This window comes from Lactuca virosa, chromosome 7 (genome assembly GCF_052849685.1).
Source record: "Lactuca virosa cultivar CGN04683 chromosome 7, Lactuca_virosa_CGN04683_v6, whole genome shotgun sequence".
Taxonomy (NCBI): domain Eukaryota; kingdom Viridiplantae; phylum Streptophyta; class Magnoliopsida; order Asterales; family Asteraceae; genus Lactuca; species Lactuca virosa.
Window position 1 is genome coordinate 2,476,150 of NC_136432.1, and position 72,089 is coordinate 2,548,238.

Consider the following 72,089-nt stretch of genomic DNA (forward strand, 5'->3'; position numbering starts at 1 on the left):
TCTCCAAGACTCTTCCCAATTCGAATATGGATCTTGTGCTTTCAGTAGTACGTGCCCAATACTACCTTCCACACATCCATACTTTCCTCAAGAATCATCTCGAATCCTCTAATTCACATCCTCAACTGATACTACAATGCTCGTTAAACAGCGCAACTAAACCCACCGAAGCACTTCCTAGGCCTTCCTAGGTTTCCATCCTCACCCTGCCATCAGCTGCTGAAGAACTCCCCATAATGTCAGTTACCCACTTCATGAATACAATCACGTGCAAAAAAGCTTAGATAATCCTTCGAGTAAAATACTCGTCCCCACAACGGTTAGACTCAAACGAGAGCTGCGCAATATGGTCAAATTCGCCACTCTGAGATTATCCAACCTTTGTCACATGTGACTTGACATATTCACTTAATAGCTAACTCACATCACTTAAGAGTTCCACAAAGCACAAAGCAAGAAGCATTCGTGCAGTAACATTCCAATCCATAGAATAACCAAGAACATCCAACCTCACATACTACAACTCAGACTAGGAACTTCCACTCTCGATGTCGATTGCCTTACGCATACAAATTATACCCAATCTAGCATCCCAAGCTTCCTAGGATACAAGGCATCACATATCAGACCAATCTGTCACTGACTGATCAAAACTAGCATGTAATTCTACAAGCTCATACAATAGGCATACAAGGCATCTTTCCTAGCATTCTATCATGCAAACACTGATCAGATCCTTAGCCCTAACTAGTATGCAATTCACATATTCATAAATCAAATCATACAGATAACATGTATGGGTATTTTGGGAAAACTTACTTGAGCTCGGTCGGTTGCATGCACCACACCCTTTCTTGTATTAGAAAACCCTTTTTCTTTAAAAACATTTCTTTTTGAAAAAAATAAAACTTTACCAAATCCTCAGTTTGAGTTCATACATGCCCGAGAGTATGTCTGAATCCCTCAAACCAAGGCTCTGATACCAACTTGTAATGTCCCAAAAATAAGACTCGGAAATCTTTCATTTTTACATTCATAAAAACAGTAAACTATGTCATTGTCATAAAACCAAGGTAATCAAAAATATCAATACATCATCATTATCAGAGTAAATCACAAAATATGGAATCGACATGTGTATGCTCTACAATCATCCCGGGCTCTTTCCTTTGAAACCAGAAGTACCTGAAACATAAACTGAAAACCATAAGCACAAAGCTTAGTGAGTTCCCCAAGATACCACATACCACACACATCAAGCATATAATGGGCTCCGCCCAATGAGTGTAACGAGCCCCACCCACACTTGCATAACTGGCCCCTCCCAATGAATATAACGGGCCCCGTCCACTGGGTATAACGGGCCCCACCCAAACTTGCATAACGGGCCCCGTCCACTGGGTATAACAGGCCCCGCCCAAACTCACATAACGAGCCCCGCCCACATACAAATCATATAAGCATAACAAGATAATAGCATACTGAATAACAACCGGGCCCCGCCCAGTAAGCATACAAGCACATACACATACAAGAGTCACACAGACATATAGTATTCTAGTATAACTGATCCTAGGCTGGCATTGGTGCCTTAGACCCGCTAAACATGGTGAGGAAACTCACCTCACACTGCTGAATCCCATAGATAAATCTTTGGTTGTTGGCCCACTAAAATCCCCGCACTATCAACCACAAAATAACATCCAATTAATAATTGGATCCCGACTCACACTAAGAGTCCAAACTAGGGTAAAAGATCTTTTTACCATTTACCCAACTTGGCCCAAGGCCAAGGCCCAATCCAATTGTATAAAGGTTCCAACGTACTCCCAGCATACGTGGATGAGCTCCGCGACCACCATTTGCTAGTATACCTAACGTACAAGGAGTACGCCCAACGTACTCCATCTTTCCTAAAGTTGACAATTCTACCCCTTAGGGGCCAATTCTGCAAACCATTACACCCCAAGGGTCTAAACTGAAAAGTATAATGAACCAAGTGTTACAAATATTTTGAAAAAGAAAGTCATTCTTATCAATTCCATCTCCTTTAATTACAACATTACATTCCAAAGGAGTCTTAATTGGTTTACAACCCAACATACCAAATTCATGTAACAGTTCGAGACAATACTTCCTTTGACACAAGCAAATTCCATTTTCAATGTCAACAACTTCTATTCCTATGAAAAAAATAAGTTTCCCAAGGTCCTTAATCAAAAACTTAGATTTCAAAAAACCTTTTACCATATTGATTTCATCTAAACTGTTCCCAGTCAAAATAATGTCATCCACATATACAAGTAAGAAAATAACACTATCCTTATCAGACTTAACAAACAATGAAAAAACATTCATGCTTTGAGAAAATCCATACTCAAATAAAGAACTACATCGCTTTTCGTTCCATTTTCTAGGAGGTTGTTTAAGCCAATATAAATATTTTAACAATTTACAAACTTGATTATCACCCTTATTATGATAACCCAAAGGTAATGTCATATACACACCTCATCTAGTTCACCATATAAAAATGCATTATGGATATCAAGTTGAAAAAGATTCCAACCAGAATTAACAGCAAGAGTAATTACAGTTCTAATTGTTACCATTTTAGCAACTAGAGAAAAGGTTTCCTCATAGTCTATACCTTTTCTCTAATTGTACCCTTTAGCCAATAATCTAGCTTTAAACCTTTTAACTTCTCCATTTGCTTTTTATTTAATCTTATAAACCCATTTGCAGCCTATGGGTTTCTATCAAAAGGTAAATCCCAAATTACCAAGGTATTATTCCTATATAATGCCTCTATTTACTCATTCATAACATGAACCCAATTAGGATCCAAAGAGGCTCGTGATATGATTGAGGTTCAATAATTTTATTTAGATTTGTAACAAAACTTTTATTTTCAACATTTAAAAAGAGTAATTATAGACTTCTCAATACTATATTTATATTTACCCTCTATTATATAATCACTGAATTTTTGCGGAAATCTAGACTCACGATTAGACCTTCTAATATTGACAGACTGATTATTAGATTACTCAGAAAAAGAACCAATATTTTCCTCAAAACTTCTAAGAGTTTTAGAAGTAGCCATTTCAGGTTGCAAATTAAGTGTCTCACAGCCTAAATTATCATCCTGACTAAAATTAGTTACACTCACAGATTGATTACCATCCTGACCAGGTCTAGTTGCACTCAAATTTTATCAACACTTATCTCACCCTCCTGATTGCTAGCTTCTAAAACATCATCAGAATGATCATCATTAAGAGAATCAGAAAGAAGTATCTCATCATTGGAAAAAGGATCCCACACATCATTATTAATATTTGAAGAAACTTTAAGAAATTCAGAAGTATCATCAGTTTTAGAAGACATTCTAAACGGAAATACACTCTCGTAAAATTTCACATCCCTGGAAAAAAAATACCATTATCAAGACTAAACAGTTTATATTCTTTTTTAACATTAGAATAACCAACAAGAACACATTTTTATGATCTCTAGAAAATTTATCAGAGTTGTTAAACTTAGTTGCAAAGCATAAACATCCAAACACTCTAATATTATCATAAACAGGATTGCACGTATAAACCATTTCATAAGGAGTTTTACCACTTAAGACTGAAGATGGAGTTCTATTTATCAAAAACATTGCAGTTAAAATAGCCTCCCCCCAATACTTTCTTGGTAAACCATATTGAAATAATGAAGATCTTGAAACATTTAGAAGACGTCTATGTTTCCTCTCCACAACACCATTTTGTTGTGGAGTGTGAACACATGAAGTTTGATGAACTATGCCTTTATTTTCAAAAAAAAACTTTTCATTTTAAATTAACAAACTCTGTTCCATCATCAAAACTAACACCTTTCACTTTTATACTAAACTGATTTTCAAGAAAACACAAAAAACCATGAAAACAAGAGAAACTCTCATCTTTAGATTAAATAAAGTAAACCCAAGTAGCCATAGTATAATCATCTACAATAGTAAGAAAATATCTAAAGCCTATAGAAGCAACAACTCTGTAAGGACCCCACACATCTAAATGAATTAACTCACCAAGAACACATGTTTTATGTTTACTTAAAGGAAAATGCTCTCTAGTTTGTTTTGCTTTATAACAGACCTCACATGGCATAACAGACTCACTTTCAAAATTAATAAAAGGTTTCAAAACATTTAAAGCTTGATCAGCACGATGACCAATTTTGTTATGCCAAGTTATCTTAGAAATACAACATTTAGAATTGTTATTAACAAATCTTTTCATACCTAAGGATTTATTTTCAAGATAATACATACCCCTTGATTCTTTACCAGTCTCCATAGTCTCCATGGACAGTGAATCCTGAACAGTACAATTATTTTCATCAAAAATAACTTTACACTTATTATCCTTACACAAATTGTGAACTGAGAGAAGATGAACATGAAAATTAGGTATAACAAAAACATCAGTTAAAGTCATTGAGTTGGATAGGTTTATGTTCACAGTCTTGTTAATCTAGGCAGTAGATCTATTTGGATGATCTACTCTAAGACTTAACTTGGAGACATCAACTACATCCACAAGTTGTGATTTTGTAGCTATCATATGTTGACTTGCACCAAAATCAACAACCCATTTATTATTTTTAACAAAAACATTATTACAACTTATACCTGCCATGTTAGCATTTCCTGAAGCTTCTTTTGAAAATCTCTTGTCATTTAGAAGAGACATGACTTTAGAGTATTGTTCACTTGTTAAAAAATGTTGATTTGTCTTATCAGAAGTACCAACAGAGATATTACATGTATCACTTACATTAGAAGCAGTTCCAGACACAGAAAAAGTCTTATTAAACTCAGTCCTTGGTTTATAGTCCTTAGGATATCCAATGAGATTATAACACTTTCTATTGATGACCTTTTAGACCACAGTTTTTAGAAACAAGACCAGAATTTCTAGTTTTAAACTTTCTAACATCATTCAGTTTACCAGCAAAGCCAGAGGACTGATTACTATTAGATAAAGTAGAAATAGAACCATATTTCTAGTTAGATTCTTCCCTTGACACAATAGAGAAAGCAGTTTTAACATCAGTTAAAGGCTCCATAATCAAAATATGACTCTTAACTTCATTATAAGAATCATCTAAGCCACTCAAGAATTGCATTAATTTCATTAGTTTAGAATGATTGTTAGACTAAACAACAGCTTTACAGACACACTTAGTACACTTGGTCAACCCATCAAATTCTTTCCAAAGACCGTCCAATTTGTTATAATAATAAAATACATACAATCCACTTTGAGTAAGAGAATTTATGTGTTGATGTACATTAAAAACTACATAACCATCAGCCTTGTAATAAGTAGCACACAAATCATTCCAAATGTCAAGAGAAAACTCAAAACATGCATGACCAACATATATTGAATCAGACAAGGAATTAACAATCCAAGAACATACAATTGCATTTACCTTATCCCACTTAAGAGACTTAACTGTATCTTTCTTATCTTTAATTTCAGTTCCTTCAACAAATCCAATTTTATTCCTAGCCTTTTAGGTTCTAGTCATAGAGCTTTTCCATATTTGAAAATTTCCAGTACCAAGTAATTTGAAACTAATAATAGTTGTAACAGAATTATCAGATGGATACAAGTAAAGAGGATCATCAAAATCCACTAATTCATTCTTGTTAGAACTCTCTCCTGGTGTTCCAGTCGTGATTGCCAAAAATCACAAACCACGGATGAATCAGGAATCTGAACCCTAAGCACGATAATTCACAAGATAGATTCTATAATTCAAACAAGATTCATAGCACTAACAAGGCTAGAGCACGTTGAATTACAGACGTGAAGAGTCGTGATCAGCAGATAGCTGATAAATCAAGAACATAAAAAAACAATAAAGGAATATCGTGCGAGACTTACAGTGATCCACAGAAAATACTGAGCGAGCAGCAATGTTGTTTCGATAAATCTGAATCACAGATTTACCACTGAAGAAGACAAGGCATTCAAATGCCAGAACAAGCACTGCTAATAGTATCTTGTTTGCACACACTTGACATTGACCGTTGTTAATAGTATTGACCGTTAGGCTTAACAAATTGTTAAACCTAATCGTTTGCTGCTATTGCAAAACGTTTACTCTCAAATGTGTGACAAGAATACTACCAAGTTGATGAACACCACCAAACACAAGAGCTGAAAAAAGCTCTAAGAAAAACACAATATCTGATAACAGATCTTAGAGAACAAGCAACCAACAATTGATTAGAAACATAAATGAACAATCAACCCCAGGATCCGACAATAGATAGAATAATTAGAACCAGATCTAGAGAAAAGATCATCCCTAAAACATAGACCTGAAACCCTAACTTGATCAAAAATCAAAATGAAATCAGATCAAAAATGGCCAAACGAGGCTCTGATACCATCTAACAAACACAAAATCACTACAAACTCAAAATACCACAACATCAACAGTTCTCATTTCATAAGAACCAATTAGTTTTCAAGCAAACTTACAAAAGAAAGTCCTCACTACAAATTCACTATGCTTTCAAATCAACAAACTCCTCATCTAAGAACAATATAATAAAGATCGAAGAATAAACCCTAATGATGAAACCCTAAGAACAGTACAGAGAGAATGAGAGAAGATAACAAGGTGAGTATAAAATTGATCTCTGATAATGAAAGTTACACACATCTTCAATATATACTCTGGGTAGAAATATGGGTCAATTTCAGGTAACATCCACCCGTATAACAGGATGGGTAGGATATGTGTGTTTATCAACCACACCAACTTTGAGATTAGAAGCTGCAATCCAAATATTAATATAACTTGACACTTACAATCCTTCCTACACAATTCTAACAAAACAGGTTTCCAAATATATACACAATATACCTTAACATAAATTATAAATATTAACAAAGGATATAAAAAAAGATATATAATTCAATGATAAGTTTATGAAGATTTGTTATTCTCAACACATTCATTCTATTGAATATTGCCCACCTATAACTCATTAGGAGGATCTTGATTTGATTAAGGATATCACATACTCATATATGACCCTAATCATCTTATATACTAAACTCCTTAAATACTTTTAGTATAATGAACTTATACTCTTTATAAGTCTTACCAAGACATGTCTCATTAAAGTACTTTTAATGGCAATTCATAACATAGATACAATTAAACAAATCTAGTTTGAATTCCAAAATATATCACAAGAGTTAAAGTTAAATTACTCACCTTGAATCGTTTGAGAATAACTTGTTCTGAATTTTTAAGATCCCGTCCCGATCCTAGTCCTTGCTTCACCGAAACCTAAGTAATAACACATCTATTGAGTGTTATAACTTATTATGTAATTTCTCTTATATGTTCTATAACATCACAACATTAAAATCATAACACTCAATTATATAATAACTTCAATAACTTCATACATGGATAACTTAAGTGTCTTATTGCATTAAGACACGATTTCTCACTACAATACCACTCTCTTTCTCACCTTATGTTTCCATTTTCTTTACTTTGTCGTAATTCACATTCCTAATACATCTCATACAACTTTAAATACTTAATTTACTTATATTCCACGAATTTATCATCTATATAACTTCATTAGATATGATATGAACTCAATTTATCAAAACCCTAAATGTTAATTTCTAGGGTTCATAACAATTTCATCTCCAATTCAAACAATTAAATTCAATTTACAACTCAATGGCTTAGAATCATGTTATTATAGCCTTTATTTATTATTATACATCAAAATTTCAACATAGGAATCGTTTACTATGATTAGGGTTATCACAACCCAAACTCATATCAACCCTAAATTATAAGATTAAATTTTTTTTGAACGACGAGGTTAGTATATGTTTGGGATAAAACTCAATACCTCCTTGTTAGCCAAGTGGGTTAGCCCCAACTTGAACAAGATTAACTAGTATATAGAACTTACTCTTGATTCTAGAAGTGATTAACACATTTTGGAAGCTTCCTCTTGATCTCCCCTTGTTTCTCCCTTGAAAATCCGATCAAACCTTCTTTTCTTTGTGTTTCTCTACTCTGGAACGAGGAAGGTAAAATAATGGGATTGAAAACGACTCCTTTCTGTTTTATCCGATTTTTACCCCTTTATCGACTTTGCTTCACGGTATATGTTTGTTTGCGTCATGTCCTCTTTGTCACGTCACTACTTTTTCACTATATACAACACTTTTGTTGTCTGTCGTTAAAAACTTAGCCATAAAAATTATAGCATCCTACTTCCATTGTGTCGTGCCTTACCTCTTTCACGCTGCGACTTTATGAAGGTACGTTGCCGCCACTGTTCATTTTACATCAACCACTTTCTCGATTTGAAATCATGTCATCTCTCTCTTTCTCTCTCTCTCTCTCTATATATATATATATATATATATATATATATATATATATATATAATAATGATGCATGATAAAATTTTCCCAAATTTCCTACTTTACCCCTGCTTACAATTTCTACTTCTTAACACATTAAGCTCTTTACTCTGGACAATATTTCTTTAGCAATACATGTTGGAATCACACAATTCCAAAACATCATTTTAGTTTTTACACACATTTTTACATTCTAAGTTTATATTACACTATAACTTATATTTTATCCAAAAACGAGTGTCACATATATGTGGGTCTGAATTTGTCTCAGATTCGATCCAAGGTGATCAAAAACGTTTTGTTGATTCCCATGCTTCCTTCGATTCACTTGAGTCCACCCTTGACTTCTTTCATCCATTGCAATTGACGAGCATGCAACCCTAACTGATGCGCTTGAACTACATACAATTGAGCCCATGAAGCCCTAGTTGCACCCTCCTTCATCTCAGCTTGTCCATCATACCAAACCCTCCTCCCTACTCCGGCGATCGAAGTCGGACCTAGTAACAATCATCCTCTTGCACGCTACTTGTAGTAAATGTCAAAGTTTATCACCAAGAGAGGCTTAAGCTAGATATTTCAAGAACAACTAAACAGAACAGGGTCCATCGACCCACAAATCCAACTTGAAAACAATATGTAAAAATCATCCTGGTATAAAACGTGAGTTAAAACTACTGGAGCAAATTACATCATAAATCAATATAATAATAATACCCATTGATAACAAACGCATTACTAAAATTCCTTTTTTTCATACCAACAAGATTAATGGACTCACACCTAGACAAAAAAAAAAAAAAAAAGAACCAACTTGAAAATTCATCTGTGTTCATTTGCCTAGCAAACTAAAACAAGAAAGAGGGTTGTTAGATTTACATATGCTTGTAGTAAATTCATCTCCTAATATATACCTCTGCCTCGGAGAGGATAATCAGGAAAACTGTAAGGTGGTCTTCAAATAATATGCTGATATGCATACCTCTTGTGTAGTTGTGTATAAAAAATGGTTAACAGTGGTAATGTGTAAAAGAAACTAATTCATGAAATTTCTACAATTGGCAGCCCTACATAAACAAGGGACTTTAAGTTCATCCTGCTCATCTTGATCAAATTTGTAGTCATACCTGAAGCATTCACAATTAAATATTCAAAATTAATGAAGTAATAAAGTAATGAACCCTCCTTAAAAGCAAGATATGCAATACATACGTTAACTCATCGCCAGCAGATACATTGGTTTTGGCTATAAGAACTATTCGGCTCTCATCTGCACCCATACTCAATATCCTAGCATAGCAATTTGGCATGCACTGCAAGAAAAACAAATAAATGTTTTTTTTTTCTTTTTAAATTACCACGAAACAAAAAGAAAAGAAAGGGGTGATGGTTTTCAATTACCGAATGATTGATTAATCGTGCTATATTCCCTTTATTTGTGGCATCAATTACAATGTCATCGCTGACCTTGAAGAGCTACAATGCAAGCCAAAAACAAGAAGAAATAGAATAGTTTATAGTTGTTTTACTTTTATTATATTAAATAAATAAACAACAGGATTGCAGAACTGACTCACATAGCAATCCTTGGCTTGAGACCGATAATGCACCTCCCTCAAATCTGCAACACTGCGCCTCACCTGCTCACCACGATATTCAAGCACCTGCATTCCCACAAACATTAAATAAATCAAACTTACTATTATTATAAAAAAAAAAAAAAAAAATCCACTACTACCTACCATTTCTCCTTCTTGAATCTTGCGCCTTGCAAAGAGGCCCCATCCATGTATGCCAGATTTACCAAAACAGACACGCTGCTTTTCTGTCCTCTGGATTTTAATAATTAATAACTAATAATTAATAAGAAGAAGAAAAGACATGGATTACAAGGGTAGAAAGACAAGTAATATCAACTATACCTACCTGCAAACAGTCGAGTCTTTCCTTGAATGTAGAGAAGTTATTCAAATCTTGGACTTCCTGCCAAGATAACAACAAAACAAGCTTTGCTTAATCATTATGCCCTGTCCCACTCCCACCCAATGCAGAATACAGATAGAAATTAATTAATTACTGTGTCTGTGTGTGAGGTTAAGCCATCTATTTCATCTACTGAATGCTGGATTGGCCTCATTAACCGATGGAATATTGCCTCCTTTACACCATTCTGAAACCAATAGCTAACAAGTTGCCATTAAACACAAAAATAATATATAAACAAGTCTTAATGGATTGGGGCCTACCTTGACCTTGCTGCTTGATCTTTTGTAAATGCGACACCTGGCAGCAGAGAGTGGTTCTGGTTCATCTTTATCATTCTCTTGTGCGGTTGATGAATGAGAGACAGAGAGTTCCATTTTGGTACACATCAGAAGCCTTGAACCCTTAAAACTCTCTTTCTCTTTCTGATGCAACCTCTTTGCACAAAAAACCTCAGAAGATGTCCTGATTACAATGCCAGTATCTGCTGGGGTTCTGCATAAACAACATCTCACTAAAATGCCAAAAAGTTAGGACAACAATAAAGGAAAGGAAACCTAGCCTTACCTGTGGACAGCACAGTATGGAGTCCATCTGGTGTTATATATGCCACCCTTCTCTGATGAGTGCAGCTGAACACAAACAAATGAGATACGTATTTTATAGAAAAAGTAAGTGCACAAATTTATTACCTCCACACAGTAGCCAGCCCTTGAAGCACACATTGCATGAAAATAAGTAGCACACTTGCAACATTGTATACAAGAACCATGAACCTGTTTGCAAATAACACATGCCTGCATAAATTTATTTCACCAAGACAAGAAGATGTCAGAACTAGAATTTAGATGAGTAAAATTATTCCTAATCCTACCTTGACAAAAGACTCAGGTGGAATCCGGAGGAGACCAGTTGCAGGCTCCATTTTTTCATCACTTGCAAAAGCAACCTCAGGCCGGAACCATGCACAGATCACATGAACCCATAAACTCTCTATATCAGTTGGCTTCAAAGCACCACCTGCATAACATAACATATATTATATCATATTATTATATAACATTTACAAACAAACAACTCAACAATTGCAAAAGTATGAGTGGACCTTTAATAGGGCAGAGACAACAGTCTCTTTCAACTTGAGGCGTTTCACATGCTCTACAAACCCAAGATGTGAAATCATGGATGTCTCTCACCCCATAGCATTCTTGATGGACAGCTATTTCACACCTGTTGCATATAATAATTTTGTTCACGTCATAGTCCTCATCCCATCTACAGATAGCACAACGTTCACTTGTCCACTTTGCATTCACAGCCTCATACTTGTCTGTAATTTCATTTTTCCAGATCAACATTCTTTTATACTATTATCTTATATAATATAACACAAACAAGACAACCAAAAATAATATATACTGTAACGTACGGTACCTTGAAGAAATGAAAACAATTGTTTTTCATCTAAACCTACTGCTACAGCCTTAACACTATTAACACTACACCCTGAAAGCTGCATTATTTAAAGTCAGTAGTGTGATATAAATCAAAACATTTGCTAATTAACACAATGCTTTCTTGAAGTTGTACAGACCATCTTCTCCAGTGGTAACATTGAGCCCTTCACTTTAATGCTGACCTTCCACTTCTTTGCTCTACAACCAGTATGGCGTTCCCATTCACCAAGCCTTTGCTTTCTTGTTCCACATGAACCACACTTACACTCAACTCTAAAACAAAATCAATTAAACATTAATTAATTCAAACATTAGGTACCATACACCATCATTGAACTAAAGTGACCATGTATCAGAAACAAGTTGCTAAATTCACCACTCACTTACAGATGAAGTTTTGGATAGTAAATCCCTTCCATGCCACTACAGATGACACTTATTTTCTCAGGCAACACACTCTCTGAACATCTGTTGAATGACATCATCAGATAACCTATATATATATATATATATATATATATATATATATATATATATATATATATATAAACCCAAAAAGAAAGAATAAAGAAACTGATACCTACCTGAGTTGTGCTTCAGATTTATTATCTACAACAGTGGATTCCCCTTTGCATTCTGGGCAGTAATAGTCAATCTCCTCCAGATCCTTCAGGTGATATAATCATGTAAGATGAAGATACCAAATAATAACATCATTAAGAAATCAGATAAAACACCTTAAGAATTTTGCTGGAAACTTTGGCACATTCTGCATGTACCCAGACATTGCAACCATCGCAGCATATCTAGACATAATAAAGAAAAAAGTTTGATGCTACTACTCATTATTTGTAGACAAAAACTGGCAATGATTTTTTAATAATGCAATGAAAAATAATCTCACCCAATCTCCACCATCAGAATGATGCCAGATCTTCTTGCAAATGCCACAGTATTGTTTTGATTTCCGTAACTGCAGCAAGTTTGCAATTAGGTACAACAAAAATAGGAAATAATGAGGTGTGTCATATAAGTGTAGAAACCTTTGAACAATGTTCGCACCAAGCCAGCTGTTGAGAGGTTATTCCCTTAGCTTTCTTCATTGTTTTACAAGGAAAAAACAAACCACAGCTGCCACAAGGTTGTGTATCCTTCTTACTATAGGCATTCTACAAAAGGGTATATACCATATATATACCAATCAATTCAAGCTACCTTTCAAAGATTCATATAAATGTCTAAAAGAATTATAATTATTGATGAAAGCAACAACTTGCTTGCTTATGACGACAAGACTCTTGATGCTGATCTGAAACGCTTGCCATTGGGATCTTAATGCTACAACATTCTGCATAGCCTGAATCCAAGTAGCCATTTTCTGCTAAGAACGCTTCTTCTATTGCCATACGAAAATCACCTGGCTTGCAACCATATAATTGAGTTTGTCCCCGATACCTGAACAAAAAACTTAGCTTGATTAAAAGATCTTTATATCCCCTAACAAACTAAGATATGGCTCATAGCCTCAACTGTATAACACACACCTTTCCATATAGTCTAAAAAGGGATAGATCATCCCATCCTTCACCCATGCATAATCCTAAACATCAAAACAACATAAGCTAGACCATAAATTGCAATACCAAAGTATACCATCTTTACATGAGTGTTTCCCGTGTACAAGAAAAGAAAAACCAATCTTTTATAAGCATCTTCACAGATATTTCAGTAAATAAGGCATCCCGAGTTTTTTTTTTTTTTTTTAAACAAGAAAATATAGAGGGAAAGAGACTAGATTGCAAGTTTATTAAGTAAACTAACGAGAGAATAAAAAAAAAAAAAAAAAAAACATGCAGGATGCAGCTAGCAAAGAAAGCTTACCCTTTGACCTCTCTTTGAATACCCATAAAACATGACGCAAAGAGTGCCGGGAACACAAGCCCTTAGTACAGATTTAGGAGCTTCATGTAGTGGGTCAATTACAATCGCCGGCCAAGCTGGGAACCGATTTGAGCATTTTGCCCAAACAATATCACCGGTAACAAAATCTTCAACTCCATAAAAACCCTTCCTTTTTTCATTCTTCAACGTCTCTATGGCTCTCTCGTGGCTTTTATCAACTGTATTACCAAATAAAGTTGCAGAGCCAGGTGAACTGGTATAAATTCGACTTGCAGCATTGTTAAAACCCCCCTGATACCCTGTTTCGAGACACTGTCTTTTAGATATTAATTCCCTATCAGAAAACGGATTCCCACGCTTTTTCAAACTTTTGTTATCAGTAAACCTTAAAGGGCGAACAGCAACACGGCCTCGCGAAGATTTCAGTAACGAAACTGAACCCAAATTTGATTTCAATTCACCAGGGATATACGGAACTCCATCGCACCACGAGTTAACAGCATTATCGTAGCCTAAAAAACCATCCTCGTTATAAGAACTTGCAGCAAACTCAATTTCTCCTCTCTGTTTCTTCGTAAAACTCTTAGCAAGATGATCATATTCATCTTCCGTTTCTTCGCTATCTATTTCCTCCAATTCGCAGCGTTTGACGTTAGGCATTTTGGATCTCACCGTCTGCTGTATCATTGTCGCACTTAGAAACAACGCATATTCATCGAAACCCGCTTTTTCATACCAAAAGAAAACCCTAACTTCGCACCAACCTCCAGACCAACAAATCAAAAACGTCTGGACTTAACAGATTAAGAAAACGAGTCGATAATTTTTCCGACCACCGGAAGATCAAAGGAACGAAAGAGTACTCCGATCAATCCGATGTACCCAGTCCATACAAATTCTATATTTTCCGAATCAACCGGTTGGAATTCGAGATTACTCAATTTAGCAACTCGGTTCACCAGAAGTTGCTATCCAAGAACAAGAGAAACCCTAATTAATTGTATCGGACACTGAAAACAACGAAAAGACAAGATTGTGAATCACCCGAATTCAATTTCTATCCTGCAACAGACACTCGGAAAGAAACCTCGACTATTTCCTGGAAAACATCAGCATTCCACTGAAAAAATTGTAAGATCAATAAATTGGAGCTGAAACAAACGAGAACAGAGATTCGTGTGTGATTTGCCAATGTATTCGTCTGCGTCTCGCGGGAGAGAGAGAATTGGAAGCAGCGGTTGGAGGAGAATCAAACGATCTGCTTTTGTCAGCCGTGAATATGAAGACTAACGTAATATTTTCTTATTTTATATTTTTCTAAAATTTTTAAATTCAGGCCTTGTATATTTGAAACTTTATAAACTATTAATTTTTAATACCGTGAGATGGTGGCTTTCATCGTTTTACCACCACCCGTCGCCGTATGATGGTGGTTGTGTGCGCGTGTGTGAGCGTAGTAGGGTGTATGTTGTTTTTCGGGTGTTTTGATGGAGTTGAGTCAAGATTATAAGCCACCGCCATTGGAAATGGTGGCTGCCACCGTGAGCCACCACCGACCACCACTGCCCGAGGTGGCAGTGGGTGGTGCCCGGCCTAGTAGAACCCTAATGGACCTAAACACTTAACCTTGGACATTTGTTAGGGAGGTGGAGGATATTGTTGTTGGAACTGTGGAGTTGGTTGGTATTGGTCATTTCCCCAAGCTTTGTATGGGTTTTGGCATTGGTTGTTTCCCCAAGCTTGGTTGTTTTCCCACCATTGATCATGTTGAGGTTGATCATAACTCCATTGGTTTGTCCAGTAGTAGTTTCCCCTTTCCTGCACTTCCTCCCATTCCCCTTGTAAATATGGACACATGTTGGTGTGATGTCCATTTTGAGTGCAAAAATCACAATGAATAAGTGTGGGCTGCACACTTTGATCATTTCCAATCATCATAACCAACTGAGCTAGCTCAGAAAGTTGGTCTTCAATGTAAGGAGTATTCATTTCTGAGTGACACTTTTTGTTTTTTTTTTTAATAGAGATGTACCTGCTCACAAAAATCTTGGCATAAACAATTAGTAACACCGTGTCCCTGGCAACGGCGCCAATTTGTTAGGCGTGTCAAAGCTAACAAATAAAGGGGTAAAAATAACTCCTTAACCACTACTACTTTGTACTAAAAATGTAATACAAGGTAAGTAGGGTCGATCCTCAGAGACACGAGATAAGTGCTTATACCCTTTTTGCGTAAGGTACAAATGAGATCACAAAAGGGGGGGTTTAGATACAATGATTCAAATAAAGGACTGAAGTAATAAATATTAATTAATTAAGTAAAATAAATTCAATATTTGTAAGTACTCCAACTCTATGCAAGACTAATTAGCAATGTGATTCAAAATATGAAATGATATTTGTTTAATTCCATCTAAGTTGGTATTAGAAATGCTAATAAGCTCTAGCAATTCACATTCACCATTTTAATTAATTAAAATAAGCTTTTTAATTAATTCTAATCTAACTAACCTAATCTAAACAAGTTCTTAGAATAGGTGAAAGATTGCACTATGTTTTATGTGAATTTTACCAACAACATTCAATAATCCTCATAAGCTTGGGAGTGTTAGAATGTGTGAATTTGATTTGTACTATAATCATTGCAAGTAGTATGATTTAATACCTGTTACTTGTTCTATTTTACAAAACAATTACGGATTTTGCAATTAGACAACATGAGTGATTTAACCCTAACTCAATTGGCCAAAAAGAATCACAATTAGAATCAAACATTCAATTGAAACAAAATCAAATTCACTAGATAGAAAATTAAAAGCAAACATCAAGTCATATGATTGAAATCACAACTAGAAGTCAAGACATAAAGTTGGAGAATCTAGGGTTCTAGCCACTCATGACTAGAACAAGATCACAAGTCTAGAAAATGAAATTAAAGTTCTTACAAAGTGAAATCAAATGTTCCCAAGTGTTTTCAAGCAACAATTGCCTTCAAAATGCTCCCCAAAATCGCCTCTAGAACTCACAAAATCGACCCCCCTTTTTCTGGAACCGGTTGCTCCTTTTTAGAAAGAAGAAAAACTGTTTTAAACCCGTGACCACGTTTACACGGCCGTGTAAATGCAAAAAGTACACTGCGAAAATTGGCCAGGCTTTCAAAGTACAATGCTCGAGAGACTTCGTTTACATGGCTTGTGTAAACATTTACACGGTCGTGTAAACCTCTGAAAAGCCAAAATTTTCATTTCTTTGATATCTTCCTCCTCGATGCTCCACAAGTCCCGAAACTTCATCCAAATCTCTTATTCATCACCTCAACTAAGATCCTACCTTCAAAAGTCCCTGAAATATCACAAAAGTGTGTGAATGGAATTGCATCATGAAAAATCCCGAAAAATATGCAAAATGCATGAGTTTAAACCTAAATGCAATGCACTTTTATGGAGTAAAACTACAAAATGGGTGCATGAAATGCACCTAACAGAAACCCAAATGGTTAATGGGGTTTTATTTTGATGTTGACAGTCTAGGGATCTGTCAGCTAGCAGCCAGAGATTTATAAGCGGGACTCCAGCAGTACAAGGTGAGTCGTCTTCCAGTAGGGACGGGTCTAAGGCACCAATGTCGGCCCGTATAGTTTATATGTTCTTAACGGGAACACGGAGTGTGGGCGGGGCCCGTATCTAATTATTATCAGAGTATAGATATCAGTCAGATTGTTGGATTGCTATACTTGTTGTCTGTGTGATACTTGTATGTGTTTGCTTATGTATGAGAGTGTGGGTGGGGCCTGTATCTCATTATTATTCGAGTGTGGGTGGGGCCCGAATCTCATAGTAACCGAGTGTGGGCGGGGCCCGAATCTCATAGTATTATTTGAGTATGGATATGTGACTGCTTGATAGAATTAAATATACGTGTTGTATGTGTGATACTTGTATGCATGTTAGTAGTGGAGTGTGGGCGGGGCCCGAATCTCCTAGACAGCGGAGTGTGGGCGGGGCCCGAATCTCCTAGACAGCAGAGTGTGGGCGGGCCCGAATGTAACGCCCCGTTCCTGGTATGCATTTAAAACATTATTTTTCTTCTTATTTTAGAAGCTACTCGACGAGTCAGTGGCCCTAACTCGTCGAGTAGCAGCGGGTCAGCACGTGGAGTTGGCGTGGCGACTCGACGAGTCCATATTCCGGACTCGGGGAGGCCGCCAGTCTGGATGAAGCCCTAATTTTCAAGGAGTGTACCCTATTTAAACACCATTATAGCCCCAAACCAGCCTCCTTCACCTCTCAGAGACTTATTCCCGAAACCCTAGCCTCCTTGAAGTGTGTGTGAGTGATCTTTGCCCTTGTGAATGAATCTTGGTGCATTGTTGAGCAAGAAGAAGAAGGAGAAGGTAGAAGAACTCAAGGAAGAAGAAGTAGATCCAGATTATACTCCTCTTTGGCCATCCTTTCTGGTAATAAAGCTTTCATCTTGGTTATTGTATTGCTAGATCTAGTTTGTCCCCAAATTGATGGTTTTGAGCTCAAAAACCCCAAATCCCTAGTGATGAAGCTTCGTAATCAAGCCATATCTCGGATCTAGCCTCTCTTGAGTTCCAGGAGCTCAAGAAGGCCACCTTTTGGCAGCCATGGCTTTGTTCTAGACAAGTAACCCCCATAATAGCCAAGTTTGAGTGTTATTGCTTCATTGCATCATAGATACACGTAAAGTTAGCAACTTTACGTGTTCAGATAGTCCCATAAACCCAGATCTATGAATTGGATGCACAAAAACTGATTAGAATCGACTGAATAGAAACTGCATGCAAAGGACTCGGCGAGTCGTTCTTCTGACTCGGCGAGTCAGGTCGCGAGTCTTAGATTCCATGTTCAGTAGTAGCGAGTCTGTTTAGTGAATGGAGTAAAGACGCAGTGAGTTAATACATGGATCTGAGTGTAGAGGGACTCGGCGAGTCTACGCCCTAACTCGGCGAGTCCAAGGCAATCTCCTTACCCGTAAGAACAGACTCGACGAGTTGTTCATACAACTCGGCGAGTCACAGACTGGACGTGTTCTTATGTTGAAGGTGAACTCGACGAGTTGATCATACAACTCGTCGAGTCAGATGAAGGTTGGCAGGATATCAGTAAAGAAGGAGAACCCGTCGAGTTTTGGTTAAACTCGACGAGTAGAGTCGGGAAGGGGAGTAGAAGGAAAGATAGGGACTCGACGAGTTGGCGGCCCAACTCGGCAAGTCAGGTCAACGGATTGTTGACCTTGACCAGGGGGTAAAATAGTCATTGTAACCTAAGATTAGTTATCAGTGTCTGATTAAGTGTCTTTTGGGAATTGTAGCCGGGGAGTTACCGGAGCAGCAGTCAGACAGTTCCCGAGCAGCATTTCAGCAGCCAACCTTACGAGGTGAGTTTTCCTTCCAGTAGGAACGGGTCTACGGCCACAATGTCGGCCCGTTTAGTTAGCAGTAGTTCCGAACTACAGTCTGATGCAGTAGTTCAGTATGCTTGGTGTCTTTGTGATACAGGCATGGTATGTGTTATGTGTTCCGGACTATGGTCCGATGCAGTATGCAGCATATGTGTTCATATTATATGTTATGATTATGTTATGCTATGTTCAGTCAGTTCCGGACTTCGGTCCGATGCAGTTCCGGACTTCGGTCCGATACAGTGGGCAAGGCCCTAGTCAGTTCCAGACTTCGGTCTAAATGAAAGTTATAGATTTCATTAAACCGTAAACGTACGTGAAAAGAACGTCCAAATCTGACTTCGTATGAGGAAGTTATGATTTTTCCAAGTTCCGGATATAGCAATAGACAGCTAAAAACTCGAAATAGAGATCGAGAGACTTTTGGCCGAAACAACCTAAATGAGAATCGAAGATCTTAACAATAGTAGTGCAACGGTAAAAAGTCTGACGAAAACGGACGTCGGATGAAGAAGTTATGGATTTATGACGGAGTTTTCGTGTCCCGGCCTGTTAAAAATAATTAATTAAAAATAAAGTCAAAATTAGCCGACGAAATCTAAACGAGAGTTGTAGAGCATATTCTCACCTACGCGTGCATATATAGAACGTCGAAAAGGGAGCTCGTACGCAGAAGTTACGGATTTTACAAGTTCGAGACACAAAATCCGAGGCTGTCAGGCTGGCCACGACGTGGCACAGATGGTCACGACGTGGGACCATGACTGATGGGTTTTTAGGCTTGGCAACAGACGTCTCGTCCATGGAAGGGGATAGGATCGACTCCACGACGTGGGCAACCCTTTTGCCACGACGTGGGACCCAAAAATGGGGCTATAAATAGAGCTCAAAGGGTTTCCGGGTTTCATTGCTCAATTCTCTTCTTTCTCGTGCCAAAGCTCTGCGTTTAAACCCTCGAAGCCATCCCGAAGCCCCGGTCTTCACATCCAAGTTCCGAAGGAAGGTTTTACACTCCCGAGATTCCCGAGAATCCCAAGAAATCAACTTTATCAAGTCGAAGTTCTGCTCGGTTTTCGTCTCACCTTCTTCAATCTATCAAGTGAGTTCATACCCCTACAACTAAGTTTTCAAATGCTTTGTAAATGCTTTTATACACTTTTAAGGGGGGGAAATACAAGTAAACACACTATTATCCTCGTGTGAAAAACATCAATCTTTTGCTATGCTTTTTGTTATGAAATCAATCATATGTGATTTATAACTGTCATACGAAAACGTTCTCATACAACATGTCCCGATAACACTTTGTCCTTTTGGAATGAAACATGTTGTTACATAAATATCAAACACTTTATTTATATTTTGAGTATAAATGTTCAATAATGTTATTACAAATGTTATACTTTACATACAAAGTCGACACTACACTAGGGTTTATCATACAAACGAATCACACTTTTGGAAAAACTATAATAGGTATAGTTTACTAGATATTCATGAGATTTTACATACTATAAGTACTGTATCAAGGAAATACTTTCATATACAAGAACGAATGGACTTTTCATACGTAAATCTATTTGATACTAAGTTTTGTGAGACATTCAACTTCACGTACTTTCAAGTATGCAGTTAAAGTCTTGTATTATATATTATAATCTCTTGTAGGGAGAGCGTGATTCTTGTGTATAGATCTATACGGGATTGACAATCCCACACCTAAACTGTTAGCTACAGTTAGACCGGCAGGTCTGGGGTGACAAACGTCATAACATTCCAACGCCTGAAGAACGTTGTTACAGGCAGTCTGGGTCAATAGCATGGTTATAAAACTCACATGGAGTATTAAAAACAAGTTGATTTACGGGGTTATCAAATGCCTTAGTGATTTTATACATACATAAATCCACTATTCTAGGCATGAAAAACACTACTGCATTACAGTTTTGGAACTTTTAAACTACCACACACTTATGGAAAAATATTGGATTTCTAGAAGCAAACATTCAAAACAGTCGGGTCTTGGTAGAAGACTACTTTTATACTAGTAGGAAATATGGGATTTTCTAGGAGTTTTCAAACATCTACAAACAATTTCATTCAAATTTATACAAACATTGACATTAAATACTTATGAACTCACCAGCTTAAATGCTGATCTACTCTTTCAAATCTACTTGTATTTCTCAGGGATTCAGTAATACAGGTAAACTTCAGCTTTTGGAGAAGTGACGTTAAGGCGTCGGTTTTAAAACTCATTTTGTCATCATATTGTAATTTATTTTGAAACAAGTATCATTCAACAATGTAACTTTTAAAGTATATATATGATGGTTGTTTTACTTTCTTTACTATGTATTCAACTGTTACGATACTACATGAAGTCATTCTCCCTCGAACGATTCCGCCGTTCTGGTTTGGGGGTGTGACAGTAAAGACTCAGTGAGTTAAGACATGGATCTGAGTGTAGAGGGACTCGGCGAGTCTATGCCCTGACTCGGCGAGTCCAAGGCAATCTCCTTACCCGTAAGAACAGACTCGACGAGTTGTTCATACAACTCGGTGAGTCACAGACTGGACGTGTTCTTATGTTGAAGGTGAACTCGACGAGTTGATCATACAACTCGGCGAGTCGGATGAAGGTTGGCAGGATATCAGTAAAGAAGGAGAACTCGTCGAGTTTTGGTTAAACTCGACGAGTAGAGTCGGGAAGGGGAGTAGAATGAAAGATAGGGACTCGACTAGTTGGCGGCCCAACTCGGCGAGTCAGGTCAACGGATTGTTGACCTTGATCAGGGGGTAAAATAGTCATTTTACCCTAAGATTAGTTATCATTGTCTGATTAAGTGTCTTTTGGGAATTGTAGTCGGGGAGTTACTGGAGCAGCAGTCAGACAGTTCCCGAGCAGCATTTCAGCAGCCAGCCTTACGAGGTGAGTTTTCTTTCCAGTAGGAACGGGTCTACGGCCACAATGCCGGCCCGTTTAGTTAGCAGTAGTTCCGGACTACAGTCTGATGCAGTAGTTCAGTATGCTTGGTGTCTTTGTGATACAGGCATGGTATGTGTGATGTGTTCCGGACTATGGTCCGATGCAGTATGCAGTATATGTGTTCATATTATATGTTATGATTATGTTATGCTATGTTCAGTTAGTTCCGGACTTCGGTCCGATGCAGTTCCGGACTTCGGTCTGATGCAGTGGGCAAGGCCCTAGTCAGTTCCGGACTTCGGTCCGATGCAGTTCCGGACTTCGGTCTGATGCAGTGGGCAAGGCCCTAGTCAGTTCCGGACTTCGGTCTGATGCAGTTCCGGACTTCGGTCCGATGCAGTGGGCAAGGCCCTAGTTAGTTTCAGACTTCGGTCCGATGCAATGGGTAAGGCCCAGTATGTGCTTTATATGTTATTGTATGGTATGTGGTAGTTTGGGGGAGCTCACTAAGCTTCGTGCTTACAGTTTCAGTTTTAGTTTCAGGTACTTCAGTTAGCAAAGGGAAGGGCTCGGGATGATGGCATGACACATACCACAGTTTAGCCTGGGAGTTAGACTCTGATATTTTGATATGATCTTGACACTAGTTTCGATTTGATAAATTTATTATGACATTTTGAGATACACGATTCATGGTTTTTATCTTTTAATATTTGATATTATGGTTTAGTAAAGTTTTCAAATAAAAATTTTTGGGTTGTATTTTTGGGATGTTACACCGAATCTCCTAGACAGCGGAGTGTGGCGGGGCCCAAATCTCCTAGACAGCGGAGTGTGGGCGGTGTTAGAAAAATGGGGTATAGAAAGGCTTGGAATTCTGAGAATTGTGTTAAACACTTTCAGATTAAAGCATTTGGGTGGTACTCCCAATATTCTTTAATCGGATAAGACTCAGAGAGACAAGAACTTAGAACGTTTTGAAGATAGTTTCGTATATACCAGAAATGAGACCAAAACCGACTTGATGATCTTTGTCTGAAAACTGTCATATGACAGTTTCAAACTGTCATAAAACTATAAAAAAACTATCATAAAAACAGAAATTTGAAATATTTTTCAGCTCGACCCCCGCCAGGGGCTCTGCCCCTTGGACCCCGCTCCCAGGGGCGCTGCCCCTGGACCCCCGTTCGTTTAGGGGATTCACCCCTAAATAACAGTGTACTTTGAAACTTGATCAAACTTAAACAAGTGTGTACTCCACACCTTCCTTACTTGTTTAATATTTATCAAGATCTTTTTTGGTCAACAAAGTAATCCCATTACACTTAAATAATATTGATGATAACAAATCACCAACAGGCAGGGCCCGAATCTCCTAGACAGCGGAGTGTGGGCGAGGCCCGAATCTCCATGAGAGTGGGCGAGGCCCGTATCTTCTAGTTGCTTGTTATTTGTATGGTATGTGGTAGTTTGGGGAGACTCACTAAGCTTCGTGCTTACAGTTTTTAGCTTTGGTTTCAGGTACTTCGGTTTTCAAAAGAGGAGCTCGGGATGATTGCAGTGCACACACCAAGATGTTTTAGCCTGGGATGTTTACTCTGATGTTTTTGAAACTCTGATAACAATGTTTGAGATATTATAACTTATGTTTTGATGAAATGGTTTGATAACTGTGGTTTTATTAATGGTTTAAAACGAAATTTTTAGACCGTATTTTTGGGATGTTTCACATTAAGCCAAAACCCTTCTTAATCTCTTAATGCTCAAGACCAGGAGTCCAAACCACAAATCTACTTCTTAAAGAACGTCTAGAACCATAAAGTCATTGACTTTATGACTTTGCATTGCTCAAAAGAACCAAATTTCAAGATAAAGAATTATACTTTCACCAAATGGATACAATCTCATACACGGGGGATTCCAAACCCTAAAGGAGACAACTTTATGAACTATACAACAAAAGAATTAACATTCCTTTGCCTAAAAAGCCGAAAAAGAAAGAAGGTTGTATCGACAATCTACGCTCTTCTCAGGAAAAGTGTAAGTTGGTTTTCAAATGCCTTTTATGTATAAAAATGGTATGGCAATACATATTGTGTGGATGTAAAATCGATTCATGAAATTTCTACAACTAGGAACCCTATATAATCAAGGGACTTTAAATTCATCCAGCTGATCTTGATCAAATTTCTATTCATATATGTTTGTTAACAAAATATTCACAATTATGAAAAGAAATTAACTAAACTGATGAGCCCTTAATTAAAACAAGACATTATACATACGTTAAAACGGATACATTGTACATATGGTCAAAAGCATCAGAGAGGTAGCAAAAGACACTATTGGGATGTCTTCATGTAAGTTAAAAGATCATAGAGAATCATAGTTGTGGAGCGAGAAGGTATAAACAAAAACTAGGGTAAAATATACCCACTTTAAAGAGATTTTAAAGTACATAAGGACGAAAAAGATAGGCAGTGCAAAAGAAAGGTATAAGGAGGCCAATCATGAGGTGAAGAAAGTTATGGTTATAGTTAAGGACATGACATACAAGGAGATACATATAAGATTAGACACAAAAGAAGAGGGACATGAACTATACAAGCTAACTAATGTCAGAGAAAGAAGAAATGTGGGCTTGAGGAGCATTATGTATATCAAGGACGACAAAGACAATATATTAAGAGAAAGTAGGATAATTATTTTCATTCTTTATATGATAACAGTCCTTCCATCTTGAGAGATATGATTGTAATAGACTTTTTATGGAGGCTCTAAATCGATGAAAAGGGTTCTTGCTTGCTTGAAGATTAATAACGAGAAAGTAAAATAATTAATTAAATAATTAAAAAGGCTTTGAAGATGATGTGAGGAATAAAGTGGATGATATCAAATTCCTGTTAGTGCATCCAGTGTCTTGTAGATAAAAGGTTAAGTGGTTGACAACTTGTATTTATTTTATATTAAAAACATAATTAACTTTGTTTAAAATAAATTATTTGTTTTATACTTTCTCTTATAAATTTTAAATATATTATATTTAATATATCAATTATTTAAAAATATGAAAAATATTTCAAATTAACCCAACTTATTGGCCCACACGAAACGCCCTTGACTGAACCTCTTTTACCATTATCTATCCGCCGACTCGGGCGCCGAGTGGTTCATTGATGTAATAGTATGGCCCGAACCCATGGATAACCTTGGCCGGGTCTTAAAGATACATATGATATGAGTTATGAGTTGTGACCCGACTCCATTGCTTTCTAACGGATCCATATACAAACACTACTGTTACGTCGTTACAGGTCACGTGTACATTCCCGCGTTTGTAAATACATAAAAGAAGCCCTTTCCAATTCAAAATTTCATTTGACGCTTCGATTTGAATTTCAACAACAAAATGGGGAAACGATTGCGCGGAGCCAAATCGATTTGCTGCTGTGCGTCTCCTCGTTTCTCTTCGTCATCCATCTCTTCATTTTCATGGTATAATTTCATCATGACTGCATAGCTCTGTGTGTAATTTTGAGCTAATGTACGCCTAATTTTGGTCTATTCGAAGATTTTTTTTTATGTGTACAAAATTTGTATATGTATAGTTGAAGTTCATGTGTTTGGTTGTTGATTTACAGTGGTTCTGGATGTTCATTTCCAGTTAATTTTTAGTCCTAGTTAAGCTAATTCAGTAGATTTGCAAGTTGTAGTTGAAATTTTGGATCGAAGTTTGTTTGATTAATCGGTGAGCGTGAATCTATGTCAATGTACTCTGATTTGATTGCTTGTTCGTGAGTTTATGATTTACGTAAGTGTGTTTTCATCGTATGAGTTACATTTGAAACAATTGTTTTAGTATCCGTTGATTTACGAATTTGATGTAAATTTATTACACGTTTATCTCTGTTTGTGCGTGTGCTCCATTGATAAATTGAAGGAACTTCATCTGTGTTATGTTGCTTTTGATCTCAATGAAATGGAACTAGGCATGAAGAGGACATATGGACAGAAATTGCCAAGTATTTGGACGGGAAGTCTTTGGTGATGTTGGCAGCAACCAGCAAATGGTTCCTCCGTGTTGTAATGGATGAGAGTGTTTGGAAATTTGCTTGTCTGCGTGATCTTCAGGTCCCTGATTGCTCTGAAACAGCATTTAAATGGATCAATCTTTATGCTTCAGCTTTTGGTAAACATAGAGCCTCCTACTATATGCTTTACATTGTCTGTCCTGTAGATTTACTAGTGCATTATGATTGAGAACGTACTGCGTATCTCATATCAATGATTGATTATGCAGGTGGAAGCCATTCTTATGATTTTCGTCAGAAGGAGAAGCATATTGGTAACCTTTGCGTTTAATTAGAATTTAAATTGCTGCATGAACTTGGTTAATCTTAAAAAACTTGGTTAATCAAAGATTTAAATGACAAGTTCTTTTAATTTGTTCAGCAATGGCAAATGCATTAATGTTTGTCCAGCATGGATTTATGCTATGGTACAAAGCATCTCCCCGTTGGTCACCATGTTTGGTTTCTGAGAATACATGATTAGAAACTGCAACTTGGAAACCATAAGAGGATTAGACTTAATAATGCATGCATTAGCTTCTTCCTGTAGGTTGTTACCAGTGTTTTGATAAACTATAGGAAAGTAAAAACCATGGTCTATTAGAAAGTATGTAGAAAGAAAAAGTAAGGAATTCACTAAATAGTAAATAGTATATGTGGACATGAAAGAAGGGTGCATATGAATGACACTTTGAACTTGCATATCAGACTGGATGAGAATAGGTGCATTTTGCATCAACTCATCAGATGCATTCCTGATGGAGAATCTCATCTGCCCTTCAAAGCTTCCAAAAGAAGATACCATGCAAAATATGTTGAACACTTATGGGTCCTGTGTATTGCACAACATCAAAACTGGAATATGGATAGCAGGTAATACCTTGAAAACTATTCAAAGCATGATCCTTATTCACACCAACTCAATTAAATCCTTTTGTTTTTTTTTATTTTCAGATTTACAGCTTGTTCGGTGCCCTGTCTGTGACCTGAATACATGTGATGGTGAGAAAACAGTTACATTACAATTTACATGCTTGAAGTTAGAAAATCAACCAAAGCTCTTAAATTATGTATGAGATATGAGATGTATTGTATTTGTTGCATTCAGGAACAATGCAGGTACTGGATGTGAGACACGTGGAGCTGTTCCTGACTGAAGGGTACCAGACGGGAAGCTGGGAGTACAAATTGATAGGATCTCATGATATCAGAAAACATTCAGACAGTGCTTCTGGTGGCATTTTTGACATCAAGTATCTCAAGAGTCCATCTACAGCTGGTATATATAAAAGTGTTTTTTACCAAAACGAGTTCAATTAACAGAGCCTACAAATTAGTCTTTTTTTTTTCTGAGCAGAGCTTTTCAATCTCAAGTCATGGGTGGGTAGTCCCAATGACTGGCAGCCCAAAGCCATGGTAACTTACCATGCAGTTGCTATCAACACCAATTTACAAGAAAATGAAGGTAAAATAAGCATCTTTATTTAAAATTTAAATCAATATTCAGTTTGATTGCCAATTTTCTATCATATTTTTGTTTTTATATATGTTGCCCCAAAAGTTACATACACCAATAACCTAAATTAAACTAGCTATTTTGTATTGGGAAGCAGGCCTTCACATCAAATACCATGTAATGACATCTGGAGACACTGGTGAAGTTGTCTCCATCCGTATCTCACAGCAACTGCTGTAAATACCAATTTCAAAGAAACCCACTTCTTATCGCTAGCTCTCATATAAAGGTCAGTATAGGCCATAAGTAATAAACACACACACCCCATCAGAAACAGGAAGAAAAAAAAAAAAAGATTTTGAAAAATGTATGATGCTCACTCGTATTTGCCAATAGGATTACCATTTAAGCCTCTTGAGAGGACACCAATTAGTTTCTAGAGGAAGGATTTTTAGTGTATGAGGATTTGTAAATTGTTATGCAAATAACTCTAGACATAAAATTGCAGCTCCATGAGTACTGCACTATACATTTTATATTTCTTATTTGACATTTAAGGAAAGTATACTGAATTAACATAGTATGGTTTGTGATACATACTATTTGAGATGGTGAAAGTGACGAGGGGAGAAGCTAACACATCTTGAGAAATTTATAATATTCCATATATAATCATAGCTTAGAAGAGGATGCTAGCTTTATATTTTGTAGTAGACAAATTTCAACATAAACCTTATATGGCTAGGCTATAATTCACTTCCTAAATTGGGATCTACACAAAAAAAAGAAATAAAATAAATTTGAAAATCTTGAAGTTTAGGAAAACTCATATTCCTCAGCTTCAAATAATGGGTTCTGGGCCAAACTATCACAAAGTTGTCCTGACCTTTCCATGGGCCGTTGGAGGTCATGTGATGTATATTCTCCCGGAATCAAAAGTTATGTTCTTATTCTTCCATATGCAAACAAGCATTTTTTCGTCATATAATGCACTAGTGGAATCACATGCATTTGCTCTTTCATGGTTCAAACATGATACATTACCAAGCCAAGTCTATGTATTTCACATCATTTTTTTTTCGTTTCTACTTTTCATGGCTACTAGTGTCAATTTTGATTCACTTATAGGTAGATGAATTGATTTTGATTTTTTAACTGGCCAAATAGATAAGTTGAAATGAGTCAAAACCCTGCCCAAAATATGTTCAACTCACAAAACCTCCTAAATTGTTTGGTTTGAAAAGTTGAAGTGTTATATTGTGTTCAAATTCATAAACCTCCTAAATCGTTAACTTTTTTAAGTAATAATATAGTTTTGTGGTCATATTAATGCATAGATTAGTTCTAATATCTTAAAAAATGGGTAAAAAAATACTGACAAATCCAATATCTTTTGACTGGTAGTAAAATATTCCATGCTATCTAAACTTATTTTGATCTGTTGGTCAACTATCAACCTGTAAAAACATGTTACTTTTTACCTCTAGACATGGCAATGTCTATACCATACCTTGGCATGTAGGAGATGATGGTGAAGGTCAGATTCAAAACTAAACAAACACAGTCTCAAACCAAAGTCCTTGTAAATTCCATCCAAACTATTTACAATTATTTTTTGTTAAACACAATCACGAATTGAATGATTATTAACTTTATGTTGTAATGGATGATTCAACAAAATCGATCACCTTTTTAAATGAAAAAAGAAAGAAAGACATATTTATATAATTATTTTGGTCAATGGGTTTAAATCTATGTTTTTTGTCAAATTGTAGGAAATGATAACATACTCTATTTTCTCCATCAATCTATATAATAATAATAATAATAATAATAATATATGTATATGTTTTATCGATAGTATCATTATATAGGATAGAACTTATAAAATATGCTTTATTTCTCACAATTATTTTAATTTATTTTGAATGTCATAGTAGTCACACGGATAGCTTGAAATTTCTAGTGCAACTCCATTAAAAGGGAATTCTATGAGCGATAGATAGATAGCGATAAATTTAAACCTCTTATTATTTTGAGTTATATGTTACTAATAATTATGACTGCTAACTTTAATTTAATTAAAACGTTATTAGGCTTGTAAAGAGAAACTACAAAAGGCGATGGAGATTCACTTTTAGCATTAAAGGAATATGAACTTGATAAATCAAAACATGTCATGCAAATCTTAAATTATTGGTTACCATATATAGTTATTTTCACTTTAAGACCCGTTTTGGCCTTGTAAGGTAAAATATGTGAACCGAGGCCATCATGGGTATGGAAGATTTTGATACTTTAGGACTTTAGGTCTTCAATCTGTTTGATGTTTGTTGAGAATTGTGTGTGAGATGTTCAACTTGGTGAAAATTAATGGAAAAAAAAATCTTTCAATTTCAACATCAACTTATTACACACACTTGTTTATTAAACTTTAAAGTAGGTCTCCAAAGTATGAGATTATTTTATACACAACATGAGGGACTGTTATTAAGAAGTTTTAAATTGTGGTGTTCTTCTAGCTACTTCCAAAGATAAAGGCCTAAAGGGTGTGGCCATTGACCATTGACTTTTTTTAGTTAATTCTAAACAAATGTAGGTTAGCTGTTTATAGGCTCAAAACGCCACAAACATTTGACATAGAAAAGTCAAATATGCTGACATAGTAGTAGTACAAGGGTAATAGCCTTGTATCTTTTGCAAGAAAAGAAAAAGAAGATCAATGGAGGATCTCAATTACATCTTCTCCCATCTCCTATTCCTGATCCTAATCCTACTTCATCTTCTTCATAGTCATCCCTCATCAGCATCATCATACAACTGCCCAACTTCCTTGTGTGGTGCAACTCCATACTCTGTTCACTTTCCCTTTCGTATGATGGACCAACAAGCAGACGTGTGTGGCTATCCGGGATTCGATCTTGAATGTAACAGCCAAAACAGCGTGACATTAAAGCTTCCGAATTCAGGAGAGTTTTTGGTACGAAACATCGATTATCGATCTCAAATTGTGCAAGTTTATGATCCATCAGGATGTTCTGCTGACAGGCTTTTGAGTTTGGACCTGTCGGGTTCACCATTTTCAGTCTCCCCAATCCGAAACTACACTCTTTTGAGCTGCCCGGTTGAACTCACAACCTCTCGTTTCCCAATTGTCAGTTGCCTCAGCAATTCTACGTATTCTACTGTAGCCACTTCTTCTGTTAGTTTTGCTATGTTAATGGCTAACCGCAGCTCTTGCCAGATCATTGGTTCTTTATGGAGTCCGGTATCAAGGTATCAAGGTCAAGAAGGGCTCACATCTAATCTAAATATGGATATATTTTTGACATGGGATTCCCCTAATTGTCAAGATTGTGTAACACAGGGCGGGGCTTGTGGCTACACAAATACCACTATGGAAGAAGTTGCATGCTTCGATATTACCAAAAAGGGTAAGCATTTTTTATTTTTTTTTTACTTAATGGATTAAGCACTTAATCATTTTTACCTACAAAAGCCAAAAAAAAAAAAAAAAAGCTTAGTATTTTCTTTTTTGGAATGTAATGTTAAATGATCATTTAGCCTCTTTTCAGACGTTTTATTTAGTCAAACGACATCATTACTTACCCTTTTACAATTTACACTACTTAAAGCAAAACCCTTTTCAAATTATTCCGAAATAATGAATCACATTTGCAATTTCAGGAAGTAAAAAAGCAATGATGGCATTGATAATCGTCTCCATCGGCCTAGCTCTACCAGCCATAGGAATCTCCATTCTCATGATATACTACATCTGCATTGACTACAGAAGTGTAGCCACATGGATTTCAAGAAACAATGCAACACCAGCTACCGCCATGGTGACGCCAGAAACCAGCGCCATTAGCCGTTTGGTGGCGGGTCTGGAGCAGTCGACAATAGAGTCGTACACGAAAGTGGTTTTAGGGGAAAGCATGCGTCTTCCAGGATATGGACATGAAGATGCAACATGCTCGATATGCTTATCTGAATATGATGTTAAAGACATGGTTAGATGTATACCAGAGTGTAGACATTGCTTCCATGCTGACTGTATTGATGAGTGGCTAAGGATGAAAGGGAATTGCCCTGTTTGCAGGAATTCACCTTCTCCCCCTCCCTCACTTATTATAACAACTTAACATAATATATATATATATATATATATATATATATATATATATATATATATTCTTTTTTCATCTTTTATTCAATACTTTTCAAGATTGCACATAATCAATATCTCAACTGAAAGCAACATCACAAGTTAAAAAAGAATTGTAGGATGGATTAATTTTAGGAAATTAATTATAACCAATATTTTGGTACATGTTTTTTATATAATTATTATTGCTAATTTGACATCATTATAAATTAAAATCCTTGGATACTTGTTTATTTCTAATCTCTCATCATCAAATACTCGACTTGTGATAATATCAAAGCCTTAGTCATGTTAAAGGAGATACCTTTGCTTCCATTTCAAATTAATGCAGCTTTTCCTGTTACAGATCAAAACAAGTATTACCCGCAACTCCATTATAGCATGTACCAATGATATGAACATTTTTATACACTAAAACCAAATTCATCAGGTAGGGGACTTTATAGATTTATTATTTTCTGAGCCATATCACGTATATTAAGAAGCTTTAATACATCATTTCATAAACATAACAAACAGGATCAGGAAACATTCCAATATTAAGAAGCTATAAAAACAAGTAGAAATAGAAATAGAGCATTCTGGAATCACTTTTTAGCAAGCAGCTTCTTTGGTAACCTCTCAATTGGTGTGGTTTTCAGAAGGAAAAGCCTGGCTGCACGTTCTTGCAAGGTGCCCCCACACTTTAATCCCCTTTCTTGAAGCTCAGATTTAAGCCTTTCCATACCAACAACCTAAAAGCCAAGAAAATTTGAGGAAAACAAAATTGGAAAAGACAAATGCAATCAATATAAACAGATTGAAGCATACCTCCATTTCTACTGCTGAGTTGAACTCCTCAAAATTTATTGGCTTCTCCAAGACAGGAGGAGACTCGGACACCACTTCTTCATTCACTCCTAATTTAGAATCAGAAATTTTCTCTTCTACATCATTTTGCACATTTGAAGCACTTGGAAGTACACTCTCTTTTTCTTCCAAGTCACCAAACTCAGCTTTGGTGGATTTCTCAGATTCAACTCCCAATACTGTTGTTTCATTTACAATGCTCTCTTCATGTATCATTGATGCATCATGATGAGGAAGTTCATCATTGGAATCTTTAATGGATCCCACTTGTCCTTCTGCAACAGTCTCCTTTTCTTCCTCTGATGCACTCTCGGATGAACAACCAACTGATGATTCTCCTTCAAGTTTCCCACCAGTAACAGATGCTAAACTTCCATCTGCTTCCTTATTGGAATCTGATTGCTTCTCAATGTTTGTAACCACGGATTTCTCATTCTCATCATCACTATCTTCCTCATCCATCTCATCACTGTCACTGTCATCCACTTTTCGCTTTCCCATCCTACAAATTGAATATAGATGCATGTTATGGAGTGCTTAAAATGGTGTGTTTGGTGATACTAATAATAATAACAAGAAGAAGCAAAATACTTGCGCTATAAGACTATCTACAAATTGCAAATGATATAATAATAAGAAGAAGAAGCAATCAACTCTTACCAGATCTTAAGTTTCTTAGATTTCGAACCAATACCATCCTCCACGTCTATCCCCGCAACCGTTCTCTTCGATTTTCGAAATCCACCAGCAAGTGATTCCCTAACCGACTTATCAACATCCTCCATACATTTGGCTGAATCCTTTCGATACTTCTCCACATACTTCTCCGCCCCATCGCCACCGCCGGCCTTTTTCACCGTCTTAACTTTCTTTTTAATGAATTCCTCCGCCACCTTCTCAAGCTTCCGCTCTTTCTCTTCAGCCAACCATTCCTCCATCTTCTTCTCCGCGTTCACGTGCCTTAGCCTCCGACCACTCATATCCCGACACGCATCGAAGTTATTCGTCTTCTTCTGACCAGCTTTCGTCGCCGCTCCACGAAGTAACGACCCAAACCCACCCTTACCTCCACGGAGACGAAGCAGGAGGTGCACCGTTGATGGTGAAGAATTCCCGTGGTACAATACACCATCGTCGAAAAGTGTTTTTCCGTTGGATAAGAGGAGTTGATAATGTACCGGTATCGATGTAAGATTTTGGATTTGTACTTTGATTGATGAAACTGGGATTATTGGGGTTTCGAAATTTAGGGTTCTTGATTTACCATCCAAGAGTTTTGCAATTACCTGATAGATTTTGGATTGACATTGCTCCATCAGAATCAATCACTCCAATTCCAACCGGAAAACGATCTGGTCGATGTGAATTCCAACTGAAAACACTTTGATCGAATATGAGTAAAAGGGCCTGTAAATGATAACTATTGCGATATCTATATTGAGCCCTAATTTGGTTTAACCGGGTCTTTACCGTTGACCCGGATAAATTCTTGTTGTTATTTTCCTTTTTGGCCCCTTCTTATTAAAGTGTAACCAATTTTGATCTACCAAATTAAATAATTTCCATTAAAAAAAATAACAAAAGTAGTCATTCTCTTAACTATTTAACAAAAAATAAAGATTCATTCATTTGTTTTTCGTAAAAGTAATTGTTAGCTTTTATTAAAAAGTAAAAGCTAAAAACTCTAAAAAAGTATTTGAAGTAGTTTTTGGATTTAAAGTCTTATGTTTAATATTAAAACTAAAAGCTTTTGCCGACAAACTTATTTTTTTTTCCAACTTTTCACTTTAAAGCTTAAAACTAAAGTTATGTTTTGGCGTACTGGGTGATAGCTGAAAAACTAATTGTTATGTGAAAGCTAGTTATTAGTTTATAAGTTAGCTGATAAAAAAAATGATGATTGGTAGAAACTAGTTGATAAGCTACTTGAAGTATATAAAATGACATTTAGAAGAACATTTTTTATAATTACTTAAGGATATATTTAGAAATTTAAAAAAAAAATCCTAAAAAACTCGTCTAAGTATCTTTATAAAAAACTAGCTTGTAAGTTACTTTTTGGTTTGCCAAACATGAAAACTTAAAAAAAAAAAAAAAAACTCTAAAAATAATTTAGCTTATCAGCTAGCTGTGACACCAAACACAACCTAAAACTCTTAAAACCTATGACGCACTTAGACGATGCAACATAATTACCCACAATAGCAGAAAGTCAAACTTATACCAAAACATATTTAACACTAAATCATACACATTCTCTTAGCGATTCTTCAAACAAATTAATTTTAACTTCTAGAAACAAAAAATGTCATAAAATGTGTAAATACCTTTAGAATCTAACTATCTCTCAACACACGCCACAACCTTTTATATAGGAATGGTGAGCTAGGGACACTACTAAACGCTAATAAACACTTTAAATTCTAAGCTTATCCTCCTAGTAGCCTAATAAATAAAAAATATGATCCAATATAAGCCAACATTATAATATCCATGCAAACACTAGCTCAATGATGATGCTCCAAGTGAAATGATTTGTTAAGCTAAAGGAAATGGTTTATGCATGCGGCATAATCTGTCTTCACAAGAGAGATGAACCGTGATATGCACGGATCGCCTAAGTTAGAGGAAACCCAAATGTGATAATGAAGGCAAACATTTGTCACTACAAGAAACGAGACCTATGGTGACGACAAATATCATCAGTATGGGTTCAAAAGTCGTCCATATAAGTGCCTAAGACAATAAGTCATCGCATCGCCATAGCCCTCGTCACCACAACTTTGTTGTAATAGATCTCTTTTGTCCTCGACATAGGTACACTTTTAGCGACGACAAATTGTCGATGTAGGTTCGTGGCTATATGTTTCTAAGAAAATTAAAAAAAACTATACAACAACAAGTCATCCCCATAGGTGGCCCTGTATTGATGACTTTTTGTTCCCCTATTGAAAGATCTATATGCCTAAGAGTCATTATAAAATGATATTTGCTAATGACAAATGATCCTATGGGGTCAAACATTATAGCAAGTTATCACTAATTGATTATTTATTAAAGTAATTTGATTATTAACAAATATTATCAACACTTGTACTTAATTAGAAAATTATTAGTTTATGAAAATAATATTTTAACAACTAATTGAGAATTATTGTTTATAAAAAATAATAATAAAAGAGAACAAAGAAATACTAGTTATATTCATATGGTATAAATATACACGTTATATACAATTTATTTGGACACTTTGTATAATCATCTAGTTGGCATGTAACTAGCTAGTTAGTAAGGTAGAGTGTAACACACTCATGCTCCATACCTCCTTTATGGAGTCGTGGATTCTTTTCCATGTGAAGAGATTGTGTGTTGCTTTTGTTTTTACATGTCATGCTTGTAAGAAGAGACCATACCTTAGTTTATTACTAGTTTTGACTTTAGTACATATGTATATGTATATAAAGAGAGCATAAGCTAGTTTATTGGGTTGATCTTTGCATCTTTTTCTTCTATTCTTTGGCTGCCAAAACCATGAGAATCTAGTGCTCCTCCCCTCTCCTCTCTTGCAATGTGTAGTGTAGAGTTTGAGTGGTTATTAGATAATTGGTTTGTTTTGGAACAATGTATGTTTTGAATTTAGCCTGTCTAAATACATGTCTCAGTTAATTTATTAGATAATTGGTTATTTACTTAATCGTTTCTCATAACGATCACATTCATATTTTGAAATGATTAAATTTTGTTTTTGAGAACTATATCTCTTAATAGAATTATAAAGTAAATATCAATGTTTTCTAAATAATAAGTTCTGTATGAAAAACTTTTGACTCAAACATGTTTTGAATCAAACTTATCTATGATATTGTTATCTTTATTATACAAATAAATACACATATTTCAACTTCAAGGGATTTTTGAAGGAAAATAATGTAGTTTATTTGATATATGTGAATATTATTTGTATATAAAAAAATTAATAATTATTAAGGAACTATATATAGTGATATATGACTTCCCTTTTAATGAATGTTTATATTTAATGCAAGATACCTAATCAACTTTATTAACAATTATAGTTGTTGTAATTATATTGTATATGGTAAAAGATAAATATGAAATCGTTTGAAGTTTTCAAAAATAAAGTTGAGAAACAAATCAGTAATACCATCTAAAGCCTTAGAGATAATAAAAAGGATGATCTAAACCTTACTAGATATGGTTTACTTTCTAATCTGTAGAAATCATTTTCCTTTATCTTTTTGGGATTATGCCTTAATCACTATCACTGGTATTTTGAATACTAACTCCAAATAAGAAGTAGATAAAACACTTTATAAAATTTAGTATGGAAATGCTCCATCCTTATCTTAATTAATGTTTTGAGGTTTTAAAGCTTATGTTAGACTAAAACTTCTAAACCTAAAATCTACTGAATACATATTTGTAGAATATTCTAAAAGGTTGTTTAGATTATATATACAAACCCACCAAGAATAAGTTATCTTATTCCTCTGAAAGTTAGAGTTATCAGAAAACAAGATCCTAATGACAAAGCAAGTGGGAGGCACATGGAACTTGAACTTGCTCAAGAACCATAGCCCGACGTTGTAACAGTTGACACTAGTTTCAACAAGGAACTTTTAAACATGAATATTAGTTATTCATAAACACAAATTGTTCGCACATATATGCTAGAAATCATCTATAACATGAGAAATATGGATCTCTCATTGATGCGGTCCTCTTGATGGTTTCTGGTAAATCCATCAAGTACCGAAATGTTATATCAGACTTTGAACCTGATTAATGACCTAAAGTCATGAACACTGAGATGTTATCCATATCTAATAATCAAGTATGGGCTTGATTAATCTTCCTCCCTATAACAAGGCTAGAAGGAGTAAGTAATTCTTTTAGAAAGAATTCAAACATGGAGATCTATACACATTTAGCAAGACTTGTTGTAAAAGGCTTTAATCATACTCATGTTAATGACTACAATTAAATATTTTCCTAAGTAGCTATGATTAGATCTACAAGGATATTATTTATCATAACTACATATTTGTTGGATTAGTGTCTAAGCTCGTAACTATATTTGGTAAGTACTTGACCCGGTTGTGTATGGTCCTTTTGGGTTGCCTTCACCAAAGCAACTAGATAGGATGATTTATAAAGAGAGAGGTTATTATGGTTTATTAATATATTATGAGAATAATATGTTATTTAATTAATATTAGTCATGAATTAATTAAGAATTAATTTGGTGGCGAAAAGACATTAATTAAATAAAAGGGACTAAAACTGTCAATTGTGTGATAGTTGAATATTGGGCTGAGAAGCCTTATGGATTAGGCATTGACGAAATTAAGGATGTGTCCATCTTAGTTTCGGCCATAGAGGCCATATTCCAGAAGGTTCCTTGGACTGCTTAAGGCCTAAGCTGTCCATTAGGGTTTTGACTGAAACCCTAGCAGCAAAAGTATAAATAGACCCATAGGGCATCAGTTTTTGGCCACTGGAAACCCTAGAAGAGTTCATAGCCGAAATTGTGCCTCCTCCCCTCTCTCCAATATCATATTCTTGCTTGTGGTGTTTGTAAGCCATTAGAGGAGTGACATTTGTGACTCTAAGCTCCAAGAGAAGAAAATTCAAGCCATTGTTAAAGAGGTAATCATCTAGATCTGATTTTATATGATAATTTCAAAATATGTATGCTAGATCTAGGGTTTATAAGTCTTGGTTGAATTGCATGTACAACAGAGAAACCTAGATCCAAGCTTTAGGGTTTGCATGAGCACATAGGATGTTCTTTTGTATAAAACCCATCAATATTATAATTATGAGATATGACAGATGGATTTCAAGAAAAATCACTTTTCTTAATAGACACCTACTTAGAGAAGTCTATATAGCTTAGCATGGAGGTTTTCTTAATTTTAAGTTATCCTAACAAAATGTGTAAGCCTTCAGATCCATTTATGGATATAAAGTAAACATCTCAATGTTGGAATTATCATTTTAATATAAAAACACAGTATGTTTTTAAATCAAAATAAAGATAACATCTATGTTTACTAAGAACTAGTGGCAGCATAGTAATGTTCCTATTCTTTTATGAATGAGAAATACTTAATCATTTGAAACTATATTCCGACTAAGCAAGGCCTTTTCGTATTGACTTGGAAAGTATTTCTAAAATGAAAGACTTAGGAAATACAAGATACATTCTTGGCATGTAAAATCCACGGAGAAAGATAAAGATGAATGTTAAAGTTTTAAATCTTTATGCATAGGCTGACAATATCTTGAAAGAGATCAAGAGACAAGATTCCTTTTGAGGACTCTTGGCATTGGCACATGCCACCATTTCGAGCTTTCCTCAAAAGGACCTAGCACATAGGTTTGAGCTAGATAAAATGATTTATATTTTATTTGTTTTGACAAATAAATCCATCATTTATGTCATATTATGTACAAGACTATGTATATGATCATGTTATGAGCATATCATTAGATACCAATAAGATACATAGGACAATCATAAGATGACTATAAGGGCATTCCAAAATTACTTACGACGAACTGGAGAATGTATATGAGTTAATCAATTTAGAAGAAGATATTTATGTAAAGAGCTACACGAGATGCTGACTTCAAAACAGAAAAATATAATACACTTCATTATGAATGAAGAATTAGTTTTGTTGGAATAAGATCCAAGCAAAACATAGCTGTGTAATCTACTATAGAATCATAATACATTGCTACTTCAGAAGTTGCAATCAAATATGATTGGATGAATGAGTTTATTGAAAAACTAAGTTCCATTCAAGGATAACCTAGAAATTTTTTGCGACTTCAAGAGTATACTTAATCAAGCTAAGAAAATCTAAATCACATTAGAAAACTAATCATAGTCTCTAAGATATTTAACTATACTTAGAATAAATTTAAATATGGAGAGGATAGTATTCGCAGAATCCACACAAATTAAATTTAGTCAGGCCCATTAATAAAGTCTTTCCTTTAAGTTAAGCATGAAAGGTCATAATTGAGCTATATGACTTTGTTATTCTAGAAATGGCATTTGATTTGGATTTAGTATTTGGATATTGAAACATTATGACAACAACTATTAAATTGTCTTGATATATTGGGATATGATCTTCACATTAGTACTTGTTATGTTCTATATTAACATGTTTAATCCATGAATAACATAGTTATTTTAAAAGTCCGTAGTAGGTCATAGTTGTGGGAATAATTATGAGGTAAGACTAATATGAATTGGATTGGTTGACTTTCACAAGATGATAGTAGGCAAGGTTTTGCAACCAATATTCATAGGTACTTGTTAGAGAACAAGTATTAGATATAATCCATATCAAGATCACCTTATGTATCGCTATCATGAGTTATACTTGATTAAGGTACTCTCTTTGTATCATTAATACTTGATCAGATACATAGTGAGAATTAAGTGTAGGGAATGTTATACTTTGATGTAATCAAATGTTGATATTTAAACAGGCGGTTATAAAGGTCATTATAAGGTGTGATATGAACTATACAAGAGTCTTATGTTGCCAATATAGGTTTTGTTCCTCTTACGTGTTGAGAGTTAGACATCCAACACATGTTACCAAAAGTTGAACACCAAATGAGATTGATTGTGATCCAAGTCTCAAGTTTAACAGGATGTTTGTAACAAAAGGATAACTGATAAATTACCTTATACATCACTTGTAGCTTTGAACTTTTGAGAATTGGATGTTGATGAATGACATATTTCATCATGTGTTATTGGGGGCAGTGAAATGTTGCTAAATGTTCACCACTATTTGTATCAATCTATGATGAGTCTTGTGCAACTGGTAGATTGAAAGATCTATATGTCCAAGAGTCAGTATAAAATGATATTTGCTAATGATGCATGATCCTATAGGATCACACCTTATAGCGAGTTACTACTAATTGATTATTTATTAAAGAGTTACTACTAATTTGATTATTAATGAGTATTATCAACACTTGTACTTAATTGGAAAATTATTATTTTATGAAAATAATATTTTAACAACTAATTAGGAATTATTGTTTCTAGGAAATAATAATAAAAGGCAACAAAGAAAAAATAGTTATATTTATATGGTATTAATATATATGTTATGTACAATTTATTTGGATACTTTATGTAATCATTTAGTTGGCATGTAACTAGCTAGTTAGTAAGGTAGAGTGTAACACACTCATGCTCCATACCTCCTTTATGGAGCCGTGGATTCTTTTTCCATGTAAAGAGATTGTGTATTGCTTTTAGTTCTTACATGTCATGGTTGTAAGAAGAGACCATACCTTACTTTATTACTTGTAACATCCCACTCTTGCACGTATCACAATATTGTCCGCTTTGGGCTCCCGGCGTGAAAACTTCCCAGGGGGTCACTCATCCCTGAATTGCTCTCGCCCGGGCACGCTTAACTACAGATTTCTTATGGCGTTGCTGCCCTCATGACTTTAAAATGCCCATCTCTGAATTGATCTCGCTCGGTCATGCTTAACTGCAGAGTTCTTATGGGATCTGCTGCCCTCGCGACTTTAAAATGCGTTGTGAAAGGAAAGGTATCCACACCCCTTATAAGGAAATGTTTCGTTCTCCTTCCAATTCGATGTGAGATTAGGTGTAACCCACCTTCATCCCCCCTTAATTATAGGTTTCGACTTCCCCGTCGAACACATCCACCCGTGCCCCAGCTCTGATACCATTTGTAACATCCCCCTCTGGCACATATCACAATAGTGTCCGCTTTGAGCTCCCGGCGTGAAAACTTCCCAAGGGGTCACCCATCCCTGAATTACTGTCGCCCGGGCACACTTAACTGCAAAGTTCTTATGAGATCTATTGCCCTCACGACTATAAAACGCATTGTGACAGGGAAGGTATCCACACCCCTTATAAAGAAATGTTTCATTCTCCTTCCAAGCCGATGTGAGATTAGGTGTAAGCCACCTTCTTTATAACATCCCCATCTAGCACGTATCACAATATTGTCTAATTTGGGCTCCCGACACGAAAACTTCCCAATGGGTCACCCATCCCTGGATTGCTCTCGCTCGGGCACGCGCCATCACTGCTTTAAAATGTGTTGTGTTAGGGAAGGTATCCACACCCCTTGTAAGGAAATGTTTCATTCTCCTTCCAAGCCGATGTGAGATTAAGTGTAACCCATCTTCACCCCCATTATAGGGTTCGACGTCCCTGTCGAACACATCGACCCGTGCCCTAGCTTTGATACCATTTATAACATCCCCCTCTGGCATGTATCACAATATTGTCCGCTTTGGGCTCCCGAAACAAAAATTTCCCAGGGGTCACCCATCCTTGGATTGCTCTCGCCCGGACACGCTTAGCTGCAGAGTTATTATGGGATCTGTTGCCCTCACGACTGTAAAATGCGTTGTGACAAGGAAGGTATTCACACCCCTTATAAGGAAATGTTGTGTTCTCCTTCCAAGTCGATGTGGGATCAGGTGTAACCCACTTTCACCCCCTATTATAGGTTTCGATGTCCCCGACAAACACTGTTGGATTAGGTGTCTAAACCCATAACTATAATTGGTATGTACTTAATTTGATTGTAGCATGGTCCTTTTGGGTTGCCTCCACCATAGCAACTTGACAGGATGACTTTTGGAGAAAGAGGTTAATAAATGATTTATTAATATATTATAAGATTAATATATTAATTAGAAATCATATTATTCAATTAGTATTTAATCAGAAATTAATTTGGTTATAATTTTAGGATTAAAGTAACTGATTGAAAGTACGGGGACTGGTTTTGCAAATCATTGATAGTTGCAGAGTTGGGCTGCTGGACTCCATTAGAATGGGTGGAAAATTTTCTATAGGGAGGCCCTATAGAATTCGTCCAAGGCCTTCTAGAAGGAGTGACCATGGGCTGCTTGGAGCCTAAGCAATGAATTAGGGTTTCACCTGAAAACCCTAGCAGTCACAACTATTTAAATACCCCTAGACATCCTGAAATCAGTCACTGCTTCCAAGAGGAAACCCTATCTGATTTTCTGCCTCTCTCTCACTCATCCTTTTATATTGGTGTTTGTGACTCCATTAGAGGTGCAACACTTGAGGCACTAGAGCTTTCAAGAGTCAAGATTATCCAAGGAATACTTGTTATTACGAGATAACAAGCAAGGTAACATTCTAACCCTAGTTTTCATATAGATCTCGAAAATTGTATGCTAGTATTTGGGTTGTTGCTTTGGAACTTCTATTTGCATGTATAACTAGAGAAAAACTTAGATCCAAAGCAATTAGGGTTGCATGATCACATAGGAATGTTATTATGCTCAAAATCCATCAAGCACATCGACCCATGTCCCAGCTCTGATACCATTTGTAACATCCCCCTCTGGCACGTATCACAATATTGTCCGCTTTGGGCTCCCGGCACGAAAACTTCCCAGCGGGTCACCCATCCCTGGATTGCTCTCGCTCGAGCACGCTTAACGACAGAGTTCTTATGAGATCTGTTGCCCTCACAGTTGTAAAACACGTTGTGTTAGGGATGGTATCCACACCTCTTATAAGGAAATGTTTCGTTCTCCTTCCAAGCCGATGTGTGATTAGGTGTAACCCACGGGGTGTTACATTACTAGCTTTGAATTTAGTACATATGTGTATGTATATAAAGAGAGCATAAGCTAGTTTATTGGGTTGATCTTTACATCTTTTTATTCTCTTCTTTGGCTACTAAAACCGAGAGCATCTATTGCTCCTTCCCTCTCATCTCTTGCAATGTGTAGTGTAGAGTTTGAGTGCTTATTAGTTTATTCTCCTTAAGACTTATTTGGTATGTCTTTAAGGCTTAAGAACAACTAATTACAAGTGAAGACTAGCGTCTTGAAGTGGTTTATCCTTGTTTGCTGGATACATTATAAAGAGCTTCTACTTTAGAGTTTTTGCATTACTTCATCCACTTCCATACTTACATGAGAATCAAAATTCTTCAAAGGTTTTAATTCTTTTCTTTCTATGGTTGTATTAATCTTTTCATGTTTGCAAAATGATCGTTGGTGGGTTAAAATAGTTTTAAGTTTATTCAACAATTTTAAAGCTTTTGTTGTCGTATTTAGTGCTTTGGAAACCAGATTTTTGAATAAAACCCAACACATATAACGACGATTTTTCGTCCCTATAGGTATGGTACCCCTTTAGAACAATGTTTTTTAATATTTTTCTAGATAGTGTTGTCATCACTAGGATATCTTCTTGTCATGGTTTGTGATGAGAGCCTATAATGTACCACACAATTATATATTTGTTTACAATTGATATGTTCCTTCAATTCTGCCCAAAAATACAACTGTTGTTAATTACATGAACCTTAGTTTAATAGCAAAAATAAAAAATTACTCACCAGAAAAACCTACAACTCTTAACAGCCAATCCATTTTTCTTGTATCCATGTCAGCATAAAACCATGCAACCCATGTCTCTGTTATAGGTCTTCATCAACACTTAATACTTTATTTTTGAAGCTCTGATTTGTGGCTAATCAGTTTCTGTCAGTAGAGAAACAACTAATTGCCCTGTTATCCGCCGATAATTAGGAAGTAAGAGAATCAAAGAACGAGAATACAAAACATAACAACATAAAGTTATTGGTAAAGAGAAAATGAACCATTCTCCATTGATCACTCGAATCGTCAATATTGAACCAAAATATGAGTACCGCAAGTAACCATAAAAACAAGATAGGGAAGATGAAATCATAATCATAAGATTTCCTTATGAGAAGACATAACTAAATTGAACACTAAATCAACATGACATATGTGAATTTGAATCACACTATTTCTTATGAGAAGGCACAATTACATGCACAAGAGGAAGGAATAAGCATAAGAAACTTCACTTAAACATGTTATATGAGCATATTACATTTTTTCCCAAAAATGACGTCATCTTCCGAGGATATACCAATATTGTCCATGATTCCTATCTGAGTTGGTGATGAAAAGTCAACGTGTGTATCAACATGATATTAATTTTTATTTGACAATAAAAGTAATTTGTGTATTAGTAATTTAGTATATAATTTGTATTGTAATATCATTTTTAATTGATCTTTTCATTTTCCAATGTAATATATTCAATATTGGTATCTATTTGAATGTATTTGTATTATTTGTTCAATGATGTAACTACATAAGAATAATACATAAATTATAGTCATATATTTTATAATATATTATCTATGTATAATATATAATAAATGAAAAAAAATGAATTAATCAACAATGAAAGATATAAATAAAAAGAGAGATGAAAGTTGAAGGGTGATATATATATATATATATATATATATATATATATATATATATATATATATATATATATATATATATATATATATATATTCGGAATAAACAATAGATAAAACATGGAAATAATGGGCCCACTTAAAACAAGCCTATTTATACAAGACAAAACTGCAAAAATGGTCCCTGTAGTTTCTCATTTTATGTGGCTACGGTCCAAACGTTTGAAAAGTTGCAGATTTGGTCCTTTTCAACAAGTTTTGTTGTGGTTTTAGTCCCTCATCTGTTAACTTCCTTAAAATGACAATTTTAACCCCAGGAACCATTTTCGCAGTTTTGTCTTTTACTATACTATAAGGACCATTTTTGCATACATTCTTTTTTATTTTAATGTAGTATTATATATTAATAGATATTATTTTTAATATATAATATTATATATTAATAAATATTTTTTATTGGATTATTAATTTATTTTAGTTGATTTTTTTAAAAAAAAATTGTTGGAGTAATTCTTTTTTATTGAATTATTATATATCAATACATATAGTTTTTAATATATAATATTTATATCATAATAAATATTATATTATTGGATTATCAATTTTTTTAGTTAATTTTTGTAATTTTTAATTATTTTTTATTGTATTATTACTTTTAATTTATTATTTTATTCATATACTAAATGTTGTTTTATTGTATTATTAATTTATTTTAGTTAATTATATATTTTTTAATTTTTTTGTCGAATTAATTCTTTTTTATTGAATTATTATATATCAGTACATATAGTTTTTAATATATAATATTTATATCATAATAAATATTATATTATGGGATTATTATATATTACAAAATATTATTTTATTAGATTATTAATTTCTTTTAGTTGATTCTTTTTATAGTTTCTTTTTTATTGGAGCAATTTTTTTATTAGATTATTATATATCAACAAATATTATTTATAATATATAATATTTACATCATAATAAATAATACATTATTGGATTATTAATTTTTGTAATTTGTTTTTTTGAATTATTAATTTGTTGAAATATTACTTTTAATATATTATTTTTTTAATATAATAAATATTATCTTATTGGATTATTATATTATTTTTAATGTATACTATTAATTATTTTTAATTTTATTAGTGTCACCACAAAGTCGTCGAAATACATAAAAGTGTCGCTTATCATCGTCAAAATTTGGCAGGATCACCTCCAAACACCTTCATTGGAGGTTCAATAGATACCCTACCCTATTCCACCTAGCGTTGCTGGTAGCCACCTGCGACAACCTCTTCATAATCCACTAGAATCCTTCATATCCCACATAATGCGCAACAAACCCCTATAACATTTATAAGTGGTGGTGGTGACCGAGTGATGGTTATGGTATTTTCCCTATGGTTTCTCATTATAAGCTAGATGAAATGAAAGTGTTTTGCAGCAATCCTACCGATTTCGATGATGAGAGACGACAGTTTTGCGTATCCCATGACTTTGTGGTGGAACCAATATAATTAACAAGAACTATTACTATAATTAAAAATAAATTAATAATCAAATAAAATAATATTTAGTATATGAAGAAAATAATAAATTAAAAGTAATAATCCAATAAAAAATAGTTTAAAAAAAAGAAATTACAAAAATTAACTAAAAGATAATAATAATCCAATAATATAATATTTATTATGATATAAATATTATATATTAAAAACTATATTTATTGATATATAATAATTCAATAAAAAATAATTACTTCAACAATTGTTTTTTCAAAAAAAGAATTAACTAAAATAAATTAATAATCCAATAAAACAATATTTAGTATATGAAGAAAATAATAAGTTAAATAATCCAATAAAAATAATTTAAAAAAAAAGAATTAAAATATTAACTAAAAGAAATTAATAATCTAATAATATATTTATTATGATATAATTATTATATATTAAAAACTATATGTATTGATATATAATAACTTAATAAAAAGAATTACTCTAACAAAAAAAAATCAACTATAATAAATTAATAATCCAATAAAACAATATTTATTAATATATAATATTATATATTAAAAATAATATTTATTAATATATAATACTTCAATAAAATAAAAAAGAATGTATGCAAAAATGGTCCTTATGGTATGGTAAAAGACAAAACTGCGAAAATGGTCCCTGAGGGTAAAATTGTCATTTTAAAAAAGTTAACAGCCAACCAGTTAAACTTAACGGATAAGGGACCAAAACCACAATAAAACTTGTTGAAAAGGACCAAATCTGCAACTTTTCAAACGTTTGGACCATAACCACATAAAATAAGAAACCACCGGGACCATTTTTGCAATTTTGTCTTTATACAACATTTTTTAAAAGTAGCCTATTTATACAAAGATTTTTTAAAACAAACCTATTTTTACCAAAATATCATAGATATATTAGGGATCCACAAAAAAAGGTACGGATTAATTATGAAAGTCTGGCAGTTACGTACATTTTTGGATCGATATTTTATGGACATACTTCTGTTATTCTTACTAATCCTTATTCCACACGCCACAAGTATTTCAATTCATGACATTTTAAATAATCACATGATTAACTCATATATTCATGCATCTTTACGTTTGGATTTCGTCATGAAACTAATAACCGATAAAAGTTTAGTTACTTGTACTATTCCATCAGTCTGTGAAAAGACTAAACGACCCATGGAAAAATTCTTGTAAGACTCCCTCTAACAAAAAAGAAATATTTACTTACTTATACTAATTAATACATTTGTATTTACATGAAAAATACAATACTACCCTTGGCTTGGAAAAACACAAGTCATCCTCATGATACCTCTATATATGGTTTTCAAACTCAAAAGTTTATATATGATCGAGGAACAAAAAAAACATGAAAGAGGCAGCAGCCAGAATAGCATGGACTTTGGTCATTATATTGGTGCTTGGGGTTGGGGGACCAAATACACAGGTTGAAGGACAACTTACTCTTCCTTGCATGAGGATTAATCTTCGCATGATAACTTGTTATCTGCACGTGATAACTTGCCACCCTAATTGCAGAAAAGCTCCTTGTAACGATCAATGCACACCTCCCCCAATATCGTGTTGTGTACAACTCGGGAGGATAGGAAAAGGTATACAAACTGACGCCGATGCAAAAAATCTTTGTGACTGCATACAAGAAACTGTGGTCGACAGACAAGGCACACCGTTTACTGGCATCGGTCTCTCAGTTCTTCCCAAGGAATGCATGCTTGCCATGAAACTTCCTCCCGTCAAAGACGATACCAACTGTAAAAAGTATGTTAAACATACCTAAGTCATATTTTTTCTCATCGACTTATTGTCGTTTAATTGTATATTAGTTTGTGTATTGATCGTAATCTTGTTTTTCTTATGCAGGTGGAAGAAAAAGATGATAGTGCGTGTCTAGCTCTCCATATATAAATATATAATGAGAATTAAAGCTTGTAATGAAATCGCTATATATGTTTTTTATGTATAATCTGGAAACTTTGTCCATTTATACTGGATTAAGGTTCAAAACCTGGTACGATAATATGTACAATCCCAATTGAAATGAAAGGTTTTTAATTTCAATAAAAAAAAAACTTTGTATGAAATAAACATGCAATAAATTGGAATGAAAATAATCAATTGATAAGTAATCCGTCTTAAACACTTGGCATCACTAACTCGAATGACGTAGGTTGTTTTCTTCACAGTTTAAGTCGGTACCAGGCATTAACAAGTTCTAATACTAAAATACTTGCAAAGCATTTAGTTAAAACAAGTTTTTTTTTATCTAAAATAATCTAACAAATCAAATTCAAACAAGTTTTTGAATTAGGACTGAAATATTGCACTAAGAAAAACAGGTTTCTCGACAACATTTTCGTTTTCTTATAAATTTGGAAAGTTCTCAACGTGTAATAGATGTTATGATGTAAATGTAAAGTTACAAAACATCATTTGTTACTTGGTCAAATTTGTGACATCCCCATTTTCACGGCCAGAAAAGACCGATTTTGTTTATGCTTTGTTTAAAAATCAGAGTAACATTTTAAATAAAAGTGTTGCGGAATTTGTTCCTAAAATAAAATATGATAAAGATTTATCAAAGCATTTCCGTAGAAATTTATTTCATTAAAAACCTCGGGATGTCATGTTCGATACAGATCAAAAGCATAAACAGTACAATATAAGCATTACTACATTTATTCATATCTACAGGCCTATATCCGTAATCTCTCATCCCAAACATCATATCTATGCTCGTGCACCACTACCTGTAATACAAGAAACTGAGTGGGTCAGGTTTGAGAGCCTGGTGAGCACATAGGGTTTTCAACCCACAATAAATAAGTTATTTAATTTCATCAACCACCAATAACCCGATTACCCGTTCCCGTTATCCTCACTTTACGTCCCCAAACACCTACCATAAGGGACCTAGCCTAAGGATCATCATCGGGATGGACACTACTGCTAAGGGGGTTCCTCAGCAATAAATGTTCTAAAGGCAACCATGAGGGGGATGGAGTGCACTGGTGAACACATCGTTCACAAACACCTACAGGTTGCGAGCATGCTAGCGTTCCACTGGACTGTCTAGAAGAGTCTGTGGTTGTCATCCATACTCCGCTAGATGACAGAATCAACAACAACAACATCGAGGCCTCTCATCATTTTATCACACATCGTCTATTACATCTACCCATGTTTTCCCCAACATTTTTGTAGATATAAAATACATATACAGTTTAAATCATTTAAAACATGTATAAAAATCTTTCATCAGCATAGACAGCAAGTATTCAGACAATATGCACACATAGCACGTAATTTATATTAAATACTTCATATCTATATGTAAGATGAAAGTGACTATGCACTCACCTGTTAAGGGGGTGACTCGGAACTCGGACAACGCTTTGTTATCTCAAAATAAGTTTTCCCTTGACAAAACCTAGTATCAATACCACTAGGGTTTAGTCTAACGTTAACCGCAACTAATTAATAGTCTAGCTATTATTATTATTATTATATAATTGTTAAACAACACTCTATATAACTCATAATAACAGCTCAAATAATTATTTTAAGGTCCTAATAATGTTACTATAATTAATTAGAAGCTATATTAAAAATTGCGTAGGCGTAGCTCACTTACAGCGGATTTTAAAGAAAACCGGGCTTCGCTTGGAGCAGCGTTTTCGAACCGAAAGACCCTTTTCCTCGGGGCTTCCTTCGGGTGTTAGGGTTTTCACCTAGGCTTTAGGGTGGGTTAGAACCCTTAGAGAGAGAAAGTAGTGAGAGAAAGAATAGGAATTGGTGTGAAAATCTCGGCTGCCCTCGCACCCCTATTTATAGGAGCGAGGCCTCGCAGGTACGCGTTGCGTTCCCTTTGTCTACGCGGGGCGTAGCTTCGGTCGTACAACAGGTGGCACTCTTCTGATGGAGCGACGTGGACCCTCTCGGAACTGCAGAAGACATCCCTACGCGCAGCGTTTCCTTTGGACGCGAGGCGTTCCTCGGACGCTGGGCGTTCGTTTCGTACGCGCCGCGTTTGTGAGTCAGGTGTCCAAGTCCGAAGTGTGTCTGTGATCAGCATCGGACAGCCCAGATTGAGCCACGTCATCGGTCTCGTAACAGCTTCATAATTTTGCTTCCCGACTTCTAAAAATCATAACTCTCGCATACGAGCTCCGTTTTTGACGTTCTTTATATCCACGCGTAGGCGGGAACGTACTCTACAACTTTCGTTTAGACTCTGTTGGCTAATTTTGACTTTATTTTAAAAGTTATATTTTTAACAGGCCGGGACAGATTGGTGCGTTAAAAATTCATAACTTCTTCATCCGACGTCCGTTTTCGTCTGTCTTTTTATCGTTATGCTACTATTAACGAGATCTTCGATTCTCGTTTAGGTTGTGTTGGCCAAAAATCGATCAATCTAATATTCGAACTTCGGGCTGTACGCTGCTAAGCCGAAACTTCGAAAAATCATAACTTCCTCATACGAAGTCAGATTTGGGCGTTCTTTTTATGGACGCTCTCGGTTTAACATATTCTACGACTTTTGTTTAGATTGCTAAGGCTAAAAGTCGCTCTATCGTAAATTCACTATTTACGTTTCCCGGTGTCGTGCCGGTTCCGTTGCGAAACTTCGACGGGTCATAACTTCTTCGTTATAACTCGGATTTCGGCGTTCTTTATATCCCCGGAATCCTTGTTTCGACCACTACAACTTTATGTAAAGATATCGGGCTTATCTCACACTTTAATTTTGACGCTTATTTTTATCCTTTATTTATTATTCATTTATAAATAAGTAATAAGCACACAAATACACATAATTCACATAGTATTTAAATATTTCATTTTTATTATTTCAAAAGAGTTACAATAGTTGACCTAGACTATTACATCATCTAAAATGCTTAGCCCCGAAACTCGGGCGTTAGAATTCTCTCCCCTTTAGGATGATTCCGTCCCGGAATCATGCATCAGCAAACAGATGTAGGTAGCGACTCATCATGTCGCTTTCTGTTTCCCAAGTGAGATTCGGCCCATTCGAATGTTTCCATCGGACTAGTACTAGGTCGACCATCTTGCGTCGTAACTTCTTAGTCTTACGGTCAACAATTGCCTCGTGCTCTTCGATCAACCTCTTATTCTCATCCATCCTTAACTCTGAGATTGGAATTATGTCGGGAACTTCTCCCGTGAATTTCCTCAGATAACACACATGGAAGGTGTTATGTATACCATCGAGTTCTTCGGGAAATTCCAGCTTGTAAGCTTGGTTCCCAATCTTCTGAAGAACTTTAAACGGTCCAATAAACCTTGGACTCAACTTTCCTCGTTCCCCGAATCTTATAAGTCCCTTCCACGGTGATACTTTAAGCAAAACCGAATCCCCAACTTCGAAGGTCATCGATCGTCTTTTCTTGTCATCATAGCTCTTCTGACGATCCTGAGCTGATAACATTCTTTCCCTAATCACCTTCAGCTTCTCAGCAGTCTCATGGACTATCTTGGGGCCCATAAACTGCTTTTCTCCAGCCTCAAGCCAGCAAGATGACGTACGACACTTCTGTCCGTACAAAGCTTGATAAGGTGTCATCTTGATGCTCGAGTGGAAACTGTTGTTGTAGGAAAATTCTACTAGAGGTAAGTGCTCGTCCCGGTTCCCTTGGAACTCGAGGGTACATGCTCTTAGCATATCTTCCAGTGTCTGAATCGTTCTTTCACTCTGACCATCAGTCTGCGGATGGTAAGCTGTACTCAAACACAACTTCGTACCCAATTCCTCTTGTAGACTTCTCCAGAACCTTGATGTGAAACGACTATCACGATCAGATACAATCGTTAGAGGAACACCGTGAAGTCTCACAATTTCCTTCACGTAAGCATTTGCAAGCTTATCCATAGACCACTTCTCGTTGGCTGCTATGAAGTGTGCACTCTTGGTGAAACGATCCACGACCACCCAAATCATGTCGTGTCCGTTCTTCGTCCTGGGCAGTTTAGTCACAAATACCATGGTGATGTCTTCCCATTTACCCATAGGTACAGGTAAAGGTTCTAAACTCCCATACGGTTTCTGATGTTGTGCCTTAACTCTTGCACAAGTTACGCACTCGGCCACATACTTTGCAACATCGAACTTCATCGTCGACCACCAGTAGTAGGGTTTTGGGTCCCTATACATTTTTGTGCTGCCGGGATGAATTGAGTACATGGTCTTGTGCGCTTCTTCCATCAAAAGTTCTCTTACTCCTCCTATCTTAGGTACCTAAATCCGATCTTGGAATACCTTCAGTCCTTGACGGTTTGTACCGAATACCAACGTCTTTCCCAAACGTTCTTCCTTTCGGTCATTCTTTTCTGAAGCTTCTTCTTGAGCTTTCTTGATACTTTCCACAATTGTCGAGACAACTTCAATTCTCAACGCTCATGGCCTTTTCCTTTCAAGATTGACTTTACGACTGAGAGCATCAGCAACAACATTTGCTTTACCGGGGTGGTAAAGTATCTCACAGTCGTAGTCCTTGAGTAATTCTAGCCAGCGTCGTTGTCTCATGTTCAATTCCTTCTGATTAAAGAGATACTGGAGACTCTTATGATCAGTGAAAAGCTTGCATTTCGTGCCGTAGAGGTAATGCCTCCATATCTTTAGGGCAAAAACTACCGTTGCCAACTCCAAATCATGAGTGGGGTAGTTCTTTTCCTGCTCTTTCAATTGTCGAGAGGCATATGCTATCACTTTTTCTCTTTGGGTCAGAACACAACCCAACCCGACTCCAGATGCGTCACTGTAGACTGTGAAGTCTTCGACTCCATCGGGTAGAGAAAGAATCGGTGCTTCACATAACTTCTTCTTTAGCTTCTCGAATGCCTCATCGTGCTTCTCACTCCATGTATAAGTAGCTCCTTTGTGGGTCAAAGCTGTTAATGGAGCAACTATCGAAGAAAAGCCTTGGATAAATCTTCGGTAATATCCGGCTAATCCTAGAAAGCTTCGAATCTCCGTGGGACTCTTTGGACGTTCCCACTTCATTACAGCTTCGATTTTTGCTGGGTCAACCATTTTCCCTCCTGGTTAACCACATGACCCAAGAATTGGACTTCTCGGATCCAAAAATCACACTTGGAGAACTTTGCATACAGCTTCTCCTTCTTCAATACCTCCAACACCTCTCGTAGATGCTTGCCATGTTCCTCCTGGCTTTTCGAGTAGATCAGAATGTCGTCGATGAACACTATCACAGATTTATCGAGGAATGGTTTACAAACCCTGTTCATCAAATCCATGAATGCTGCTGGAGCATTGGTTAGTCCAAACGACATAACCAAGAACTCGTAGTGTCCATATCTCGTTCTGAATGCAGTCTTCTCAATATCCTGATCTCTCACTTTCAGCTGATGATACCATGACCTAAGATCGATCTTTGAGAAATAGCTCGAACCTTGTAGCTGATCGAATAGGTCATCAATCCTTGGCAAAGGGTACTTATTCTTTACCGTTGCCTTGTTCAGCTCTCTGTAGTCTATGCACATTCGCATGCTTCCGTCTTTATTCTTTACGAATAGCACCGGAGCTCCCCAGGGTGATGAACTAGGTCGAATGAAACCGTTGTCCAACAGCTCCTGAATTTGCGTCATGAGTTCCTTCATCTCCGTCGGTGCTAATCGGTAAGGTGCCTTTGCTATCGATGTTGTACCTGGTAACAAGTCTATCCGAAACTCCACTTGTCTATCAGGTGGTAATCCGGGAAGATCTTCGGGAAAGACTTCCGGATAATCACACACAACCGGTATATTCTGTACCTCTTTCTTTTCCTTCTTAGCATCGATTACGAATGCCATGTATGATGCACATCCCTTGGACAAACATTTTCTGTCTTTCATCAGGGAGATGATTCCAGAATTTACTCGGCGTTTGTCCCCGTACACCATAAATGACTCTTTTCCGGGTGGGTTTACCCTTACTATCTTCTTTCCGCATTGAATCTCAGCATCGTTGGTGCTAAGCCAATCCATTCCCAGAACGATGTCGAAACCGTTCAATTCTATGGGTAACAACTCCTCATGGAATTCATTTCCGTTTATGTCGATGACTATGTTCTTAATACGATCACTAACAGGTACGAACTTGCCACTGGCAACTTCCACAATTAGGGCATTATCAAGTTTTTCTACAGGCAATACTAATTTCCCACCAAATTTATGCGACACAAAGGAGTAGTTGGCTTCGGAATCAAATAGTATATTGGCAGGCAATCCATTTACAAGAAAGGTACCTGAAGCGACGTCTGCTGCCTCCTTTGCAGCCTCGAGCGTCATCTGGAAGGCTCTTGCCTTCAGCTTCGTTGGAATGTTGGGTCTTCCCGCCTCCTTCTTCTTCGGGCAGTCCCTCAAAATGTGACCTTCCTCGCCGCACCCATAACAGACTTTCTTGGTGAGGGTGCATTCATTGGCATAGTGCCCGGTCTTTCCACACTTAAAGCAGGTGACTTCTTCGTCGCATTTTACGGAGTGCTTCTTCTTGCACTTGTCACACCACTTTGCTTCGGCTCCTCCTCCCTTCGAACCGGACTTCGAGAATTTACTTTTCTTGTTGGACCTTGAAGATCCATCGAATTTCCTTTGATCACCAACCTCGAACCTCTCCAGACCCCTTTCCTTTTGCTGGGTCTCCACATTCTTAGCTGCTCGAACAGCTGATTTCAGAGTGGTTGCCATCTTGAGCCAAAGTCGGCTGGCAGTCCATTTGCGAACTTCTCAATTTTGGAGAGTTCGGTTGGCACTAGGTATGGAAACAATTTCATCTTCTCCGTGAATGCAGTAGCGTAGTCGTCAACGCTCATTCTCCCCTTCTTCAGATTTTGGAACTCATTGTTCAGATCAATCAGAACTATTTCTGAACAGCACTGCGCCTTCAGTTGTTCCAAGAACTCATCCCATGACATCTTTAGGGCTTCTCCTCGCGGCATTGTATCTGCCAGTAACTTCCACCAGCTCAAGATTCCAGTTTTCAGTTGTCTTACTGCGAAGACGGTCTTCTGTTTCTCGCTACAGTTGCAGCTCTTGAACACCATCTCCATTTCGGAGATCCAATCCATAATCTTAACAGGCTTTGGGCTTCCCGAGAGACTTGGTGGCTTGGCACCCAAGAAATTCTTATACATCCGCTCATCCTTGTCATTTCCCCTCTCCGGGTCATTCCTTCGTTCTCCTTGAGTCCCAAGTTGACTCACATGGCGGCTATAGTTCCCTTCCTCCGATTGCTTGGGAATCAGCTCGGGTTGCTCAACGGGCATGGTAGGTTCGTCCCTATTTGCGTGCAACATCTGCCTCATTTCCTCCCTTTGTTCTGATAACATAACATGAATCATGGCCTGTACTCCAGCCATGGTGATTGGCTCGGGTGCAACTTCTACTACAACAGGTATTTGCTGAATCACTGGGGGTTGATTCCTATTCCCATTCGCATTCCCAACTCCACTGCGGGGTCTTTCCATCTTGATCTATACACCGAATAAGGTGAATTTAGATCCTTATCTAGGATAGACGTTTAAACCATCCTTATCTCTACGAAACGTTTACATACTAGTTCTAATATCGTAGTCGTACGTTTAGAATCCTAAACACATAAGGTTTCCAGATCCGGTCGGCAACAGACCATAGATCCGAACAAATAACTGAAGGGTTTTAGGTACAACAAATAAACTAGAAAACAATTCCTAAGTTCACATGCAACCTACTTTGGATCTATGTTTTAACTATTGAACATACAACTTTGAATTGCAAAACAAGAACCCTAGAGGAGAGAGGCTATTTTCGAAAATAGTAAACTAGGGTTTAGGGTTTACATACCTTTCAATTGTTATAGCAAACAATTGATATTCCCTTGATCTTGATCTTGATCTTCTTGGAAGCTTTAGCACCACAAGTGTAATGCCTCTAATGGAATCACACCCAAACTAGCAAGAAGGAAAGTAGAAGAGAGAGAGGAGAGGGAGTATGCAAAATCTCGGCCTTAGGGTTTCTTCAAAAGAAAGAGTGACCAAAAACATGAACCAGGAGGCTCCTTATATAGCTGAGGGATCTAGAGTTTAAGGGAAACCCTAGTTATCCTTTGCTTAGGGCCTAAGCAAACCCCAGGGCCTTATCCAAGCCCCTATGGACGAAATTATTAGGGTTTCCCCTAAAGATTTCGTCCACCCTCTTCCAAGGGGGTTCTAGAGCCTTCCACTCAACTATTAGATAATTGCAAACTAGTCCCTGCACCTTATAATTAATTCTTTTAACCCCAAAATCAATTCTGATTAATTTCTGGCTAACAATTAATTAAACATAATGATTTCTAATTAATATATTAATCCATTAACATATTAATACATCATTTATATATATATATATATATATTAATTTATTAATCTTATAAATTAATATCTCTCCTTTCATAATTTCCTTGTCCAGTTGCTAGGTTGAGGGCAACCCAAAAGGACTGTGCTGCTGTCAATTCAAGTACATACCAATTATAGTTATGGGCTTAGACACCTAATCCAACAGTCTCCCACTTGGATAAGTCTGTAACTATAATTGCTAGTATGCCTTCTAAATTTGACCAGCAAATTGTAGCTTCCAAAAGCTGCTGCCGAACTCTGACCCAGTCAGTTACTTGTCCTAAGATAAGTGATCATATAACCCTTCGTTCTGCTTGATATCCCCAGACAAAAGACATGGAATATAATCAATCTCTTTGTCCAGAATCTATGTTTCCCGATTCCTGATTTGTGATGATGTAGGACTTCTAATTGAACACATCAATTTAGTCCTGGCTGGGCCCAGCACATAAGTCAACACCAAATCATCGAGGGGCCCACAGATATCGCTTTTCCTGTTAGGGCAAAAGGAACGAATAAACGTTGACTCATATGCTTGTATCTTTTACTCATCAAATTATGCATGACAATACGTTTTATAACACCAAGTTACTGATGCGTTTTCGTATCACCAATGCACAACCGACTTGTAAATTACAACTCATATATCTTCGTTTCAAGATTATAAGATATTATCGTCTCAGTATTACTCGTGATGAATTCCATGAAGTAATACTCTGAGCGTGGGTTTATCTAATACTCAAATCTCAATTTCTGAGTACTCATGAACATTGCAGCAATTCTATTGCCATGTCTATCCTTAGACAATCTGCAATCCAATTCATGACAGTCTTAATTCACTACTTACTTCCAAGAGTACGAGCGACTGTGGAGTTTGAATAATCTCATTATTCAGGAAGTAAAACATGCAAAAATGAAACACAATAATAAACAATTGACAAAAGGTAGTAGCCAAACTTATAAATAATACTTTATTATTTAATCACCAAAAGTCAATTACATTTACTTTGTTACAAGTTTCAAAAACTAATCTAACTACTAAAACTAATATCATCTTTCAGTCCTATGCTCCGAGCATGCTGAATATGCTTAGCCCTACTCAGACCCTTTGTGAGGGGATCTGCTGGGTTATCTTCAGATGACACCCTCTTTACTATAAGATGGCCTTCTTCTACTCTATGTCTGATGAAATGGTACTTTCTGTCGATATGTCTGGTCTTACCATGATCTCTTGGTTCCTTTGTCAAGGCAACCGCTCCTTCATTATCGCAGAACAGTTCCATAGGCTCCTAGATGGTTGGAACAACTCCGAGATCCCCGATGAAGTTCCTCAACCAAGCTGCTTCTTTCGACGCTTCACTTGCTGCTATGTACTCTGATTCACAAGTAGAATCAGCCACCGTATTTTGCTTGGAACTCTTCCAAGTAACTGCTCCTCCATTCAGTAAAAACACCCAGCCTGACTGAGAACGGAAGTTATCTCTATCCGTCTGAAAGCTGGCATCACTGTAACCATCTACTCTCAAAGTATCACTGCCACCAAGCACAAGGACCCAGTCCTTTGTCCTTCGCAAATACTTGAGTATATTCTTAACTGCTACCCAATGAGCTCTACCTGGGTTTCCCTGATAGCGACTGACCATGCTCAAAGCAAATGCCACATCAGGGCGAGTACATGTCATAGCGTACATGATCGATCCGACAGCGGAAGCATAAGGTACACGACTCATGTCATCTATTTCAACATCTGTACTCGGGCATTGAGTCTTACTCAATTTGGTATTGCTCTGGATAGGTAGCTCTCCCTTCTTGGAGTTTTCCATACTAAACCTCTTTAGTACCTTATCCAAGTATGTGCTCTGACCAAGTCCAATTAGTCTCTTCTTTCTATCTCTCAATATTCTAATCCCAAGAATATAGGCAGCTTCTCCAAGGTCTTTCATGGCAAAACACTTTCCAAGCCAAGACTTAACTTCTTTCAAGGTTGGAACATCGTTACCAATGAGTAATATGTCATCGACATATAACACCAGAAAAGTTACTATACTCCCACTAGCCTTGATATACACACAAAACTCATCTTCACTTCTAGAGAAACCAAACTCTTTGACTTTCTCATGGAAGCAAAGATTCCAACTGCGAGATGCTTGTTTCAATCCATAAATGGATTTCTCAAGCTTGCACACTCTATTGGGAAACTTTGCATCAACAAAACCCTCTGGCTGACTCATGTAAACATCTTCAGCCAACTTCCCATTAAGGAAAGCAGTTTTGACATCCATCTGCCAGATTTCATAATCATGAAAGGCAGCTATGGCGAGCAATATCCTAATAGATTTAATCTTAGCCACTGGCGAAAAAGTCTCATCATAGTCAACCCCTGGGGTTTGAGTAAAACCTTTTGCAACCAGTCGAGCCTTGAATGTATGCACATTCCCATCCATGTCTGTCTTCTTCTTGAAGATCCATTTGCACCCAACTGTCTTGCGACCTGGTGCACTATCAACCAAATTCCAAACTTGGTTGTCATACATGGACTTAATCTCGCTGTCCATTGCCTCTTTCCACTTGGAAGCCTCTGGGCCTGCCATTGCTTCCTTATAAGTGACTGGTTCATCTAAGTTTACCAGTGTTCTGTCACTTATGAATGTGTCACCATCTGAAGTAATATGAAAACCATACAACTCAGGTGGCACACTCACCCTAGTGGATCTTCTAAGAGGTAATGAGTTATCAATTGGTTCAACAGGAACTGTTTCCTCTGGTTGAGTGCTAGTGTCATCTAAGGTTCCTTCATTGGCTGACTCTTGAATTTCTTCAAGGTCAATAGTGCTCCCACTGTCCTCTTTGAATATGAGCTCTCTTTCAAGAAAGACTCCTCTTCGTGCTACAAAGACCACGTTCTCACTAGGCCTGTAGAACAAATATCCAAAAGACTGCTTTGGGTAACCAATGAAAACACATTTCTCACTTCTAGCTGCTAGCTTGTCGTGAGTCTCTCGTCTTACGAAAGCTTCACAACCCCAGACTTTAATATGTGCTAACGAGGGAACTTTCCCTGTCCACATTTCGTGAGGTGTTTTGGCAACCTTCTTTGTAGGGACAAGATTGAGGATGTGGGCGGCTGTCTCTAAGGCATACCCCCAGAAGTGAATAGGAAGCGAAGCCCGACTCATCATAGAACGAACCATGTCTAACAAGGTTCGATTGCGCCTCTCAGCTACACCATTTAACTGTGGTGTCCTAGGAGGAGTCAATTGTGAGACTATCCCACATTCTTTCAGATAGTCGTTAAACTCGATACTAAGATACTCCCCGCCTCTATCGGATCTAAGTATCTTTATCTTTCTGCCCAATTGATTTTCGACTTCATGCTTAAACTCTTTGAACTTTTCAAAAGTTTCTGACTTATGCTTGATCAAGTAGATATATCCATATCTGCTATAATCGTCAGTGAAGGTCACATAGAATCGATTAGCATCTCTTGTAGTTGATCTGAAGGGTCCACACACATCCGTGTGTATGAGATCCAACAGACCTTCACCTCTTTCACAAGACCCTGTGAATGGTGATTTTGTCATCTTTCCCAAAAGACAAGACTCACACATATCATCTGACTTTAGGTCAAATGATTCCAACACTCCATCCTTTTGGAGTTGGGCTATGCGTTTCTTGTTAATGTGTCCAAGACGACAATGCCACAAGCATGCCTTGTCTACACTATTAGACAAGTCAATATTAAGTACACTATTTCCTAGGCTATCAACATAAGTCACTGTTTCATACACACCATTACAAGGCAAAGCTTCAAACATAAAAACACCATTCTTATAAACAGAAATTGAACCATTCAAATCATTAAAAGAATATGTAAAACCTTGTCTGAACAATGCATGAAATGAAATAATGTTTCTCGTCATCTCAGACGAATAGCAACAATTTATTAAATCTAATCTAACATCATTACTAAGCAGAAGCTGATAAACTCCGATCTTGGTTACTGGTGAAGACTTTCTGTTTCCCATGATCAGGTTTATCCTTCCTCGCTCTATCTCCTCACTTTCCTTTAGACCCTGCAAATCAGAACAGATATGAAAACCACATCCTGTATCAAGGACCCATGAACGAGAAGATAATGAGTTATTAGCAGAAATAGTGTAAATACCTGCCGAAGATGGCTTCACTTTGCCATCCTTGATATCTTGCAGATACTGTGGGCAAGATCTCTTCCAATGCCCCTTTTGGTTGCAGTAAAAGCAAACTGCCTCTTTTGGATCAGAAACATGGGGAGTGGAACCATTGGGCTTAGCCTTTGGGCCATTACTAGATGACCCAGCTTGAGCCTTGCTCTTCCAGTTTTGCTTGGGAGGACCTTTCCTCTTTTTCCCCTTTCCCTGTCCAATAACCAAAACAGGGGCACTAGCAGGTGTGGAGGGTATACTTTTACCTTTCATCCCTGCCTCAGCTGTCTGCAACAAGTTGTGCAATTGGGCCAAGGTCTGCTCAGTATTGTTCAAATGGTAAGTTAGAATAAACTGACCATAACATTCAGGAAGTGAGTTCAAAACCATGTCAATGGCCAATTCCTCATCAAAGTGAATATTGAGCTTGACCAAACGCTCTATGTAGCGTTGCATTCTTTGCACATGTGACACAACTGACTCCCCATCTTTCATCTTGCAAGCCATGAGTGACTTGACTACTTCGAACTTTTCTTGACGAGCTCGCTTATGGTACTTTTCCATAAGGTCCTTGTTCATCTCGAAAGGCCAGTAGTCCTCATAGTACCTCTGCAGTTCTGGGGACATAGTTGTCACCATGATGCATGCCACTTTGGTAGCATCATCGTAATGTTTCTTGTAGGCAGCAAGATCTTCAGGAGTAGCTTCATTCTCATCAAGCTCTTTGAGCTCCTTTTCAAGAACATATTCTTTGTTCTCGAAACGAAGAGCCATCTTGATGTTGCGCATCCAATCGTTATAGTTTGAGCCATCCATAACGACTTTGGAGCATATATTGAGCAAAGAGAAGTTTTGGTTGGAGGAGGACGAAGCAGAAGTGTTTCCAGGAGTAGACATCTGAAAAGAAAGAAAGTTTTAGTTAGATTTCAAGATACCTTAATAGAATAACCCAAAGATATAATATCAAGGTTAGGATCCAACTATGAAGATTCACAACTTAGAAATGGGATGCCGAGATCCAAGTGCAAATTTCATAAAGGTAGGTGAATGACGATTCACCAATTCCACCATTAGACGAAACAAACGAAGTGAAATTCCTAATTCTTTTGAGATACATTGAAACTATTCAATGGCATGTTTTATTCTCAGATTATGCTCTTCTATTTGTGACTGTGATGCCGAGGATCACAAACAAGATGTGAATAACCATGCAAATGTGCTTGGTAACCTCATTGTCTTTATCATTAACTATTGATGTGCTGGTAAACCACACACGCTCCATCAAAATGACAATTATGAGATACCCATTGCTACTCTTTATTAGTGCCTTTTAGTGTGCTGGTTAACCACACACGCTCCACTAACGATCAATAAAGCATAATGTGCAATTTCATGGATTAGCATACTTTTCACATTTTTCCTAAAGTAACTAGAGTTGGGATTTTGAAAATAATGTTCTAGTACTTTCTTTAATATCATTATACTTTTAATGAGAAGTAGTTATCCTATCAAATCCGTTCTGCTAACGACCCTCCACTAATCAAGGAAGCGGTGGGTGAGAGTGGACACCCATTCAACTACCATTTTATAGGCAGTTTCCTTATACCCCCCTTATAGATTAGCTTCGTGAATGAGGCATACTAGCGATTTGACTGACCATATTCTTATACATATAATATTAAAACTTTAATTATAATATATATATAAGTTGTGTTTTAAAACTTTTTAAAACTTCAAGGGTTTATATAAATTTCGAAATTTAAGCTGTTAAATTCAAATTTAAATAAACCAATTCACTAGATTTAATATTTATCTATTAATTAACTATTAATCAAATTATTAAATCTTGTAAGGATTATCTAATTAAATTAATCAATTAATTTAATCCTAATCCTTATCCCTCTAATTTCGAAAAATAGGGTAAGGATAATTATCCAATCAATCTAATTAAGTAACAATTATCCAAAAAACAAGAAACCCTAGTTATCCTCTAGCATATTTCGAAATTTACAAGGGAGGAGGCTAGGGTTTTCAAAACCCTAACCCTAATTTCGATTAGGGTTCTTTGGAGGCTAGGGTTTTCGAAAAAGCCTTTGATCCAAAACCCTAGAAATCGAAAATTTGGCCTTTAGGGTTTAATAGCTATAAACCCTAATTTGCAATTCAACAATTGTAGCAATTCAATTTAAAACAACAATGGCTCTGATACCACTGAAGGGTTTTAGGTACAACAAATAAACTAGAAAACAATTCCTAAGTTCACATGCAACCTACTTTGGATCTATGTTTTAACTATTGAACATACAACTTTGAATTGCAAAACAAGAACCCTAGAGGAGAGAGGCTATTTTCGAAAATAGTAAACTAGGGTTTAGGGTTTACATACCTTTCAATTGTTATAGCAAACAATTGATATTCCCTTGATCTTGATCTTGATCTTCTTGGAAGCTTTAGCACCACAAGTGTAATGCCTCTAATGGAATCACACCCAAACTAGCAAGAAGGAAAGTAGAAGAGAGAGAGGAGAGGGAGTATGCAAAATCTCGGCCTTAGGGTTTCTTCAAAAGAAAGAGTGACCAAAAACATGAACCAGGAGGCTCCTTATATAGCTGAGGGATCTAGAGTTTAAGGGAAACCCTAGTTATCCTTTGCTTAGGGCCTAAGCAAACCCCAGGGCCTTATCCAAGCCCCTATGGACGAAATTATTAGGGTTTCCCCTAAAGATTTCGTCCACCCTCTTCCAAGGGGGTTCTAGAGCCTTCCACTCAACTATTAGATAATTGCAAACTAGTCCCTGCACCTTATAATTAATTCTTTTAACCCCAAAATCAATTCTGATTAATTTCTGGCTAACAATTAATTAAACATAATGATTTCTAATTAATATATTAATCCATTAACATATTAATAAATCATTTATATATATATATTAATTTATTAATCTTATAAATTAATATCTCTCCTTTCATAATTTCCTTGTCCAGTTGCTAGGTTGAGGGCAACCCAAAAGGACTGTGCTGCTGTCAATTCAAGTACATACCAATTATAGTTATGGGCTTAGACACCTAATCCAACAATAACAGCATGTCAGGTGATGATAGACGGTCCACTAGCATGGCCTAGACTGCTCTAGCGTGCCAGCCTAGCCTGGCGCGCTCCTGCCAGCCTTGCCTGGCGTTCCCTTGCCAGCCTTGCTGGGGACTCTCCCGCCAGCCCGGCCTGGCGCTCCCTTGCCAGCCCTACTGGGGACTCTCCTGCCGGCCAGACCAGGCGCTCCCTCGACTGGCACTCCCTTGTCATCCTTTCCTGGTGCACGCCCGCCAACCCCTCCCGGAGGCGCCGGGCAGGGCTGGCGGGCACGCCCCAGGCAAGGCTAGCGGGCGCGCACCAGGAAAGGATGACAAGGGAGTGCCATGCGAGGGAGCGCCTGGCCGGGCCGTCAGGAGAGTCCCCAGCAGGGCTGGCAAGGGAGCGCCAGGCCGGGCTGGCGAGAGAGTCCCCAGCAATGCTGGCAAGGGAACGCCAGGCAAGGCTGGCAAGAGCGCGCCAGGCTAGGTTGGCACGCTAGAGCAGTCTAGGCCATGCTAGTGGACCATATATCATCAAGTCCCCCCAGTCCGATGTCATTGGTTGTGTACCAATAACATCATACTGGGGGGACTTGATGATATATGGTCCACTAGCATGGCCTAGACTGCTCTAGCGTGCCAGCCTAGCCTGGCGCGCTCCTGCCAGCCTTGCCTGGCGTTCCCTTGCCAGCCTTGTTGGGGACTCTCCCGCCTGCCCGGCATGGCGCTCCCTTGCCAGCCCTGCTGGGGACTCTCCTGCCGGCCCGACCAGGCGCTCCCTCGCCTGGCACTCCCTTGTCATCCTTTCCTAGTGCGCGCCCGCCAGCCTTGCCTGGGGCGCGCCCGCCAGCCCTGCCTGGCGCCTCCGGGCGGCCTTGCCCAGCTCCTTGCTAGTTGGGCCTGAATTGGGCTGGCCCAAGGCCTGACCTAATTCCCCTTGACCTAATTGTCCACTATAAATAGAATAGTGTCTCCTCCATGAAGGAGGACCCTTTTCCCTAGGACCTTTCCCTTGGACTCTTCCCCCATGGCTCAGCCGCCACACTATACTCCGGCCGGGTGGATCAGCCGCCACCCGCCGCCGTCAACCACCATATACCACTACCAGCACCAAGATGGTTCTCTCCAGCTATGGAGGACCATCTCAGATCTATCAGCTGATCTAACTTGATCGTCGAAGTCCGCTCCCGGGGCACAGTCCCTGGGGCGGCTCTAACGACTTTGCTCTGTGATGTCCAGATCTCCGCCTCAGCAGAAGACCAGAAGAGTCACCGGAGGTCGATGTCGCATCATCAGGCATAAAGCATTTAGCACACATAAGTATTTAGGCAAAATTCCTAAAATAAGCTAATGCTCACACCTCACAATCATCGCTTAGCATTCTAAGTTTAACTCTACAAATCCTACAAATTCCTAGTTCGCTTAAACTAATGCTCTGATACCAACTGTGACATCCCCATTTTCACGGCCAGAAAAGACCGATTTTGTTTATGCTTTGTTTAAAAATCAGAGTAACATTTTAAATAAAAGTGTTGCGGAATTTGTTCCCAAAATAAAATATGATAAGATTTATCAAAGCATTTCCGTAGAAATGTATTTCATTAAAAACCTCGGGATGTCATGTTCGATACAGATCAAAAGCATAAACAGTACAATATAAGCCTTAATACATTTATTCATATCTACAGGCCTATATCCGTAATCTCTCATCTCAAACATCATATCTATGCTCGTGCATCACTACCTGTAATAAAAGAAACTGAGTGGGTCAGGCTTAGGAGCCTGGTGAGCACATAGGGTTTTCAACCCACAATAAATAAGTTATTTAATTTCATCAACCAACAATAACCCGATTACCCGTTCCCGTTATCCTCACTTTACGTCCCTAAACACCTACCATAAGGGACCTAGCCTAAGGATCATCATTGGGATGGACACTACTGCTAAGGGGGTTCCTCAGCAATAAATGTCATAAAGGCAACCATGAGGGGGATGGAGTACACCGGTGAACACATCGTTCACAAACACCTACAGGTTGCGAGCCTGCTAGCGTTCCATTGGACTGTCTGGAAGAGTCCGTGGTTGTCATCCATACTCTGCTAGATGACAGAATCAACAACAACAACATCGAGGCCTCTCATCATTTTATCACACATCGTGTATTACATCTACCCATGTTTTTCCCCAACATTTTTGTAGATATAAAATACATATACAGTTTAAATCATTTAAAACATGTATAAAAATCTTTCATCAGCATAGACAGCAAGTATTCAGACAATATGCACACATAGCACGTAATTTATATTAAATACTTCATATGTATGTGTAAGATGAAAGTGACTATGCACTCACTTGTTAAGGGAGTGACTCAGAACTCGGACAGCGCTTCGTTATCTCAAAATAAGTTTTCCCTTGACAAAACCTAGTATCAATACCATTAGGGTTTAGTCTAACGTTAACCGCGACTAATTAATAGTCTAGCTATTATTATTATTATATAAGTGTTAAACAACACTCTATATAACTCATAATAATAGCCCAAATAATTATTTTAAGGTCCTAATAATGTTACTATAATTAATTAGAAGCTATATTAAAAATCGCGTAGGCGTAGCTCACTTACAGCGGATTTTAAAGAAAACCGGGCTTCGCTTGGAGCAGCGTTTCCGAACCGAAAGACCCTTTTTCTCGGGACTCCGGGAGCCTCAAGGCTTCCTTCGGGTGCTAGGGTTTTCACCTAGGCTTTAGGGGGGGGGGGGGTTAGAACCCTTAGAGAGAGAAAGTAGTGAGAGAAAGAATAGGAATTGGTGTGAAAATCTCGGCTGCCCTCGCAGGTACACGTTGCGTTCCCTTTGTCTACGCGGGGCGTAGCTTCGGTCGTACAACAGGTGGCACTCTTCTGATGGAGCGACGTGGACCCTCTTGGAACCGCATAAGACATCCCTACGCGCAGCGTTTCCTTCGGACGCGAGGCGTTCCTCGGACGATGGGCGTTCGTTTCGTACGCGCCGCGTTTACGAGCCAGGTGTCCAAATCCGAAGTGTGTCCGTGATCAGCATCGGACAGCCCAGATTGAGCCACGTCATCGGTCTCGTAACAGCTTCGCAATTTTGCTTCCCGACTTCTAAAAATCATAACTCTCGCATACGAGCTCCGTTTTTAACGTTCTTTATATCCACGCGTAGGCGGAAACGTACTCTACAACTTTCGTTTAGACTCCGTCGGCTAATTTTGACTTTATTTTAAAAGTTATATTTTTAACAGGCCGGGACAGGATTGGTCCGTTAAAAATTCATAACTTCTTCATCCGACGTCCGTTTTCGTCTGTCTTTTTATCGTTATGCTACTATTAACGAGATCTTCAATTCTCGTTTAGGTTGTATTGGCCAAAAATCGATCGATCTAATATTTGAACTTCGGGATGTACGCTGCTAAGCCGAAACTTCGAAAAATCATAACTTCCTCATACGAAGTCAGATTTGGGCGTTCTTTTTATGGACGCTCTCGGTTTAACATATTCTACGACTTTTGTTTAGATTGATAAGGCTAAAAGTCGCTCTATCGTAAATTCACTATTTACGTTTCCCGATGTCGTGCCGGTTCCGTTGCGAAACTTCGACGGGTCATAACTTCTTCGTTATAACTCGGATTTCGGCGTTCTTTATATCCCCGGAATCCTTGTTTCGACCACTACAACTTTATGTAAAGATATCGGGCTTATCTCACACTTTAATTTTGACGCTTATTTTTATCATTTATTTATTATTCATTTATAAATAAGTAATAAGCACACAAATACACATAATTCACATAGTATTTAAATATTTCATTTTTATTATTTCAAAAGAGTTACAATAGTTGACCTAGACTATTACATCATCTAAAATGCTTAGCCCCGAAACTCGGGCGTTAGAATTCTCTCCCCTTTAGGATGATTCCGTCCCGGAATCATGCATCAGCAAACAGATGTAGGTAGCGACTCATCATGTCGCTTTCTGTTTCCCAAGTGAGATTCGGCCCATTCGAATGTTTCCATCGGACTAGTACTAGGTCGACCATCTTGCGTCGTAACTTCTTAGTCTTAGGGTCAACAATTGCCTCGTGCTCTTCGATCAGCCTCTTATTCTCATCCATCCTTAACTCTGAGATTGGAATTATGTCGGGAACTTCTCCCGTGAATTTCCTCAGATAACACACATGGAAGGTGTTATGTATACCATCGAGTTTAAAATACAAGAAAAGTTGCATAAAAATGCATCTGATATAAGGAGCCTCCCACGCCCCCAAATTGGTCTGTTTCCCTGGCCCCGACCCCAAATCCTCTTGTTTTCTCTCCCCCGATCTTGCCCACGAACTTTATGACCACCCCTACTCCCGCCCTCAATTCCCTCGATTCCCCATTTAGCCCGAAATTCCCCGTTTAAACTTATTTACCTTATTTTGTTTAACCTTGCATATTACACTAAATATTCAAATACAAAACATATCGTATACAATGGTTACTCTAACTTTAATATTTATTATTATAAATAAAATAATTAAATATAGGATAATTACTTTGGGCCCAAGCGGGGTATTCAGGATGGAACTCCCTACCCTCGAACCCAAAAACATTATAAAAATACCCTCGTATGGAAATGAGATCCATGAGTGTAACAACCGTTACCAGAATGGATCAGGTGAGGGCTTGGTGGGATCAGAGATCTTGTAACACCCAAAAACCTAGTATGTCTTGAAACCCTCAAGAATTCATATTTTTGCATATTTGGTCCCTTGAGTACGCTGGGCGTACCTATGGGTACGCTTAGCGTACTCTGCCTGAGTGATCGCGGAGGAGCCTCACGTACGCTGGGCGTAAGTGAGGGTACGCCGGGCGTACGCATCAGAGGGTCAAAACCCTAAATCCCGGACTTGTTCCCTATTTAAACGTCTCTTGGCCTCTTGGACCAAACCCTATCAGTCTCTTTAGCCCCATTTCGTCTTCCTTCAGCTGAGTTAGTGTGTGAGTGAAAGTTGGAGCCTAAGAAGAGGGTTTTGGTGGTCATTTTGGAGTTCTTTCAAGAAGGAAAGTTGTCAAGCAAGCTTGGATCAGTTGGGTGCTTCAAGAGTCTGCTTTTGGGTCATCTTACAAGGCTTCTGGAGGTAAAAAGCTTGTACCTTTCCATTTAAATCTTTAGATCTAGCTAGGGTTTTCTAGTTTGGTCCCTTTGTTGGACTTTAGACCTCTTTTGGCGAGTTAAGCAACTCCATGAGAGGAGAATGGCAGATCTGAGGTCCCTTGGTTGTTTTGAAGTATAAAAATGGAGTCTTGGTGGAAGTATTGGTCTCATGCATGGGTTAGGGACCTTGGAAAGGTCTTAATGAAGGTTTTGGGTGTATGTGAGGCATGCAAAGGCATAAAATTGGCAACTTTATGCCTTAGGACGTGTTAATCAACTCAGATCTGGCTTTTGGACGTAAAGGAATCGAGTATTAAGCACTTAATGGAGAAAGTGCTTAATCTGGAAGAACGCTGGGCGTACTCAATGTACGCTGCACGTAGTCCTTAAGACCCCGGTACGCTGCGCGTACCAGAGTGGTACGCCAAGCGTACGCACTGCAGATTGGGTCGGATCTGTTTTGGGCCTTTGAGCTATTTGGGCCTCATTTGATTATTGGGCATGGTAGTATTCTGAGAATTATGGGTCATATCATCTATTATGGGCAATGTACATATTGATTGGGCCTTATTGGGCCAAGTGGCCCATTAGGGATTTTGGACTTGGACTTTGGGCCCATTAGCAAGGGATGGATAATTGGGCCTTAGGGAAGGGTTTGGAGTTTGGGTTTCCTTTGACTAATTAAAGTCCTGACATTGTTTAATATTATTATTCAGCACGGGAGGTTACGGACCGTTAGAAGAACAACTTTTGTATTCAGCAGGCAGAGGTGAGTCTTCTCACCATACCCATGGGTCTAAGGTAGTGTTTGTTTTTTGTCTGCAGATCTGCGTGGCCTCTTCTGTCTGCGCTGCGCAGACCACGCGCAGACATTAGCCTTCGCAGACTGTTTGTTTTTTTGAAGACTGCAGACCTAAAAATGTCTGCGCGCCCTCTTCTTGGCTCAGATGTGGACCAGAGTCTTCTAACATCTTTAGACATCTTCTAGCCTAAAAAAACATATATATCTTTCTTTCTTTTAAGTTTTTTTTTTAATTTATATTTTTTCCAACTTTATTAATGATAAAAAATTTGAAAAAAAATTACAAAACATAAAAAAAAACGTTCGACGATACAAACATGATATTTTTGACAAATTTATAAATAAAGATTTATTACAATATAATAGTCGTTGAAGTTGTTTATATAAATATGAAAAAAAATCATAATATATTCTTATATTTTTTTTGCCAAATTTTGTAAAACATTATTTAATACAGTATCGTCAATTTCTCGAGAAAATATTTATGGTACGTTTTTAATGGATATAATTGAAAAAATCGAAATTTATTTCCGTCTATTTATGTATCAAATTCTTCGATCACTAATTGTAATGTTTAGTTATAACTTTGCAACCAAAGTTGTTGGTTTTTATCAAATATATACGTTAATTCCTACCATTTTTATTTTTATTTTTTATACAATAATACATAAAAGTTGATCTAGATTCGTTAATTATTGATAACAAAGTCATAAAAATATTACAAAATCACTTTGAAGTTTAAAAAAATCAGTTTATTTAGATTTCAGTTTATTTTAGTAGTCCGCAGATGTTAAAAAACAAACAGTCTTCTTTTTTCAGACTGCAGACGTTTGGTCCGCCTCTTCTACTGCAGAGGTCTACAGATGTGGTCCGCAGACTGCAGACATTTTGCCTCAGAAAAAACAAACAACACCTAAGGCACCAAGGTCGGCCCATTATGTGATTATGATTTATGTATTGGTCATTCTGTGATTTGATATGATATGTGATGGCATGTTTTGGATGTAAGACCATGTGGGGTACCCATGGCAGTCCTAGGTAAAGACCATGTGGGGGAGCCCATGGCATTGGATGTAAGACCATGTGGGGTAGCCCATGGCAGTCCTAGGTAAAGACCATGTGGGGGAGCCCATGGCATTGGATGTAAGAGCATGTGGGGTAGCCCATGGCAGTCCTAGGTAAAGGCCATGTGGGGTAGCCCATGACATTCTTACATGTTTTATGTATGCATGGATTATGTGATATGTGTGTAGCTTTAATTAGCTAACAAGATATGTGTATGTGTATTGTGTGTGGTATGCTCTGGGGGACTTACTAAGCATTTCGCTTACAGGTTGTTGATTTGTTTCAGGTACATCTGAGCCCAAGGGCAAGGGCAAGGCATGATGGCGCGGTGTGCACTCTATCTCTCTTTTACTGATATGTTTTTGGGGACACTCTGATGAATTAAATAAGTTGTAATGAATATTGATTTGAAAACAATTACGTTGGGATTCCATGGATTATGCAAATGTGTTTTATTAATTTAAAACGAAAATTTCTTTGAAAATTTTTGGGTTGTTACAAGTTGGTATAAGAGCCTTAGTTTAAGGGATTTGGGCGCACTCTCGAGTGTGTCAGGACTCAAACTAAGGAAATGGTAAAATCGTTTTCAAAAAGTAATTTAAAAAGGGTTTTCAAAAGGAAATGAATAGATGAGAGTGCAACGCGCGTGATCAGCCGAGGCGAGTAAGTAGTTCCTCAATAAGTTAGCCATGCTATACTGATATTTGAGCTTGTTGCTTATATGGAACTTGCTATGTGTATGCTTTTAAAATTGTATTCGGTTAGGAGCTTATAGCCTCAGAATGATTGGTTTGGCCTTA

General features: G+C 37.0%; 4 protein-coding genes and 1 long non-coding RNA gene across 6 annotated transcripts; 3 read left to right on the forward strand and 2 right to left on the reverse strand.

Moving 5' to 3' along the window:
- Positions 1-9,176: 9,176 nt before the first annotated feature.
- SDG14 (SET domain protein 14) lies at positions 9,177-15,085 on the reverse strand. 2 transcript variants are annotated; one of them, XM_079059459.1, is made up of 22 exons: positions 13,799-15,085; positions 13,462-13,517; positions 13,195-13,372; positions 12,961-13,086; positions 12,822-12,890; positions 12,655-12,723; positions 12,502-12,584; positions 12,305-12,385; positions 12,055-12,190; positions 11,895-11,973; positions 11,566-11,790; positions 11,335-11,480; positions 11,153-11,236; positions 11,028-11,092; positions 10,724-10,955; positions 10,555-10,647; positions 10,404-10,460; positions 10,220-10,309; positions 10,055-10,141; positions 9,879-9,953; positions 9,690-9,790; positions 9,177-9,604 (listed from the first exon to the last, which is right to left on the reverse strand). In XM_079059459.1, the coding sequence occupies exons 1-22, from the start codon at positions 14,504-14,506 to the stop codon at positions 9,514-9,516; spliced, it is 2,931 nt and encodes a 976-aa protein (XP_078915585.1). In that variant the 5' UTR covers positions 14,507-15,085; the 3' UTR covers positions 9,177-9,513. The 2 variants fall into 2 exon arrangements, with proteins under 2 accessions (XP_078915585.1, XP_078915584.1); XM_079059458.1 differs by having other exon boundaries at positions 11,153-11,257.
- A 10,491-nt stretch (positions 15,086-25,576) lies between these two features.
- Positions 25,577-28,203, forward strand: RMF (reduced male fertility). The gene is made up of 8 exons (XM_079061412.1): positions 25,577-25,670; positions 26,165-26,364; positions 26,476-26,520; positions 26,954-27,118; positions 27,200-27,247; positions 27,354-27,524; positions 27,603-27,710; positions 27,859-28,203. Exons 1-8 carry the CDS (start codon positions 25,585-25,587, stop codon positions 27,939-27,941), a joined length of 906 nt encoding a protein of 301 aa, XP_078917538.1. The 5' UTR covers positions 25,577-25,584; the 3' UTR covers positions 27,942-28,203.
- A 2,128-nt stretch (positions 28,204-30,331) lies between these two features.
- On the forward strand, positions 30,332-31,865 carry LOC145124256 (putative RING-H2 finger protein ATL21A). The gene is made up of 2 exons (XM_079059525.1): positions 30,332-31,135; positions 31,389-31,865. Exons 1-2 carry the CDS (start codon positions 30,424-30,426, stop codon positions 31,844-31,846), a joined length of 1,170 nt encoding a protein of 389 aa, XP_078915651.1. The 5' UTR covers positions 30,332-30,423; the 3' UTR covers positions 31,847-31,865.
- A 451-nt stretch (positions 31,866-32,316) lies between these two features.
- On the reverse strand, positions 32,317-34,139 carry LOC145124255 (Ubiquitin-like superfamily protein). The gene is made up of 3 exons (XM_079059524.1): positions 33,379-34,139; positions 32,680-33,220; positions 32,317-32,603 (listed from the first exon to the last, which is right to left on the reverse strand). The coding sequence occupies exons 1-3, from the start codon at positions 34,032-34,034 to the stop codon at positions 32,457-32,459; spliced, it is 1,344 nt and encodes a 447-aa protein (XP_078915650.1). The 5' UTR covers positions 34,035-34,139; the 3' UTR covers positions 32,317-32,456.
- Positions 34,140-47,965: 13,826 nt separating this feature from the next.
- On the forward strand, positions 47,966-48,646 carry LOC145126118 (uncharacterized). Its single transcript, XR_013716341.1, has 2 exons — positions 47,966-48,393; positions 48,496-48,646. It is a non-coding gene; the product is annotated as an uncharacterized LOC145126118 (long non-coding RNA).
- The last annotated feature ends 23,443 nt before the right edge of the window (positions 48,647-72,089 follow it).

What these genes read in the sequence shown, in the direction of transcription:
- LOC145124256 (XM_079059525.1), top strand. Translation starts at nt 30,424, where the DNA reads ATGGAGGATCTCAATTACATCTTCTCCCATCTCCTATTCCTGATCCTA. An exon ending in CTTCGATATTACCAAAAAGG is followed by an intron (nt 31,136 to 31,388) that starts GTAAGCATTTTT and finishes TTGCAATTTCAG; the next exon opens with GAAGTAAAAAAGCAATGATG.
- RMF (XM_079061412.1), top strand. Translation starts at nt 25,585, where the DNA reads ATGGGGAAACGATTGCGCGGAGCCAAATCGATTTGCTGCTGTGCGTCT. An exon ending in TCCATCTCTTCATTTTCATG is followed by an intron (nt 25,671 to 26,164) that starts GTATAATTTCAT and finishes AAATGGAACTAG; the next exon opens with GCATGAAGAGGACATATGGA. An exon ending in TCAGAAGGAGAAGCATATTG is followed by an intron (nt 26,521 to 26,953) that starts GTAACCTTTGCG and finishes CTTGCATATCAG; the next exon opens with ACTGGATGAGAATAGGTGCA.
- SDG14 (XM_079059458.1), bottom strand. Translation starts at nt 14,506, where the DNA reads ATGATACAGCAGACGGTGAGATCCAAAATGCCTAACGTCAAACGCTGC. An exon ending in ATTCTGATGGTGGAGATTGG is followed by an intron (nt 12,724 to 12,821) that starts GTGAGATTATTT and finishes TATTATGTCTAG; the next exon opens with ATATGCTGCGATGGTTGCAA. An exon ending in GGGCTGGCTACTGTGTGGAG is followed by an intron (nt 11,093 to 11,152) that starts GTAATAAATTTG and finishes GTTTGTGTTCAG; the next exon opens with CTGCACTCATCAGAGAAGGG.
- LOC145124255 (XM_079059524.1), bottom strand. Translation starts at nt 34,034, where the DNA reads ATGGAGCAATGTCAATCCAAAATCTATCAGGTAATTGCAAAACTCTTG. An exon ending in TCTAAGAAACTTAAGATCTG is followed by an intron (nt 33,221 to 33,378) that starts GTAAGAGTTGAT and finishes TTCAATTTGTAG; the next exon opens with GATGGGAAAGCGAAAAGTGG. An exon ending in ACTCAGCAGTAGAAATGGAG is followed by an intron (nt 32,604 to 32,679) that starts GTATGCTTCAAT and finishes CTTGGCTTTTAG; the next exon opens with GTTGTTGGTATGGAAAGGCT.